This window comes from Diplotaxodon limnothrissa, linkage group LG14, assembly GCF_057381915.1.
Source record: "Diplotaxodon limnothrissa isolate DT_005_m linkage group LG14, D_limnothrissa_male_GT1.1, whole genome shotgun sequence".
Classification (NCBI taxonomy): Eukaryota; Metazoa; Chordata; class Actinopteri; order Cichliformes; family Cichlidae; genus Diplotaxodon; species Diplotaxodon limnothrissa.
Genome location: NC_140609.1, coordinates 28,485,307 through 28,546,254, shown reverse-complemented (window position 1 = coordinate 28,546,254; position 60,948 = coordinate 28,485,307). Strand labels below are relative to the sequence as shown.

Below are 60,948 nucleotides of genomic sequence, written 5' to 3'. Positions count from 1 at the left end.
TATCAGGTAAACCGCTTCAACTATTAACTAGCAAAACATAAACAAGAGTTTGTGGAAGCTGCTCTTTATTTGAAAAAGAAAAGAAAAGACTTCAGTCATTGTCTGCTACACGTTCTAATTACATAAAGAAAACATCTGCGGAGACAAACGCAGAGAATATCCTGAATCAAACTTAGGTAGAGTCAAATTTGATTGAATTGCTTTCATATTTCATACATCTTTCAACGTTTGCGTTCAAAGAACAGTCAGGTTTTATATACACAGAGCACCGATCAACAGTGCGTCTCCTCTGCCACCCTGCCCTCGGGATCTTTTATACAATTAATTTACAACTAATCTGCGACTCTTTTCCCCTCCACTGGACACGCCATCCGCCCTCCCACCCCCGCCCCCTCTCACTGAGGAACTGCAGTGTGGAAAGATGTGTGCAACATGAAGACAACTCGTTCACATTCAGAGTAAAGGCAGCCTTGATTACAGTCAGTGAGTCAATGGCATGCCAAGCTTAAAGCAAATGGAGCCCACCACCCAGTGCGACGCCTCAGATTCGTGGATGAAGTGTGTTATTTTTTTGTTTTTTTGTTTGTTTTTTTCCAACTAGTCAGAAAAACTGATCCATTGCAAAGTAAAACCCTAGGCACAGAATCAACTATATACTGTTAACTGACTTGTACTCTAACCCCTGCTCTTTAATTACAACGGGGACTGTGAAGTCCTTCACCTAGTAGAAAATTTTCTTAACACAAAAAGAATATTTAGTGCTCTATCATTCCGCTTAATAGGTGTCATTTATATAATAGCTATTTTTTTTTTAACTCTATCTCTTAATGATAGTCTGAGATCCTTGTTTAATGCTGAAGCACTCCCACGTGTTCTGTAGTTTTTACATTATTATTATTTTTTCCCCCCAATCTTAAACCAATAATCATAAATAAATACAAACAACACACAAGGAATGTCTACTGTAAACACGGTAAAAAAGACAAAAACTAAACAGGTGTAAACGTCATTAGCATCACTACTTAGTGACAGTTAAATAACCGTAGGGAATAGATGACTGATGACTGGATCAAGAAAGGGAAGGACTGCTCTACTTTCCCTTCCACTCCCTCCCCTCTGAACATCAACCCTTTATATCCAACCACAGCATGTCCAAATACATCAACATTTAAGTTTCTCAGCACCCAAAACTATCTTTACAGATTACACTGTAAAACGGATAAGGAGTCCTCTTAAGGGGTGGGTGGGTTAGACAGCAGCATCACTCGACGTCTCGGACAAGTTATAGAATAATGGGTGTGAGCTATCGCCAAACGTCATCTGGACATTGTTAGCATGGTTTCTGACAGTCGCTGCACCATTGTGTGAATGTTTCTCTGAAGACTGCAACGAGGACAAAGTTTTGCTGCTTGGGTGCTTTCATCTTCCAAGAGTCACTTCCTTCAAATTACATGAACTGCATCTGCAAGAAAAGGTCATGCACAATGTTAGAAACTCACTAAAATGCCTGCAGACATAATCCAGTCCAGCAACTGTTAACAGTCAAAACCTTACACTGATATATCCTGGCAGTGATAACAAGTAAGAGAGGAGCATTCTCTCTTAGGTCCAGTCGCATAGGCCCTTAAGACCAGTTGATGACTGGCTGCTTGGGAAAACCCAAGTGGTTGCTGAAGTTTGCTAGGTGAAATCTGTTGAAAAGAGGGTGCTGCTCCAAAAAACCCCTCCTTGCGTCGATCACTGACAGATTGCCATGGTCATCTGTAGTTTGGATGGTAGATCCTGAGCTGTCAACTGCTCACCCAGTGGAAGTCAAACTGGGAAATGTGACAAACTGGAAACAGACCATTCACAACTTTTGCCTTACTGTTGAATCCAAGAGCAGCATCTTTCATCCAAACTGCAAGTAACCAAAGCAATCGAAAGGAGATTGGCAACCAGTTTCATCTTGCAACTAACAACAACCACTTGCCAAATGGTCGGGGGATGAATATTTCTTTATCCAAGTTGTTACTGATTAGTCTCTAGGCCTATGTGACTGGGACCTTAAATTAACCCAAAATCTTCATATCTAGGAGTCTTAACACTGTTAACCATGAACCAGCCTGTTCATGAGCACATTCGCCAACGACAGCACCATGAATACAAAGAGCATTCAAATTTATGCCGAAGTGTTTCTTAAGGGCAGGACTTGTTGTTTTTAGACTTCCAGAGTACAAAAACAAACAAAAAAAGGTACAGAAATTGTTAGCAGCGTTGAACTTCTCCTAATTTAAGCTACAGTAGTTAACAGAATTAGGTCCACCATTAATTAGTGTGGTTACACTACAATAATAGAAACTTGATGGAAATTAGTCTGACAACTGTGAAATTCAGATTAGTGGCTAAATCCCACATAGTTGTTAATTTCTATTACGCTATCTGCTAACGCCATCATTTCAAACACAATGTTTGTTTCTCACATAAAATAAAACACTATTTGGATCATGATGATTAATTTAATTTCTCTAATACATGGATATAACATTAGCTTCATTAGCAGCTACTGCTTACGTAGGTTTCTGATAGCAAAATTAGACATTTATCATTAGTATATATATATATGTTAGGTCAGAGCTTAGCAAACATGCTGTTAGTTCACCAATGTCTACACAGTTCAGAGAAAACAGGTTTGAGCAACATGTGGTGATAGTGGATGAACTAGGGGTTAGAATGAGTATGGCTAAATCTGTCAATAAGGCAAGCAATCTGAGCAACACCACGTTAACATTAGTAAAAAGCAATACATCTAATCAGATGGATTTATACTGAATACAAATTAAACAAATGGATAACTGGACATGCAAAGCATGCAGGTGCATCCACAAGCAAAGAGCATGATGTACCTAAAGAGATGCTCTACAAGAAATCCTTGAGAGAGAGGTGTGCAAACGGGTCCTGTCCAGGGGCTCGGAGAGGACTCTGGCTGGAAGGACTAGAGGCTGCAGAGGGCTATTTCAGGGAGAAATACAGGAGGTAGGAGGACCAGAGGAGAAGTCAGAGTCAGTACAGAGACTGAAGGAGGGATGAGATTAGTCTGGAGAAGCTGTGATGTATGAGAGAAGGGTTAATTAAAAAAAAAGAAAAAAGGCTTTTTTTTTGGAACAGGGAGTCAAAACAAGGGAGATGATTCACAGTTTTTGTCCCATTCAGCTCTACAGAGTGAAGGGTTCATTTGTTAAAACTGTCATCATCCTCAGCAATATCACACTGACAACAAAACTTACAGTGACTAATCATGGTGCACATCACAGCACAATGGATACACCAGTTTACTCAACCTGATAACTGTGCAAACTTTACTGTGCATCAACCCGGAGCAAACTAACGTGCACCCACCTGAGCACTAGACACAGAGCTAAAGGGGTTGGGTGGCCTCATGACCGGCTGGGAGTACATCATGGTGGGCGGATTCATCATCCCCATAGAGCCCATTTGTGGAGGCTGCAGCAAGTTAAACATCAATTTCAGAGGGGTCAGTAGTGAGCACAAACAACACAATCACATCATCCTGAATCTCTCAGATCTATCTGCTGATGAAAACTGAATATTAATATTTATAGACTGAATTAAATAAAAACTACTGAGAACTCACCTCTCACTTTACTTATCAGCCTTGAGAATATTTACATCAGCAAACAATGAGTCGCTTGACCCACTTTAAGTGCATTTAATTAATTCTCCAAGTGATAAAGAGCACGGGAAATATTTATCTAACAAGCTGATTTGACAACTTCCTGAATGGATATCCAGCTTATTTTTCTTTCACACTTCAAACGAAATGAGTTTTACAGAAGCTTTACACGTACTTACCATGCCATATCCCATCATGCCTGTGGGTGTGGTGGCAGGGAAGGCCATGATCGACGGAGGCTGAGGAGACACAAACAGGTCAGGTAAGACAAGGCAAGGCAACAACATTAAATGTGACAGCCACGGTGACAGGGGTACAAAGGTCGCGACTCAACAGCTGGTCTAGCTCCTTTTTAATTACCTCCTCCTTGTCAGTGCACGCTGATTCTTTACTTTTCATATTGCAAAATATGGAGCGCAACAAATGGAAACCTTTGAGGCTTTGACAAAATTAAACGATGGTTACTTTATGAGCAGATAAAAACCTCTACTCCCACGACAATAACGTGCAGCAACTCTTTGTTTTCCAGCACTAATGTCTGCCATCTAAAGCCCTCCAGGGCTTGTTAAGCTCCACTGATTGTGCGAAACGTTCATTAAAAGAATCCTGAACAACATAGCTTTACACTGCTGTAATTTTGATTCACCTCAACAATGGGTTTGAAATAAAGCAATCAACATTTGATTGAAGTGCAGACTTTCAGCTTTAATTCAAGGAGCTTAACACAAGTATTGTATTAATGTGGCTGTGGTAAAGACCTGACGATGCATCTCAAGGGAGGAAACTCAGCATTTTGCTTGATTTAGCATCAAAGTATTTCAAATAATGCCCATATCTTTATGTTAATTTGTCTGTTTAAAGCACCAGTACCTGTTCCAAGGTTCTGTTTATAGCTATGGATGTAATTAGTAACAGATTTTGAGTTTATGTAAGAGAACCCAGATGTTCTGGTTTCATGTCAGCTCTCTATTTGACAGCAGAATAAGAGCAAAAAATCTGCAGTGAAAAGTTTGTTTGTGTCACCATGGAGACAGGGTTCCAGGTCGTAGTTGGCGCCGCCTTGGGCTGCCAGTTGGTGCCGCCGGTCATCCTCTTCTCCCCTGGCTGGCTCCAGTGGATGTCACTGCGGATTAACACAGCCAATGTTAGCGCCAGCCCTTAAGTGGCCCGAGAGCACAGAGCCGCTGAAGCGCACGTGCGCATACACACACACGCGCACACACACAGAGCGACGAAGCATCACTTACTTCTTCATCGTGCCATTTCCAATGCCGAGGTCTGAAAAAGGAAATACAACGAGCAGCTGTTAGCCTGCAAATGTTTCCCCCCCCTTTAATGAACACGTGCTTTAATTAGAGCAGCTAAAAGCAAAGCATCACACTCACTGCCCACAAGGTTGGCCAGGGAGGAGTCAAGGTCATCTGACACCAACTTCTCTGGCTGCTGATTGGACGGCTGGTTAGAGCCGGCAAGAGTCGGTTTCAGGATACCCCCAGTAATATCTGACAAGACAGAACAGAGGACTGGCTCAGAAAAGAAAAGATATTCGTCACAATGTAATAATGACAAAGACCGTCCGTAACAAACACTTAGAACTGGGGCTTATTTTCTTATTATAAATTCTATTTTTCATGAATTTTAATCCTTCTGTGCCAGCTGACACAGTATTACCTTTTTCGTTAATCTAGTAAACATAAAATTACTACAAATGCGACTAACGTACCTCCAGTGTTATTAAAAAAAAAAAAAAAGACACTTTTATTCATTTGGATTTTTGTTTTCAGCCCTTTAGCTCAGTTTTTGGCTTCTACCTATTCCTGAAAAAAAAGATATGGCCACAGCTGACAACATCTGAAATCATTAAAGTTCCTGCAACACTTGTGTTATACCAGAACTAACAAGTATCCAGCAGCCGTGATCAGGGTCCCTTTATCCTCTTTTCCATGCACACCTTGGCGTCAGCTGCCAGCGGTATGGCACCAGCTAGTAGCTAATTAATATGATGTTTCTCTGCAGTTTGGTGTTGCCAGATAGCTTCAAGTGACATTTAGAGATTTTAAAAAAGAAAGAAAAGAAAACAGTTGCTTGTTTGGGCCAAAAACAGCGCTATGAGGGCAGTAAAGGGCGAACCAAAACAGTTTACAATGCCGATTACGAGTTCTGCAGTTTTCTCCCCCAAGCAAAACATATTATGTTAGCAGCATCTGCTTTAAAGAAATTAAAGTAACCACTAACAACGTGTGAAATAGTGGGTTTTTTCTTCTTGAGCGATTCAAAAAGAAAAAAACACCAATAAGTGCTAGAGGTGTGTGCCTGTTTCGGACTGAATATATAAATGAAAAGGATATAATGGTCTGTATGTTATGTGGTTTATTCCTTCTTATAAAACAAAGGTGCCATTTTTGTTTAGAGTGCATTGATAATCACTCTCTAATCCTTTCAGGGTTTTCTGGAAACTGTTTTCATTCTCTGTTCAAACAGATGATTTGAAGAGATTGAATTTGTTATTTCATCATTGAAATTCTGCACATTCAGTAAGTTATCAGTGTTTAAAACACTTCTTAAAATCAATTATACCCACCAAAATACTACGAGTGAAAATTTTTCTTAGCCTAACTCTGATTTGAGGTCTATCATCTGTCAGTTTCTTCACTATATGCAGTTTTTTGGCTGCTTGCAGACACACAGACAGTGTGGGGTAAAAATAACCCAGAAGAAAAACAACAGTATGTTCCTGCATTGGCGACTTGCAAGATGGGGCTGAGAGCTGCAGGTGTTTCAGCTGCATCTGACGTCAGGACCAGACACAGCTATCTAAAGCAAATAACATGACTTAGTGCAGTTCTAAATAGCAAGATTTCGCTGTTTTTCTTCAAGCAACTACAGCTAAAATAAATGGTAGAAAAAACAAAACATTAATGTGGTCCACTATCTTTCAGATATTTCCTCCCCCTTTTCGTGAGGAAAAAAAAAAAAAAAAAAACTTTCTTCAGCTAAGTGAAGGACTGTTTTTGATCCATCATCTGCAAACTATAATTAAGCACTGTCTGCCTTACTAAGAGACAAAAAGCTATGGTACTGGTATTGCCAGTTCACTTGAATGTGAAATCCTTACCATCAGAATTGAGGCTACTGCTGCCTGTGGCTTTGGCTCCAAAAACTGACTCAAAGTCCACTTGCAGTCCCCCCGCTGATGGCTGTGGAGGGGCCTGTGGTGTTGAGTATCCTTCAGAGAGATGAAAGAGAAGAGTGCTGTAGTTACACAGTTACAAGATGAGAAATACTCTAAAAACTGACCACGGCCTGGACCCAAGGTTTCTGCACCAGCACTTCTAACTACAGAAATTCTAGACATTTGAACACAGAGCAGAATAACACAGCTTCCTCTACAGGATGGGGAAAAAAAGCATTGATCTACTGATGAATGAGGCAGAGAGATGCCTTCAGTACTCTACCTCTGAATAGACCTGCTACAGAAGAGGGCTCAGTGGGGAAGGGAGCCTGATGTGGGAGGTGCTGGGCAATGGACACTGGACCACAGAAGGAGTCTGACACGCCACAGGAAGCAAGAAGAACACAAAGAAAAGAAAGACAGGAAGAAAGAAAGTATTTCAAGGCCAGGCCGAGAGACATGGAGGAAGTGACAGCAATATTACATAAAGAAAGACGAGAGCTAACATGTACAAAAGTTATTAAACTCTTAAGCAAAATTTGAGGTGGATATGTACCGCAGCAACCCAAAGGCAAGCATTAAAGGAATAGTTTGACATTTTGGAGATTAATACTAATTGATCAGACTAGCATATGTTACACTTAGCTTAACATGAAAACTGAAAATAGGTGGACACCTAAAGAAAATGGCTGGTGGTAGATCGGATCAGCTGGAGGAACATTATATTTTGATTGGCAGTTGTTCCTGTCAAGCAAGTAATGCAGCTGTGAGCATTCACAAAAGGTCACATGGCAGCTAGCTTGGTCAGACTTTGCTAAATAGCTTGCTTAATGTCAAACTGTTTTGCTGCTGATGAGAAGCATGAACCAGTGAATTATTTTTTTTTTTTTTACACTGATTGAAAAGACCAATAGTTTCTGCATGTTTTGAAAACCCACATAAAAGAAATGGCTTTTAAATATTTAAGGAAAAAGTCTCAAAGCTCAAAATAACATTACACAAGGCTTTTGACTAAATCCTAGTCCTTTAACCAGGCAGAGAGTATCAACAAAACTGTGATACTGTAAAGAAGTACCAGAGTTTTGGTTGGCTCACGCTGCAGTCTGAGGGGATTTACAGTAGTATTATTTCTGAGTGACACACTGACTAAAAGAGTTCAAACTGTCTACATTTTGACATAAACTCAAGTGACTTTGAACGTGACATGGTTGTTAGTGCCGACAGGCTAGTCTGAGCATTTCACAAACTGCTGATCTGTTGCAATTTTCCCACACTATCTCTAGGGTTTACAGAGCACATCAGGTGCCACTCCTGCCAGCTAAGAACACAAATCTACAGTTTGCACAGCTTCACAAAAACTGAACAAGACTGGAAAAATGTTGCCTGGATTTGGAGTCTCGATTTTTGCTGCAATATTCAGTTGGTATGGTCAGAATTGAGCATAAACATGAAAGGATGGATCCATTCTGCCTTGTATCAACAGTTCAGGCTGGTAGTAGTGATGCAATTGTGTAGAGGATTTTTCCTGGCACACTTCAGGCCCCTTAACACCAACTGAGCATCATTTCATCACCTGCTGCTGACTACATCCACCCCTTTACAATCACAGTGTACCTGACTTCTGATTGCCGCTTCCACTAGCATAATGGGTTATAGCTCAAATGATCTCAAACTTGTTTCTTGAATAGTTAAGTTGGTTAATGAGTTAAGTGTATTCAAATGACCTCCATAGTCACCAGACCAACCCAACACAATATACTTAAGATGTGGTGGAACAAGAGAGCTGCATCATGGATGTGCTTCAATAAATTTGCAGCAACAGTGTGATGCTACCAGGTCAAAATGGCCCCAAATCACTAAGGAACAGCTCCAGAGCAACGCTGTCACAGTCACTGATCCAACCCAGCAACCTAACCAAACCTAACCCTAATTTAACAAATATTACCATTTGTTAAAATATTTTCCCAAAATGTCAGACCTTTCCTTTAACACAAGTTTCTGCCTATATTTCTACCATGGATGACAAAATAATGGCTCTTTGGGGGAGGGAGGGGGATTTGCATAGGATCCTATGTTTGCCAGGAAACATAGGCTGTGATGGGGAGCCATCATAGTACCTGAGATGGAGTGCTCTATCCGCACTGTGCGTTTGTAATTGGTTGAAACGGATGAGTTTGTGTCAATAAAGGGATTGTAACGATCTGGAGAATCAAAAATAGTGTTGGTAAAAGAAGAACATATTTCCACTTAAAGCTCTAAGGCATCTTTGCACTACAATGCAACACCAAACTTCATTAAAAGAGCCCAAACTACCTCCATAGCAGGACATGGAGGACCCTGTTTGGTACATGAGAGGCACAAAGAGGCTAAGAAGCTAACGTAATTTGAGCTTGAGCTTAGAACAGGAAGACAGGAAGAGAGAACTGAGATGTGTATAAGCAGACAGGTAATCAACATTCAAACTAAACCAGCAGAGGGAAAACATGCAGGCTAATCATGCTTATAAGAAGCTACACAGAAATGAACAAGCACGACAAGACTTCTGAGAAACAAAATGATTTGTTACCACCAAACACTTCATGACCAGATGTCCTAGAGGAAAAGCTAACACCGTCTGAAGACACGACAGGTAAGTGAGTGGCATCGACAACGAGTTTTGAGAGGAAAGGGTTAAGGTTTGGCATGGAATCATCTCCAGCTTCAGTAGACGTGAAAGGATCTATGCGGGCAGAAGAAAGAGAGAGAGAGACAGAAAAGCAAAAGACAGAAGAAAGTGAAGAGCAGAGGAAGATGTGGGATTCAGAGTCAGACAACAACAAGAGGAAAGCATGCAGAACAAATAAAGTCCAGAAGCAGATGTTGGTTGGAACGTGATGGGAGAGGCGACAGTTCACCTGCCCATGCTGTCGCTGATGGAAGCCCTGTGGTGCCTGATTGCATGGAGGGCTGGAAAGTAGGCTGCAGGTCAAAAAGGTCGCTCTCCATCTTCACTGCACTGTGGACAGAAGAAAAAAGCCTGGTAAACAAATCCATAATACAGCCCCGGAAACTGCTTGATTATAGTGTTTATCCTGGTCTCTTCTGACAGATAACCATTTGGAGTTAATGGCCGAAAAGGCTGCTCTAGTGGGGAAGGGTTAATCTTTTTTGTTTCTAAATCAAATATTATGCTTTCATAGCTCTTGTCATATTTAAATGTACACATTGAGCAAAATCACTTTAATAAAACTTTTACTTTGTCATGTGGCTCCCTGATCCAGAAATACATCATCTTATACCACCAACCACCATTAGTATATTATTTTAATATAGAAGCATGTGTTTTCCAACCAGAAGTCTCTCCCTTAAGCTTTTCAGTGTAAATACACTCACTTGCTACTTTATTGGGTACACCTGCTCAGTTGCTCATTAACACAAGTATATAATCAGTCAATTTCATGGCAGCAATTCAATTCATTGAGGCACGTAGACAAGGTCAAAACAACCTGCTGAAGTTCAAATCGAGCATTACAATATTTCAATGAGCGGCAGTTCCTGGGGCAAAAATGCCTCGTTGATGTTAGAGGTCAGAGGAAGAAGGCAGCAGTAACCTGAATAACCACTCACTACAACTACAGTATGCAGAAGAGCATCTCTGTGCACAGATGGGCTACAGGTAGTAGAAGACCACACCAAGTGCAATTGACGCTGTTCTTAAGCTAAGAACAGGAAACTGAGGCTAAAATTTGCATGTTTCAGAAGACTGAAAAACATTTGTTGTTCAGGAAGTCTTGATTTCTGTTGTAACATTCAGATGGTGAGGTCAGAATTAAGTGTAAACATGAAAGCATGCATTCATCCTGCCTTGGTTAAGTCAGGTGGTGGAGATGTAATGGTGTGGGGACATTTTCTTGGCACACTTTGTGCCTATTTGCACTAACGGAGTGTCACTTAAATGCCACCGCCTACCTGAATATTATTGTTGACCATGTCTGTCCCTTTATGACAACAGTGTACTCATTTTCTAATGGCTGCTTCTAGCGCCAATGTGATAATAAACTGACTATACCTCTGGGTTACAGACTGCAGCTGTAGAAGAGGAAGCATTATGAAGGGTGAAACGTACCCGTTATCCTTTCCCTGGGCACACGGTGAGATCATGTAATTTTTTGAATGATCACCAGTCTCAAACCCAAAATCAAGAAAACCAACAAAATACTTTTCAGCTGATTAATAAACTGCTTCAGCTATCTCACATGTACATCCTCTCATGTCATTACTAGCATGAGCATCTCATCGTGACTGTTTGATACCTTCTTCTGCAACGACAATGCCGGCAAAGGTTCCCTACATGTCCTAATTACTCACAATTTTATATGTTATAAATTAGTTACTGAAGCGCTTTCTTTTCAAGTACAAAATATAGATCTAAGCAGTACCCATTGGAGCAGCTGGGTGTAGAGAAGAGATCAATGGCTGGTGCTGTGCTGATAGTGCCCCCAGTGGTGGAGATTGGTGATGTATCAGTCGTGGCAAATGAAGGCCTCTTGGAGAGCTCTTTAAGCCTTTGTTCCTGATGAGTAATGAAGTCCAGTCAAAAAAAAAAAAAAAAAAAAAAGCCAACGCTGGGGAGATTTAATGCATGCCACGTGAAATAATGTTTCATTTTTCGTTTCAAAAATGCATTAACCTTGAGAGCTTTGAGTCGAGCCTGTTCCTCCTCGAGAGCCGCCTGCTTCTCTCGCTCATCGACTTTAGTGAAAGACATCCCTGTGCTGGCCAGTGATGACACAGCATTGGACAGAGTGCTGGCCCTGCAGGGAAACAAATTCACACCAGATGCAGTGCAGCACAGATAAGTCAGTATGACTGATCTAATATAAATGTTGAGGTAGTTGCTGTGATCCAAGGCAAATATAAGAGGATTTATATACCTGCTGGCTGCAGTGGAATCTTTGACCTTTTTGCCCTCTAAAGAGGCCAAGTGTTGCTCTAGAGCTTCGAGAAGGCTACTAGGAGCCTGTCGTGACAGAGAACATAGAGTCAGTGACTTCCTGAGACAGAAAATGTAGTCTACATAGACATGAAGACCATAAAAGACAGTGGTGAGCAACCAAGATGGAGTACAAAACACCACACCATGAAAACTCAGGTGTAGACAGCCAATTTATGTCTTTGATCTGCACGTTTTTGGTAGCTTTGGGCTATTAGTTACCCACCACTGATCGATAACTACATTCCAGCCAAAGAGCTACTTTGGATGAGAGTAACATCTGTGTGGGATGACGTACAGCACCACAACACTTTCAGCAACCCGGCCGTTGTTGAAGTGGCGGTGTCTAAGCACAACGGGGCAGCCATTTTACAGGAGATGAGCTATGCTTGCTTACACCTCAATAACATGACCAAAAGTGAACAGAATTTTACCACGGCGATTGTTTTTTCCTTCAACTGTTTTTCACCACGATGTAGGAGACAGAGTCAGAGCAGAGGCATGCAAAAAGACAACACTGAGGCAAGTCACGGACATAGAAGAAGAAGAGTGGAATGATAGTACTTACACAAACTGTGAACTAAAGTGGAAAGATAAGGGGAAAATACAGAATATAAAGGTGGTGACAGTGAGAGGAAAGGCTTCTTAGCTGCAGTTTTTCGGGGGTAAATTATTTATGTAAAACTGGTCCCCCAGAGACGAGCACAACAGTGTGCACAGTTTACTGTAAATTATGAAACATCTGCCACTATGCAGGCTTCAACTATAGTGTGAGGACTCCACACCTTTATTTACTGTCAGAAGAATTAGAAGAAGGTACTGGGGGCAAGAAGAAAAGAAGGAGATTCAGAAGAGGAAGAAAGAGGATAGGGAACTGGAAAAGAGGACCGCCTCCTCTGGCAGACATGCGCCCAAGAAGGAAATCATGCAAAGTGCCTAATTGTAAATAAAATGTGAGCCGAGTATACTATATTCTAGTCTAACAAGGACAATGCTGAATCAAAAAAAGAAAAAAAAAGCAGTTAAAGCTGGCAGTAACAGAAAGAAAAGAAAAGTCTTCCTAATAAGAGTGGAAACCTCAGGTTTTCTGACACTTACCTGTGAAAGGTCTGGAATGTCTCCTCGATCGATTCCCACCTGCTGTTAGAAAGAAAGAGCGAGTTGTGTTTGCTTCCCTGCACTCACGACAGCAGGAGCATTTGTGGAGATAAATGTAGTCTAATTTACCTCTGCTACTTTCAGGAATTCTGATATCCGGGTCATTCGAGTGAGGAACTTCTTGTAGATGTCCAGACCTTCTTTGCACTGAGTCTTCTTCATGTCAAAGTATTTCTCTGTTTGGTTATATATAAAAAAAAGAAAAAAAACATTGTATTTACTTGTAATGGCCAACAACAGCACAGGATTTACAAAGACAAGGTGAGTCCGCAAAGGTCTTACCAAGCAGGTTGATAATGCCTTCATTATAAGCAGCAAAGAGCCGGATGGAGTCTTTGAAGAGCAGCATGAAGGCTGCATTGATGACTCCATTAGTCAGCTCGTTGGCATTGACCTGAGGGAAAGCAATCAGCCGAGACATTTATCTTTAAAGCTTCTGCACAGCGATTTGTTGCCACACAAAAAACAAAAAGTCTGCTTCTGAATTAGGGAAATACAGCAGTCTCGGTGCACTCTGCACACTCCAGATGAGCAGCTTCTTACTACACGAGCTGCAGAACCACGGGGGGGGGGGGGCTTCACCTTAAACTCACATTGAAATCGAGAAGGGCGTCCATCTGGTTCTGAATAATGGGGATAGTCTTCAGCAGCTTCTCTGTATTCATGGTCCTCATTACGCCGTCCACTCTGTGTGGACACACGCAGAGTCGGAGCAGGCGAGGGCAACGAGGAGAGGAGAGATGGGGAAGCAAACGGTGCAGATATTAAAACAGACTGACTTATGGGTTTACACTGATGATAGTGCTGCAAATAGTTACTGATAAATCTGTCAGCAGGCTCTAAAATGTCAAAAACAAAACAGAACAGGAAAATGTTGCTGTAATTTGTCACAGCTGAAGGGGAGATCAATCTGAAGCCTAGAGATTTTCAGTTAACCTCCTAAGACCCAAACTCTTCCATGGCATGCATTTTTAATTTCTCTTTGATATTTGGGCATATTGGGGCATATGAATGTAAAAACAAAGAATTACCAATTTTTTTTTTTTTTACCTTATTTTTGTTTTTAAGAAAAATAAGCGCCACATATGAGGATATTCGTTTAAAATTTTGATAGAACAGTAGCAGTAAAATGTCCTCGTAAGAGGATATCAGGCCCTTGTAGTGCAAAATTGAGTATTTTGGTCTATCCATCCATCCATTTGCTTCCGCTTATCCTTTTCAGGGGCGCTGGAGCCTATCCCAGCTGTCATAGGGCGAGAGGCGGGGTACACCTTGGACAGGTCGCCAGTCTGTCGCAGGGCTAACACACAGGGATAGACAACCATTCGCACTCACATTCACTCGCACATTCACACCTAGTGGTAATTTGGATTATCCGATTAACCTATCCCCACAAGCTGCATGTCTTTGGACGGTGGGAGGAAGCCGGAGTACCCGGAGGAAACCCACGCGAACACGGGGAGAACATGCAAACTCCTCACAGAAAGACTTGATGTTGGAATTGAACTCAGGACCTTCTTGCTGTGCGGCAACAGTGCTAACCACCTTGCCACCGTGCTTTTGGTCTAAATAACCCAAAATGTGATGTCCACATATGTGGACGCCAGGTCCTAGGAGGTTAAACATACACAGCTTCAAAAAGTTGTTTTAAAAAATTAAAAATTGAAATCTTTATACTGGAGAAGCCAGAACAAGCAGTACCATTTAGCACAAAGCTCTATTGTCCAGCAAACTGAGTGTCATGTTCCTCCATTACAACAACAAAAAGTATATACTAAACTTTATTTGGAAAACAAATTACAGACGAATTACAACAATTCTGTTAACTCTGCTGTGGAAGTATAAAAATGCTCAACAATTAATCTTTTGTGGATCAACTGATTAATTTATCATTTGCTATTTGACTCTATGTAATTTTTAAAAAATGGGTTATTACTATTAATTTGATACAAGTTCTGCTGAGACGGCTTAACAGTCAAAAATGCAAAAAAAGAGCCAATTTAGACAACGTATTTAAAGACCTCTCTGAGCCGTGAGTAACTGATCACTATATTTCACTATTTGATGAATTAAAACAACCCAGCTTTAGTCACAATGAGCATTATTATTTGCTTCAGATGTAAACATTCTTTCTTTAAACATATTTAAAGGGAAAGCAAGTTTACAGCTTTTATTGTAGAATAGGAAATCTGTTTCAGTGCTCACCCGCGTTTAACTTTTGTGAAGTCAAAGGCAACCTGTCTGTATGAAACTGCTTTCTCATTCAGGTATCGACTATACCTCCTGATGAATGTAGACATGTCATAGCCTGGAACGCAAGACAGGAGGTGACAAATAAGCATTTATCACAATTTACGTATTTTGTTGAAACTTCCACGATAAGAACAAAAAACGTTACCTTGTAATCCACTTTTGTCCAAGAAGTTACTGAGGTTGAAAAGTGTATTCCTTGAAGCCAAATACTGGACAAAACGCTGCAGGAGGCGTGACAACAGTTAAGGCAACATCACTAATTGGTGAAACAGACACTCAAATATTCTGCCATTAAAGTGGAACCAGTTCATTGGCTTGGATCGTAATGGGAATGGGATCAAGTGTCTCACCTCGTTACCGTAGACCATGAGGTGGTGTGTAGTGATGAGGGATTTAAACACAACCACCCAGCTGGTGTTGGTGGTCCTCTCAAACAGCGAGTCAGCCAGTTGGGGAATGTTCACGTTCATCTCGTTGGTGCAATGAATCAAATCTTAAAACAAAAGAGATTTCATACAGTTAAATTACAGTTTTTAATAACTGGAGGCTATCCAGTGTTGTCTACTGCAGTCTGAATGAGGCATTTTACTGCTTTTTATGGCTTATCTGAAGCTCCACTGTTCTGACCTGTGGCCTGAGATCCCAACAGCTCCCATTTGTCCGCTGATTTAGATGCATATTATGCCAACAAACATTGAATAATGTTCATCAGGAATCCATTCCCAGTGTATCATTTTTTTTTTGTCAGACAGGCCTTATGTTGAACCAGCAAACAGACCAACACCTGCCGCTGTCTACTGTGACAAATTAGAAACTAACAACAGATGCGCAAACTTAAAACTGGTCTCCGGTGTTCATCTAATTTCCATGTTTTCCAAAGCAGGTCACTGTGCTCACAGTAGTTCAACTTGTTCACCTGTTAACCCCAACGCTGGCAAATAATCCCAAAAATTGCGACACAGGCTAATTCACATTACTACGTTTTGTGCTGGCGATCAGTCGAGACAAAACTGAAAATGGTGAAGGAAGACTGTTCAAAATTATCTAAAAATGCTGTAAAGACCAACTATGTTACTGATGTTTTCTAATCTAACACAACACCATCAGCTTAACAGAAAACACCATTGATAATACTATAAAATACAATCAGCTAGGACACTGTAAATGATAAACTGTTAAGAAACTGTCCAACATATGTGGATAACAGAATTATCATTTGCCAAACAAATGTGACCAACAGCTCTAAAATCTGAGTATTTCCCATCTCGTTTAGTCATTTTACAGTTTAATTTCATATTGTTGGACATAAAATAGGTGAATATTTGATCACAAATCTCCAAGTCCAATACGTGCACCTAAAAAATTATACTGCGTTGTTGATCTCTGTATTATTAATGGCAGCTCTGGTGCTGTTTCCTCTAACATCTGCCAAGCTTTTTTCTGCTTCACATAAAGTCTATGCAGTTAATTAAACAATCACACCAGTAACTTACAGATCAGGTAGTAACAAAAGGTTCTTGTAGTCCTGAAGTCCTGCTATTATTCTATCCAAAATCCTCTGGAGCAGTGAGGTAAATTGGCCAAATAAGGGTATTTAAGAAAAGCGGTTTTCCACATAAAATCTGCATGATAATGACTAAATCATCATACTGTTGTTTGAGTACAATCAGGGATCACTGCAGCAGAAACCTGAAACTAATCTAGCTTATTACTGGCAGCAAACCACCCTTCTATCAGACCAGTATAAAGTGCAGGGCATAAGATGTTAACCATACATGTTCTGTCCCACTTCCTCTGATCATATGCTCTCCCCGCACCCATATGCTGGTTGAATGATACTACTCGAAGCAGCCGAGTACATCAGTGCTAATGACCCTGCCATTCACAGAAGCGATCAGACTGAAGAGGTAATTGGGCCTCCATTTCTGTCCTATATTTGACTTTTCAAAAGGCGGGGGACTCTAAGTAGGACAGGATAACCTTCCACAGAAGCAGCAGCAGAGAAGTTAGCATGGGTGGCTGAACTGCCCAGAGAAGAAAACGACGACAGAGAGGAGACGAGGCAGGAGGAGGAGGAAGAAGATGGGGGAGGAGGATGCACTGACAGCACTGTCATGTTATAATCAGCCTGCTAAATGTCCACAGTGGCTGACATGAACGATTTCTAAGTGAATCAATTCACAAGACACAAATGTATTCATGTAACTGTCATGACAATGAGTGATGCCACTGAACTGTGCATTAAAAATAAATCCGCATTTAGTCCTCATTATGCAGTTTAAATCCATGTAACGACAATCAATGCAGGATCAGCTAGAACGTGTTAAAAACAGGGCTTTATTTATAAGAATATTTATAATAGAGAATAATTATTTGCTGCTAGTTTATTTTATCTTGGAAAAAAAATTGAGAGAGAGAGACTATGCGAGCACAATGATATAAAAGAGTATTTTTATAACACTGATTTGTGCCTGTGACCCAGAAATCAGTCTTAGTGTGTCATCTTAAACATGCCTTTAGTCCTAAAATGCATCAGAGTGAGGACAGAGCAACTAAGAGAAAGGAGGCTTTCCACAGGAGCTATAAGACAGGATATAAATGATGAATTAGTTACTTATTGTGATAACTTAAAAAAACAACAATGACAAAAATGTAAATGTGTGTAAATTCTTCCACCATGTTTTGACTGATCATTGTGAACTTTTTAATACTGATCTGACATGTTTCATAAAATAAAGTTACATTTTGGCCCATTGACTCAGCGTCACTCGTTCCTCACCTCCACTACTCAAACTAAGCAGTCACTCAGGTACTAATAGCAATAACTAACAGAATTTATTGATTAACTGAATAACAAAATTAATTATCAACTACTCTGCAGATCCTCTGCACACTCTGCTATTGAATTCCCCATCTTTACTTAAATGTGACTTTAAAGTAAAGGTTGAGGTTTAAACTATGAGACACCTTTTTTCTTTTCTTTTTTTTTAAAATTTCTGGCATTTTGTGGATCAAACTGTTAATGAGTCCATGTTAATGATGTCTACTTAAAGCTGATTATGATTACCAGTCAGACAGTGTCACATAAGAGGTGGCTATCAGACTTTGGACTTTTATTTATGAAGCACCTGTATAGTTTTAATAGATTCAAAGTTCAGCTACACTACAAGCTACATTCATACACTTGATTTTTACTACTGTGCACTTTGAGCTCTTCTTCCATTCCACATACGCACATACTGCCGAGTGCATCAGAGTATTGAAAACTGACAAAACTGAACATTTGGTTGTCCTGTTTACTTTTTCCTTTGATAAAAGAAGTGCCGATTTCATTAACAATGATGCGGACTGTAGAAAAACTTCTATTACATCTGCATTAAACTGAATGATATTTGACATTTGAGAACTTCGACTTTCTTCTTACACTTGAAAACCTCCATTAAAAAAAGGTGTCTGCTATATCCAGATTTAAGGACAACCTAAAAAAATAAAACATTTACAGACTACAGCTTCTCAAATGTGTTTTCAGTCTCTACAATAGGCCGCATAAATGATCAGATTCCTATAATGTTCCCTCTGCATGCATCTGGAGCCTGAAACACTCGACTACACACACACACACACACACACACACACACACACACACACACACACACCTTTACTGTCATTAGTCATGTGTTTTAAAACTTTGTGAAATATGTGAATCTGAAAGAATTCTGAGGATTATACAGATTAAAATTTACAGATATTAAGCTAACTGTAGCTTCTTTTACTCGTAACGCACTTTTTAAAAAGCACCACATGTATCGTTCTGGTGTGTCTCCAGTCATTCACAGTACTTTCAACTCTCTAGTGAAAGTAATCCTCCTAAACTTACTCAAAATGCAGAAAATTGGTGTCAAAATGGAGATTAAAAATTGAGAAAACATAAGCCTGCCAACCCAGACAACCGACCTTTCTTAAGTGTCAACATACAATAAGAGGGCCTTGTGGCATTATGTACGCACACACATACAGGTTGTCCTGTGTGTGCTGAGACGCATCTCAGTCACGCTGGATTTATGGCTTCTGTTGGGATCAGTCCAACAGTGTATGACTCTGCCAACTTTCACTCATGTCACCTCAGGGGAGTCGTCTGAGCAGAACAACAGGTGTGGAACCTGCAGCTTTACCATCAACCCAAAATACTCACCACAGTTTTAGCTTCTTGAGTCCAAAAACCACTGTGCTGGGTTAGCAGCCTTGAACATGGTAGATAAATATACAATCCCCCCTCCCTCCACACACACACACTGAACTCTTATGAAGACACAGGGCCTTCATAAAACCATGTTCATTGCTTTAATTTCTGTGGATCAAAATGCAGAAAAATATTACCGCTGCATCTTTAAGTACACACAAGCAGTGACCCCTCTGATGTACTCATAAGTCAGAGGAGGGTTTAAGCCCCTGTGCCTGCGTCAGGGTGCATATGTATTCTTGTCATAGATGTGTCATGTACTGTCCGTGTCCTTTAAGGTACTCCAGGCACAAACTGTGATTTTTCTTTTTTGCTCCTTCAGTGTCACCTCAGTGTATCAGCAGGTATCAAATTACTCACTCACTCCACTAAAGATGAGAGCATTCCTGGAAATGTTGTGCAAGGGCCCACAGCTTCCTGATATATTTTGTAAGGATTTTCTGTATGAAGCAGCAGTCACATAAGCGAATTACGGCTATAATTTCAAGCTATGAGTAAATATAGGAAGTAGTGGGAGCTAAAAGAAAAAAAAGCTAGGTTTACAGCAACTTATATGTAAAACGAAAAGGCTAAATTAACTGTAAGCATAAATAAAGGCTGTCAATCTTAAGATTCCGTAATTACGTTCAAAACTATTTCAAGAAGGCCTGTGGTCAGTGTTTAAACAATATAACTAATCTCCCTGTCATGAGCAAGCGCTAGCATCTTAGCCTACGTAGCCTGTGCTAAAGGCTTTGAGGCCTAATAGCTCAGCTATCGATATAGCTTAGCTTAGTTTCCACTGGGAAGAAAATTCAGTGGTGTTTTTACCCCAAAACCCGTGTGGTGTTTAAAGATACTCACAATCCAGATGTTTCTTTTTCGGGCCCATTATTTCGTGCGTGGTGGCCTTGCATACTGTTTTCGACACGGCGGATCCCGTTACACTGTGCTGGGCTGCAGTTATCCTGTCCGTAATGCTCTGCCCCGACATCTTCGCTTCCAGTCAGTGCAACAAAAGGCTGTCAAAATATGAGGCTCGTCTGGGTTTGCCTTCAGATATGAGCTCGTACGAAAACAATAACAACAGCAAAAAATTAATAAACCCTCCACCTCCTCCTACACCGCTACCTCACCGGACCCCCCCCGCTTCACCCAGCTTGGTGGAAATGAAAATCAGAACTAAGGCTATGGCAGGCGCAGACCGAGGGAGGGCGGAATAATAAAGACAAGCGAAAAATGACAACAACAATAAAAAAAAATGTTCGGTAGTTTATGTATTGTTGTGCCGCTCGGCTCCGTCCAGAATCAGTCAGTTTTTAAGGATGCCGTGATTGCAAGGTCCACTCGCTGACTCACTCGACCCGGATCTCAGCCTCGCTCTCATCCCGATGTGGCACACCAGATCCCTGCGTCTCTCCGCTCGCCTGCCCGCCTGCCTGCCTCCGCCGCTCCTCCTTCTCCTCCGCCTCCTCCCGCCGATGTCGCCGCCGCCACCGTCGGTCGGCTTTACAAGCTAGGACTGAAAAAGAGACCACTGAGGAGGGGAAATGGCGGGCCTGCTTTCCTCTTTTCTGTTATGAAGTGGGGAAAAATACTTACACACGACACACTGTGCTGCAGATCCTGAGTCAGATTTGCCTCCTCAGACACGCCACTAGGTCCGCTGCCGTGCAGGTGTGTACAAACTGATCGCAGACCAGCTGAAATAAAGCAGATAGGTTCAGTCAGTGAGGCCTGGATGTCGAGATGAAGCCTGTATTTTGATTGAGGACAGGAGTGTGCAGTGAGAGTTGGACTTTTGTGTTTTCAATATGTACACACTTCAAAGGAATTACTAATACTGAGTTTGAAAAAATACATGTGATTTTAATTTATTTAAAAAAATTTAATGGCCAGTAGGATAAGCAGACCTCCCATTTACATACTTTTCCTGATTTAAACTTAAATGTAGTTTCCTGTTTCGTTTTGGTGTGAAAAGAAGAAGTGGATAGAATTTTATTTTCTCAGAAACTGTTATTATTCCCTGTAAATAATAACGATCAAGTTCCAGTGTGTAAAAATGTGTGATTGCATTAGCAAAAGTGTGGCTTTGGTTTGCTAGAGCAAGCATTTTCCCCAGGAATGGCTGTGAGGCACAATGAGCCCAAGGCTTCATGGTAGGTTGAACGGGTGGTTTATCTTACTCCAGAACACAGAGACTGAACAGTTTTAAACTTGTTATGATAACTTCCTCCAGTCCTTGAGAAATTCCCATTATCACTGCTGAGTGACAATCGCCTCATTTATCTGTCTGGTCAACGTGGACTTGTCGCTAAGGCTAGCCATCCTGTCTCCTTAACAGGGGTTTGTTATTTACACACATCCTCAACCTTTACAGTGAAACATACTGAACTAAATAACATCAGTAAATCATAACAGTAAGTAAGGTTGCAACATTATTAAGAAATGAAGAAAAATTCTACACAAATATCCAATCCAACTTTATTTATAGAGCACTTTAAAACAACATGGTTGACCAAAGTGCTTTCCATTAAAAAACAGTGATAAAAATTAAAAACCATACAAGATATTTAGTAGTTCACATGTAGTATTATTCAGTTCATTTTTATTTTATTTTCTGTGCCAATTCATAACAACAACCGCCCCAGGTGCTTTCATATTGAAAGGAAGAGTCCTCCAGAAGAACCAGGCTCAAGGAGGGACCACGCCATCTGCTGTGACTGGTTGATGGAGAGAAAGGAGAGTGGGAGGAGATGAGGACAGAACACAAACTGTGGGGGAGAGTAGATGAAAGTGAATGGCATGCAGATGTGCTATAACCAACAGGAATGAAAAGAGAGTTGTGGAGAAGTGCTCAGTGCATGATGGGAGGTCCCTCAGCAGCCTGAGCTTAAAGGAGCATAACTAGGGGATTGTTCTAGGCCACCTTATCCAGCCCTAACTATAAACTTTATCAGAAAGGAAAGTCTTAAGCTTAATCTTAAAAATAGAGAGGGTGTCTGTCTCCTGAACCCAAACTAAGAGCTGGTTCCATTTGGACAGGGGCCTGATAGCTGAAGGCTACCATGCTATTTTTGGAAACTTCAGTAAGCCTGCACACTGAGAGTGAAGTGTTTTCTTATGGGATAATACAGTCCTACAAGGTCTTTAAGATATGACACGGCCTGATCATTCAGGACTTTTGTATGTATCTCTCTTTCTACACCCTGTTAGTTCTCTCACTGTAGCATTTTGTAGTTATTGAGTAGTCACAAATGTGTGAACTAGTTTTTCAACATCCCTCTGAGACAGAGCTCTAATTTTGGTAGCAATATACAGATGAAAAAAGGCATTTGTGGATGTTTATTTGGTTTATGTTGAAGGACAAAAAAGGTCCCTAAAAGTAGCACTGTAGGCCCAGGTAATGTCATCAGTACAACACCTTCACTTTTATCACAAACCCTGACTCACTCTCCCTGCTTTCCTGTCTACTCTTCACTGTGCCATCTAATAAAGGCAAAAAGGCACTAGTAATAATATTTGTAGTAATAGTAGATGGATAATATAGATGATACAAAATTAACTAATAGTTTTGCCTTCATAAATAAAACTGACATAAATGACTGAGTACCATTTGCATAGCAGTGGAAATGTATACAGGGTTTAATAATAATATAATATGTATAATGTAAAAATTACTGGGTCTAGAATATAACCCTGTAGAACTGCAGGAATTGTGTGTGTGAAAGAGATTATCAGTTACATGAACAAACTAGACTCTAACTACTGTTGTAACTTGTTGTGCCAATTTTGTACATCACTCTCAATCAATTAAATGTCAGAAATCACTTCACTATCTTAGGCCATAATGAGGATGGACTCTAGATCCTGGCCGAAATTCTTCAGCTAGAGCATTACTTTGCAAATAATCATATAGCTTACCACAACTCTTATAAGTGATCATTTTCAAAATAAAAGCAAGGAAATCAGTCTGTAATTAGCTAAGACACTTGGATCAAGTAAAGGGTTTGTAAATAATGTTTTAATTGGATTATAACCGTGTCATATGTAGCCTACTGATAAAGGTGAACTGATCATATTTAAAATTGTGGCAGTGGTTAATTGTAAGACTTCTGTGAGCAGTTGTTATGCCATCTCAGATAAAATAAGGAGAGCAGACAGGGGCTCCCCACCATTTTTCCTAATCTGGATACCAGCATATATGTCTTTCTCAATAAGTCCTTTTTTGAAATTTTGAATAGATAAAAAGGTTTGCTGTCATGACAAGCAGGCAGTTAATAGTGCATGCTGAAAGTACAGTGAAATTGCACAAAAGTGTCATTCAATAAAAGACTTCAACATTTATTAGATAATTAATTATTAATATTTTCATTTAAAGTTAAAAAGCTAAAAAAAAAAAAGGGTTACCCTGCATTCACTTTACTGACTTGAAAAATGTTCATAAACCAAAAACATTCACTGTTTTTACAACTAGGTTGATGTGTACAGAAGCTGTTCATTTTAGGTGTTTACACTGTTGAGTTTGGAAAGGAAACATTCATTCTGGTCCAGTAAAAATGTCAAAATCGTGACTTCAGACTTAATACTGTGTCTGTCTTTGAAATGAATTGGTCGGGTATTTTTTGTACACAGACGTAAAAATGGCAAACGTATATTTTTTGAATTACCTGAAATGTTTGATAACAGTGTACTGAGATGCCTCACGTAGTCTGAAAGACGCTAGTATTTTCATAACCTTTAATAAAGTGTCCTTACAAAAGAGTCAGTATTTTCTTTTAGGCAGTGTGACCTTTTTCCAGTGTGACTCTCATCATTCATTTATGATAAACAGATTGCTCACTCTGAGATAAACATGTAAATATGTTCCAGTGGTCAGAGGTTAACAGTAATTTCCTGCTGACCATAATCCTCACTGTCTTACATGTAAGTTCAGGTGTTTTCTTCTCTGGATGCTAGTTATAAGAGTTCAGACACCATGATACATGGCCCTTTTCATAGTACTTTTCTGTGAGATGGGTGGTGGGTTGAAGCATTGTCCTTTTATATAGTAAGATGTCAATGAGGAAACATTTCAGCCCTCAAGCATCAAAGCTATTTAAATTACTAAAATGAATAAGTGTGATCATTTAAGGCCCCATTATACTATAATGTTTCTATTTTTCACAGCACAGAAACTGCCCCCATAGAGATGGTAATTGACCTCAGACCTCACATACTAACGTAAGTCACTAATAAGGTTGCTGTCCTCATTTTAAGCACAACCTTTGACACAGCTGATAATGCACTCTTCACTGGGCAGGTTTTTCTGATAATGTTCTCAAATAATTCCAATGCTTCATCACTTGTAGAGATCAAGTATCAAACATACATGTCATTTTATGCGGTGTACCACTGGATAGAATTCTGGGCCCACTGCATTTTTCATTATACATGGCGGCTTTATGGCAGATAGTGCTGGGAATAGGGAAACATGGCTATCTTTAACCTAAATTAACAGTCAGATGACTGCAAATGTTTTAGTAAAAACTTAATGAGCATAAAATGGAAATGATTTTAATTGGCCTGAAAGCCAAATGCAATCAGCTCATACATTAGAGAGATTAACTGACAAGGTATAACCACAAGTTAGGGATCTTTGAGTTATTTTAAGATTCTAACTTAAATATTGCCAATATGTGACTCCTTCCACAACTCTGAAAAACATGTTCATACATTCATCTCTAGCTTACTGGACTACTGCATCGAAGTTTTACTGGATTTCTTTAAAAGACTATCAATAGGGTGCAGTTTATGCAGTAGTCTACTGCAAGATTATTAAGTTAAATGAGTAACAAAGAGCACATGAGTTCAGTTTTAGCAGAGCTACACTGGCATCCAATATCCTGCACTTGATTTTAAAGCACTCTTACTTGGATATATAATCTTAAATCATCTTGGATCATCTTGGATCATCTTACATTTCTCACAGTCTGACACTTTACATTACAAAAACACATTTTAATTGACTTTTAATTAGTGTTTTGACTTTAATAAATTGATTTGTTGTGCTTTTCATCATTCCTCTGTACAGCTGTACCTGCTGGTGATTTAATCCATGTTCAGAGATGCAGAGGATAAGCATATTTTTTCAGTAATATCATATCAGCTTCCTGCTTCAATTACTTCCATGTTTGTTTGTTTCCATATACCTGTGACAGATATTGAAAAAAATGTTCTGATATGTTTAATTATGGTTTCCAATGATTTTTATTTAAAAAGGAGTTAACCCAACTTTTCTTTGATCTAAGTATGAAATATCTGCCTCAAGGTGTCTGCAGCAGTATATTTTGTTACTCTTGGCCTCTTAGCCATTGTTCAATATAATCCATTTTAATAGATTTAAAGTGATGTAGCTATTAAGTAATGTACAATAATCAAAACATAAACGTAAGTAAAATTTAAGATTTGTAATTGCTTATAGCATTTGGGTTTGGATGTGCTGAGGTCTATCCTAAAGGCAGTCCTAGTCACATCAGAGGGCAACATGCTAACATGGACCACTCTCTGGGGCCTTGCAGGCCATTAAAGCTGGGTCATGTGGTCACTCTTGTCTCTTCCATCCATCCACTCTGATTCAACCTCATTTCCTGCAACAACTCCAAACACGACACACATGCACACTGTTTGTGTTTCTGTGATTTCCACAGTACCTCTTTGCTTTGTGTTGGAGTTTTAATAAACTAAGCAAATCTGTCACATCCTTTGAGCCACATTTTGACAGCAGGGATTTTTTCCCATTAGACAGCCTGATTCAACATTAAACTGATGAGATTTTTTTTTTTTTGTTACAGACTTGATATTTCATGTGTTTATTGACATTATTTATTGAAATTCACTTGCAACGTTCTGCAAGAATGAATCTACTCAATCTACATTTGTAGACGGGAGATGAGAAATCGATCAAATGAGAAAAGAAAACCACAAATAGATGAATATAATAAAGGTAATAAAGGGGTTGCATCATTAGAGTTTGTTTGCTTCATGGAAATAGGACATTTTCATGTACCTCCTTCATACTGCACTTTATCTTGGTCCAGTCCAGTTCCATTTCTTTTGGATAACCAGAAGAATATTTAATAATCCTGAATGTCAATAATCACTGTTATTTACTCCCATTACTGCAGTCTAGAGCTCATTTTCAGCAATCTCCCTAAAATGTTGTTTATAGGAAGAGAGACTTCTGTCCAGATGCTCTGTGCCTCGAGAATCAACAATTCCCTCTGGCTTCTTTCACTGACATTTGGGATAAAAATATAAATCTTACTTTGATTAATGGAAATCTGGTCTTATCTTGCAGAAATATTGTGTTTGTTTTCATTTACTATTTAATGAATATGCTTAAAATGTTGAGAAGCCCATATATCAAACTCCATATCTAGCAATGATGCTGTAAAGTTGTCTATCAATGTTGCACCTATGAAAGCTGTAAGTTACCCTGAATGCTAAATACAAGAAATTAAATGTTTTTGGTAACTTATTTTACCTTTAAAAAAGTCAGAACCAAGACTGAGAGCTCTGTAGCACATATGTCATTCGAAGATAAATATATTTTCTAATCCAAATTCAGGTTCAAATTCAATTCTTAGGAGGCACAGGGCTGACAAAGAAGGAAGAAAGAAATCAGCATGAGAAATCGGATTATTTTATTAGAAATAAATATAGTGAAAAATGTGGAAAATTATTTAATGTGAGTAAGTGGTCAAGGTGACCGGGGCTGGTGCCACCCCATTCCCTATCTGGTCACACCTCTGTATAGATTATCCGTGTTGCTGTGAAAGACTAGACTCATGATGATTTAGGAGGCACCAATGTTTTCTTGTTGATTGTAAGTATAGTATCACAGCTTGAGCAGTTAAGAATGTGGTTGCACAGATTATTACTATTATATTAAAACAGCAAAAAATCCCTGAATTTTCTTCAAAAGTGACTTAGTGGAGCTCTAAATGTGCTTAACTTTGTGTTTAGAAAAACAAATAAGTACATGTGTAGTTTCCAATTACCTGGGTTCTGAGTCTGTACATATACTATAAAAAAAAGTAATGTGCTTTTCTTTATGATCATTTTGTGTTGTATGCAAAGGAACTCTTTATAATATTCGACTTGTATTGTTTTGCTCATCTTTGCTTTTTTAACAAGTTTTTACCTGTAGTTGCTGTGCAAAATTATTATTATTATCATTACTATGTTCAGTACTACAGGACTGTGTTCCCACAACAACATAAAGCTAATGATATTTCTGGTTTGCACTAGCAAAATCTTTAAATATGAGTACCTTTAATATATACACACTGTGCTGTGTTTAAAACATCTCCTGCTCTCCCCTACTTCTCATGTGTCTCAGTTACTCACTACTCTGGGCCTAATCATGCATGCCACTGATTACACAGAAACCTTTAAAATACTAAACGCAATCTTTTGACCAACTCACACAATAAAACTCATAACAACATAAAAATCTGATAATATCTGGAAACTGGGCATAACTAAAAAGGAGACTGGATAGTCCCTTTCACGCATTTTTATTCAAATGAGCATTTATCTATATGCAGTGCGCCACAGAGACCACTAGGGAGCAGCACAGAGCCATGATTCTGACCAAACATGAAGTCTGTAGTGTTGGTGTTTAAGGATTTTGTATGCCTGGTAAATGATGAATTGTTTTAACCACATAAAATTCAAATTTATGACTAATTAATGTGGCTGAACTTCATTAATACGTATAATAACAGGACGGATTACTTAGGTCTTCCCTTCAGTTTCACTGTGATGTATATCAATGTGCTTTATATTAATGACTGATTATGAAATAAGCTTGATGTTTAATCTGGAATATCTCCTGAATTAAATTATATTTTGGGGTATTTACAAGTGGAAACATAAATAAAAGACTAAAAAAGACCTGCGCTTTCCTCTGAGTGATATCCTTGACAAGGTCATGATGGTGGAAAGCAGTGCTCCTCACGTATTGTTCTCTAAATATGGGGTTGAGATTCATATGTAAACAATAATTCATCCTGGAGTTATCCCACCCCACTGGGGACTTTTCCCATTTTCAGCCAAACAAAGGAAACGGACAAAAGCCTCTGTAAACATATCCTCACATAAAAACTTGCCGTCAGTGAGATGACTTCCACAGACAAGCTCTTAATCATCTGTATTAGCAGAGAGTTATAAATAATCATTGGCTAGTTTCTTTCTTTCTTTTTTTCATCTGTACTATAAGTCACGTTTTTAATGCATTATGAATTCATTATGAACCTGTCCATCTGCTGTTGTCAAAAAATAAAGATTTTTCCTGGCTTTGGCAAACATTACTCACCGAGGATCAAATCGCAGCAGGGCCTTTGATGAAGGCTTCACTTTCCTGCCTGCGTTAAAACTGGAGCATCAGATTACAGCCGCACTCTCACAGGTTTTGTGCTTCAGCCCAGATTGTGTGATTTAGATGTCTGTTTGTTGAGTCTGGGTGTTTCAGGCTGATCAGATAGACGCGGCTCTATCAGGCAGATCTAAGTTTGGCAGGCGGTCCCGAGCCATTAAAAGTTTCTGGACATGGTGACCTGAAGAAATCATTCGCAAAGCTCATGAGGGCTGCACAGAAAATCGTGGTTTTATGGCAAGGATCAGAAAGTTCATTGATGTTTAACAAAGAATGATTTTGATGCCAGATTTGAAGAAAACCAGCAACCATGTATTTCCACACACTAGTGAGAGATATTTTGTTTAATCTTGCATCTTTAAGAAAGAATTGTACTGAACGCACAGTGTACTGGCTAAATAGGTCATCTGCTGGGTGGGATTTGTAACAAAGCACAAAAAAAAGCAGGATACGTGGGCATCTGATCTTGTTTTGCTCAGAATTCATATTGTATTTCAGCACTACCTTATCAGAAAGGCAGGGGGGATAGCAAACATGTGCAGCAAGCTGTGTAGGGCTGTGAGTCTGGATCTGACACATAAAACCACAGAGCAGGATGTGCCTGAACCAGGTGACATACATTACATGTCTTAGACGACAGTAACAATATTAGGGGCAGGAAGGGAATAACAATCAAAGCATATAATGTTTCAATGAGCTCATGCAAAAAAAGATTGAATGAATAAATCTAATGCTTTGATATACAGTCAGTAAAAAAAACAAGTATACTCTTTATTTGTGTCAGGACAGTACAGCAAATCACTCTGGTCCTAAGCAGGTGTAAAAATAGGTAACTACAACACCCGATGAACTACAAAATATGACATATTACAACGTGTCATCATTTGTTTAATAAAAACTGAAACAAAATGCCAAAGCAGGGGATAAAAAGCTGAGGACACGCTTACTGTTTCCATATGAATTAAAAGGGTGCCAGGTGCTGGTAATTAAATGCAACTGATTAATTGCTCACCAGTGAATCTGAGCACCTCTATAAAAGCAGAAGTTTTGGTTTGTTGGTCTGGAGCATTCAGGTGTGGGCTAGCAAAATGCCAAGGAGGAAAGATATCAGCAGTGATCTTACAGCAGCGATCAATCAGGGAGTGGTTATAAGGTCATTACCAAACTATTTAAAGTCCATCATTCTACAAGTGAGAAAGATTATTCACAATCGGAAAACACTGAAGACTGTTGCCAATCTTGACAGCAGTGAACATCCCAGCAAACTGACCCCAAGGTCAGACCGTACAATGCTCAAAGAAAGTTCATGACAGTGCAATTCAAAAAAGACTGAACAAGTGTGGTTCGTTTGGAAGGGTTTCTAAAATAAAAAGCATGGCAGTAGAGCTTGGATTTGCAAAGCTATAGCTGAAGAAACCACAAGACTTCTGGAACAATGGACAGACAAGAAACACAAGTGGAGATGTTTGGATATAGTGTATCGAACCACGTTTAGTGAGAGCCAAATAGCAGATCGGGCACGATGGTGTAGGGGTGATTTAAGCGTGTTTTGAAGCTACAGAACCTGGGAATCGTGCAGCGATTGAGTCGACAATGAACACCTCTGTATACCAAAGTATTCTAGTGTCAAATGTGAGGCCATCTGTGTGACAGCTAAACCTTGGCTGAAAATGGGTCATGCAAAAGGCCAATGATCCCAAGCACAGCAGCAAATCTACACAAAGAATTGCTGAAAAACAAAAGAATCAAGGTTTTGCAAACCTCGGTGAACTGAAGTCATGTTGTAAAGAAGAGTGGGCCAAAATTCCTCTACATCGATGTGAGAGACTGATAAAGTCAAACAGAAGCAAAAAAATATCATTGAAAGTTATTGCTGCTTCTACAAGCTATTGGATCATAGGGATGTATTTAGTTATTCACACAATGCATCTTAATTTTGTTTTTGTTTTTATTATGAGATATGAAACATATGAATTTCCCTCTGGGATCAATAAAGTTATTCTCATTCTTATTGTTATTAAAGAACTAGTTGCACAGTGTAATATGTCATGTTGCTCTCAGTTTGTATTTACTTTGATGATTTACTTTACCATGACTGTGTATGCATATTTCTTATTAAATGTAGTCTATTATAATTTTACCCAGACCATTAGATTGATACAAATCAAAAATAATACCTGGACAAAATATTTATTTTTCCACATAATCTTTTTTTTTTTTTTTTTTTTTTTGTGAAACTCAGTTTGTAGTAGTCAAGGATTTATTTAAAGGCTCTTAAAACTAAAAATGTAAAAACTACAATTAAAAATACTGCCAGAGCCAGTGAACAGTCAGAGAGTTTCAGAGTTGTGGACAGTGGGCAGAGAGGGGAGATCTGAGAAGCGAGAGCGGGGCTGACGTGCAGTGATTGCATGCATTGGTTTGCTTGGCCGGGAATTGAACACTTGATGCTCACGGCATTTGGGCTCAGGTGATATGACCACAGGTCAATCACACAGTTCTCTTTATTTAAACAAAACAATAAAATCATCCCTGGAGTAACATTGAAATGATCTATGTTACCACACGGTATGCCATCAACACAACTTCCCTTTCCACTTGTGATGCCAGGACATCCCAGATATCCCCACTCAGGACTCAGGCCACTAATGATAAATAATTTCGAATTTCTATAGCATTTTTCTACTCAGAGCACTCAAAGTACTTTTTTTCTTTTTTACCACAGGCCACATTCATGCTGCACTTTATCCTATGCCTTCAAGCACTTTCCAACTATCATGCACACTCCGTGGGCAACTTGGAGGCTAGAACACTTTGACATGCAGACCGGGTAGACTGGTGGATGTTGTTAGCATGAAAAGAGGGTATTGAAATGATTGATTTACCCATCGAAAAGCTTGTGACTAATATGCTTCCAAGAATTTGTATCCAAAATAATTTTTCAAAGTGTTTCTGAGACTCCAGGACAAGTAATGTCCTGTTTAGAACATTTCTGTTTCAGGGAACTGCACGAGCATGAATTTTATAAGCAACTTTCAGCAATCTTAAGCATGTGACTGTTTCAAGGCCCTTCAGACACCACTGAAGGTGCTTTAATTCCACATCTGTTTGTTTGTCATTACTCAGAGAAAGGAATGAGGACAGCAGGGTACAGAAAAGTTTATTTCTGCTCATCTAAAAAGCAATGAAACTATTTGCTTTGAGATATTTGGCCCTTTTTTTCCTCTACAGGAAAGACACAGATGGAAAAGAAATAATATGAATGAAAAATAGAAAATTGTTGTCACTTTGTTCATAAACTACAGCAAACCAGACTTACATTGATTGTCTGACAAACGAGTCACAAATTGGATTAAGTTTTAAGCAATTTCTTCTCTGTGCCTTGTTCATAGGTATTTTACAGTCTGCCAATAATCCAATATACCAACTTTCCTATTAACCAATTCCATGAATGCATCAAAACCGAGCATTCTGAAAAATAAAACATATTGTAAAGCTTATTGAGTTCCTTTATTTATATCCACATAAACATTAGGACAAAGTGAGCTGCATATTTGCACAGAGTGAAATGTTCCTCGATAACGGTGAAAATGGGCAGATCTGCTGCCAATACCCACTAAACACCAAATCCAATAATCAAAATATTTCTCAAAAAATGCTGTAGTTACAGCTGTCGTGAAAAATTATACATATTTTAAGTTGTTTTTCCATATTTGTGACCCATTTGTATAAATTCATGCTTTCCACAGGCTTGGACTGAGCTCAGCAGCATCACAGAAGACTCAAGCAACACTCTCTTACACCTCTTTAAATTTGAGCAGATCATTTTAAAAGGTCAAGGAACTTCAGAAGAAGAAGTTTTTTTGTGTTATGCTACAAGTGCGACATAATAATGTTTTGTTAGATGGACTGCAGTAAAATCCAAGGTGAGCGGGTTATCTCGAGGCAGAGAAACACGGCATAAAAGCACATGCTAGAGTCCACTTTTTCCTTCTGCAATGCTGAAAGCACTGTGCCGTAGCTGTACCACTGAATGCCTTTACTCTAAGTGATGTCTTGTGCATCACAATTACCCACACACAGCCCTGCATCAGACCGTGAGTTGACTTTTATGTTGATGTGAATGTGGGCCGCAGCAGGAGCCGATGACAGCTTAATTCCTGAGCTGGGCCCCCCCTGCTGAGGCTCGCCGTTTGTGTGATCTGACAGACAGAGATCAGACTGTGGAGAGATGAGTGGAAACCCTCTGAGTACGCTCAGGTTTCTTGGCATGGTGAAAAGATTTGTCCAGTCCATTCAGATCTGATGGAGTTTCCCATATTCTGCACCGCAGCTGGTTTTTGTCGAGGTATCTTTGTCATCTGTGCACACACAAGAGATACATGTGAGGCTGACGCTGTGTTTAGTTTAGGTACTCTGTGCCACTAGAGCTGCATGCCACAGAGTTGAACTTTTCTCTCATCGCTAACCAGGTGAAGAGGGGTTCCAGCCAATTACTTTGGAAAAGGCAGGAGACAGGTAAACAGGTGTGGAAAAATAATAGATGTGGGGGTGGACGGAGGGGGGGTTGTGGGGTTGGGGGGGTGGGATGAAATGAGCCGCAAAGAGGGGTGACCTCAGTTTAAAAGGGGTTGGGTAATGGAGGCATTAGACCAACATGAGCAACTGAGGTAAAAGGGTGCAGGGGGAGCAGAACAAGAAGGATTAGGGGACGTGGGGAAAGAAGGCTGAACTACTTTGATAGAGGTCAAACCGTGGAGCAGTCAGGAAACAACAGGCATTGTTTTTGAACATCTAATTTTGAGATAAGTGCTGTTTCTTAACACGTACCTGAGGAATGTGGCTAATGCAGTGGTGATCTTCTGAAGATGACAGCGGACAAACCTCTCTTAGGCGCGGAAATGACACGAATGGGTTTTATCTTCCTGCTCCTGAGTAACGCCGCGTCAGTCTCCACACAGTTTAATGGATACAACTGCGATGCCAACTACCACAGCAGGTTTCCAGGTGAGAATCCTCCCCAGCAGGTTCTCTCTTTGCCGTCCACACACGTCTGCCAACAGGTGTGGAACACGATAGATCTATGAGCAGCAAAAGTAGCAGCCACATTAAAATGAGCACAAATAGTTCTGGTAGGGTGAAGCTTTTTTTACTGATGGCGTTTCTAATAACGTTTATTTCCTTATTGAGAGTTAATATTGAGGACGATAAAGTTATATCTTTATATTTAGATAGATCATCAAAATACCTTTCTGCCTATCTAAGCTGGAAGCTTCATTTATAGTTAAAAAAACATGTGAACCACATAAATAATTTAATGCATCGAATATTTTAATTACAATGTTTATGGCCCTATTATGACAAACATTTCCTGGATACAGACATTTTGAGGCAATCTCCTGCTATGATCTACAAAATTACACTAGATTGATTTACCTGACTGATTTTGCCTCCACAGAGCTCGGTTAGTAATTTCATACTTTAAAATTCCTGTACAAAAGTGAATAAAAGTCTTAATTAGAAAAATGTGTAACTTCTGCCTTGCATGAACCGGCATGTCTTGATTTTTATCTTGATTTCAAATATTACATTGCCAACTTTTCTCTCTGAACCTTCGTCTCCCGCCTTCCTCCAGGTGAAAGGGACATCAGCGTGTACTGCGGGGTTCAGACCATCACTTTGAAGATCAACTTCTGTCCTGTTCTCTTCTCCGGCTACACCGACGCAGATTTGGCCCTCAACGGCCATCACAGCGAAGCCCAGTGTCGCGGCTTCATCAACAACAACACTTTCCCCACAGCACTTCTGTTCAGCATCAGCCTCAGCACTTTGGAGGCCTGCGGCAACAGTCTGGTGGTAAAGAATACTCGAGCACTGCGCATGGCTTTATTCTAATCAATAATCAGCTTCATCATGTTGTGTATTGACGTTGGAGCAAAGTGACTGGCTGATGTTTCTCTCTGCAGGTCAGCACAGCCTACGGGCCCACTGCCTATGGGAACATGTCTCTTGTACAAATTGGGAATATATCAGGCTACATCGACACCCCTGACCCACCAACTATAATCAGCTATCTGCCTGGTTTGTTGTATAAATTCAGTTGCAGCTACCCGCTGGAGTACCTGGTCAATAACTCACAGCTGGCATCGTGAGTTTCTGCCAAAGCATCCATCAGTGTCCAAAAGAGAGCTGCACCTTGCAGGAGTTGCTTTGCAGAGTTAATCCTGAAAGGCTGGCTTTAAGATATATTCATTTAATTAGATTCACTTATAGCTTTCAAAAACGGTGCTAACAATTAAATTCCCAGTTTAAAAGCTTCAGTGACTTTGTGCCTCACAGTATTTTTTCAAACCATTAATTTTATTATTCACATCTATTATTCACATATATTATTCTCTGACATTCGTAAATCAGACAAGTATATAAATAAAAGCGCAGCTGATTTATAACTGTACTAAATCGAAACCTCTGCTCCCGAAATGTTATTTATTAAGCCAAGGCTCACAAATGCTCCGTCTCTCCACAGATCCTCTGCAGCTGTGTCTGTCAAAGACAGCAACGGTACTTTTGTGAGCACGCTCAGTATGATCCTGTACAATGTGAGTACAAAGCAGCGCTGGAATAAAAATATATTTCCATTTCTAGCTTAAGAGGTGCAGAGGAATTCATATGAAACAAAATAGACATTAGAACTGGCACATGACTGGATGAGCATGTTTGGTTTGTTTTAGTGCCTCAGTTCGATGTTCATATAACATCTTTTAATGTCTTTTAATAATCAGTGCTGAGTATTTTCACTGTTTCCAACTAACTCCATGAAAACAACAAAAGTTGGTTTTCTGTAATAGCCCATGTATTTTTCCACCAACAACAATATTCCACAAAAGGTTTGCGATGTAATCCTGTTTAAAATCACACTGCTTAGAATACTCTGTACTTACTTTAAACAACATAATCACCGTGTTGCATATAATTGTGCTCCTTCTTTAACAATTAATGTCACATATGCTTGTTTGGCTACAGACCTGTGCAAAAATTGCTCTGGACAGCAGAAAAATAGCAAAACTATAGAATAACACCAGCTATGTAAAGACTGATTCAATGTCTTCATTTGCTTTATGCCACATTTTGAGAGAACAATCAACTTTTCTTTTTCTTTTTCTTTTTTCTCCAGGATTCAGCATACAATCAGCCTCTCTCTATCCCCATGGCTGGACTGGCTCTGAAAACCAGAGTATTTGCTGCTGTGAAAGCCACAAACTTAGACAAACGGTACCGCACAAAACCCAGCTATTCACTATTGAATTTCCATAATTTTCACGTCATAGATGTGCAAGACTCTTTACCATAACAAACCTATTACTGCAGCAGAAAGGATATTTTAAATATAGTTCTCCACAGCATCTTTCCCGCTATCATTTTTACAGATTTACTCCTCTTTTCTTTGCTTTGCCTACATTCATTATGCTATTATGTTATTATTCTTCATGAAGGCGCCAGGCTGCAGTTTTCTCATGTGCAGTTGGATCTCTATCCTCCATCCCATCTCACAGTTTTGTCTCTTTGCAGGTGGAACATTTTGATGGACTACTGTTACACAACCCCCTCAGGGAATCCTAATGATGAACTCCGTTATGACCTTTTCTTTGGGTAAATCTCATGTTTTTTTTCTGCTTCAAGATAATGACTCGATACCACAAAAGGGAGTCATTACCTATTCAGGTTCTCCACATGGCTTATCCTCATTGAATGCCACGTTTTCTCTTCCTAAAGAGTTCTTAAGGGTACTCATAGACATTAAATCTAGCATTTCTGCTGGGTCTGCTTCCATACAGTTGCTATAAAGATCCCCAGACGACAGTTTTGGAGAACGGGAAGAGCCAGATGGGCCGTTTTTCCTTTGAGGTTTTCCGTTTTGTTAAACATAGGCACCAGAAGATGTCGACTGTGTTTTTGCACTGCGTCACCAAGCTTTGCCGGGCCGATGACTGCATCATGTTAATGCCTGTAAGAGTGAAAATCTCCGTTTGTGACTCACCACCTGTTTCCTCACCTCACTGAGGACTGAAATCTGACGATGTGATTGGCAGATCTGTGGGCGGCGGCGCAAAAGGGAAGAGGAGACCCCTGATTCCATGGCAGCAGCATCAGGGAACGCCATCCTCTCTGCCGGTCCAATCATCACCAGGAGTGGTATGAACTATAAACCCACTTTTACTGGAATAGTTTTGAGAGACATGCTGCTTTGCTTTCATGCTGAGAGTGCAGCAATCCAGTCAAAATAAGAAGCAACAGCCTGAAATGTCAAACTGCTAATTTAAAGCTGATTTCAATTAGGACTGCTGAAGTAAAAATGAATCGAATAAGCGCTTTAAAAATTGCTTTACAGATGAAACTCCCGTCAACAACTCCCAGCTCGGTAAGTGCCATTACGCAATGTTGTGAAACATAAAAGTGTTGTAAACTATCATGACAGCAGATTCCCTTTGAAATGACTGTTTACAGCAAACCCTCTTCTGTTCCTGCAAGGGAAAGACTCGGGCTCAGCTCGTGGTAAAAACCTCATCCGAGAGCTTGTTTTCAGTTTCTTTCCCTTTCCATCTTCCAGCCTCTGGAGATCTCTCCCATTCAATGAACCCAGTGACCAGTGCTCTGATCTCAGGTGTGGTCATCCTGAGTGTGGTCAGTGTGTGCTTCTTCCTGCTGTTGCTCCGCTTCCTGCTGAAGCCCCGCCCCCCCGCGACAACAGCAGCCTCAGGTGTTTGGAATCCAAGCTTTAAATAAACATCTGCATGTTGTGCAACATGTGTATCATTTAAGGTGTTGTATATTTATTGCGTTCAATACCTCAGAATGTTTCATCTTTTGTGGGTTTGCATAATAATCGTGTTTAGAAAATGTTGCATTTAATGACTCCATATTTTTTCTCTTTCTTTCCATTTTTGTAACCAGTATATGTATCAAATCACAGATTAGAGACGCCATTGTTTTTTTGGTCTTTGTTTTCCTGTGAAATGTTATAGTATTCAAACCCTGTACAATATCAAAAGGAAATAGTGAGTGAATTCAAGCAGGTGGATTTCTTGATCTGTTTTTGAATTCAGCTTCCAGTTTCTGTTTGCATTCAAGTTCTAAATATACGTTTGTGGTGGATATAAATTCTGATTTTAAAATAAAAACAGTAAAACTAAAAAAAAAAAGACAAGTAAAATAATCATTTTAAGATTAAAAAAAAAGTGTCTACTTTATTTGGCCTGAGTGTTTGAGGTTTCGGTGCGCTCTAACCTGTTCCTAGGATTATGCTCTTCTGGACAGAGACCGGTGATGTTGCCCCTGGGATCTGCTGGAGACACTGTTCAAGTTTCTGGGTTACAGCTCCTAATACTCCTACTGGGACCACTCAGTCCCTGACACTTCTTTATTTTCTCATGCTCCCTCTAACTGCTGTTGCTATCTGCTGGAAATTCCACATGTATCAAAACTGTGGTTTATATATGTGTATGCATGTGTGTGTGTGTTCTGTGTGCGTTTGTGTCTGTGTTATGCATCTCCAATGATTAGCTGTTGATGTCTGATGTTGCCTGCAACTGAATATATGTAGCTTTGCTTTGTTTGAAAGTAAATAGATCACTTAAAGAGCACTTCTGAAGCTAAGAATTCACTCTGAAGTTTAAGAGACTTGTTTTTTCAAACGCACACTAACAGAAATTTTAAACCACAACCAGATAGATACAGATTACCTTTCGACAGGCTAGCTGCATTTTTTTTTTCAGTCTTAGCTCTTCTTGACTGTCATTTCACAAAATTGTCACCAAAGATATACAAAAGTGGTATTTACCTCCTCATCTCTCTACTTCTGTTGAACTACTTCTGTGATAAGCAACCCATCTATGATCAGCTGATAATAATGCAGGTTCACTCACTCACCTCTCTCAAAGCTCTGAGGATTTAAATTTATTTTAGTTTAAAACATTTCCTAAAACATTGATGAAGCCCGTGAAAATGAAACAACCTATTACATCTGAGGGATTAAGCATGTACGTCTGTGTATATGGACATTCTGACACTTTTCATGAGCAGTAAATTTATTACTAATTAGATAACTAGTTGACTATAGCCAATGCTGACCTTGGTCTGAACATCTGTGTATCTATGGGTTTGAACAATACAAACATAGAAAAAAAAAAGTATAAAAAATGTGTGTGTGTCTGTGTCGGGATTGTGTGTGTGTGTGGCAAAAAATGTGGCCTTGGATACAGTCAGAACAGCCACAAATGTGGTAATGAGTATTCACCTGTGTTTATAATAGAATTCAGTGGACATACTGATGGGCTTATTATGGTCTATCACTGATTTATCAGCACCAGTGTGCAGACATTGTATTATTTTTAAATAACGCAGGAAAATGCACTATGGGTATTTCAGAGAAAGTAAAATAATATGAATTTAAGACAGAATATAGCTGATCTATTTATATTAGATTTCTTTGAATTGGCCCCCCAAAAAACAGAATAATCAGGGTCTACCTTATTTGTCCATCACAAACGTGTCAGATACAGCGATCAAGGTCAAGCTCATAAATGGGTGTGGTCCTACCCTTGAGTACTTCCCAATAAATGAGCTAAAACTGGTGTAATCCAATCACACAATGATCTCTAGTTCACTGTTTCCTCCTTAATATCTTATGTTTTATAAATGTTGCTTATATGTGTGAAGTAAAGATAATATTTTTGATATACTGCAGGTCTCAACAGAATCTTTTCCACTATCACTTTTACATATTTACTTCTTTTTTCTTTGTTTTGCCTACATTCATTATGCCATTATGTTATTATTCTACATGAAGGCGCCAGTCTGCAGCGTTCTCATGTGCAGTTGGATCTCTATCCTTCATCCCATCTCACAGTTTTGTCTCTTTGCAGGTGCAGCATCTTGATGGATTACTGTTACACAGACCCCTCAGGGAATCCTAATGATGAACTCCGTTATGACCTTTTCTTTGGATAAATCCTGCCTTTTTCCCCCTTCAAGATAATGACTCGATAAACCACAAAAGGGAGTCATTATCTATTCAACTTCTCCACATGGCTTACCCTCATGAATGCTTCTTCTTTCTTCTTCATAAGGCATAAACCCATCAGCTTCTTTGCGACCACCTGCCTAATATTGTGTGGGTCCACCTCGCGCCTCCAGAACAGCTGTGATCCATCAGGGTATGGACACAGGACCGTTGGGGGTGTCCTGTGGTCATGGAACTTGGGTCCTCCATAGAGACTTGTATCCCACAAGTCTCTATGGATTAGGTCTGGGGAGTTTGAAGACTAGGCTGGTGCTCTGAGTTCCTGTTTTTACGGTATAGCATCCTGATAAGGTAGGCTGCTGCTCTGGAGTGGTATCATTGCCTCACTCATAAGTGAGTGTTTTGGTGGGTAGTACATGGCAAAGTAATATTAATGTTTCAGAGCATAGTGTTGTAATGAGAGGGTCAGATTTGTGTGTTGTAGTAGTAGTAATCATCACTGTGGACACAAGTGCTTGTCCAATAGAAATATAAAGCTACAGTCAGTAGCCATTTAACTGAAGCTACAGACTGTGCTTTCGTTCAGCTGTTCATCCACCAGCACTTCCAGTTCTCTGATAGATCTAAACTTGTGTAAAAACTAAAACCAGGGGTTGACATATTTTAATTACCTGAAGTACATTTTAAAAACTTTTAAAAAACAGATAATCTCAGTTCTCCAGGCTTCTCGAAGGACATCCTGAGGTCTTCTTTGAACTCACTGTTGATCCTCTCTCCTGAGCTCATCTGTACATATTGATGATGATTTGAACTAAAATTTTCTAAATTGCACTCATCACTCCATAAGACCTGCTGTCACTGATTTTCAGTCCAGTTCTTCTGTAATTTTCTGTACTTTTCTCCCTTCTTGCCAGCCACTCTTCACACTGAGACCATTTCTTCAACAAACAGTAGATGGATCAATTTAGAAGCCAGATGCATCTTTCAGGTCCTGTGTCAGGTGTTTGCTGGATTTTTTCCTATTTTTTTAAGAACATGACTTTCAGATGTTGCTCATCTGCTGTAGTTAGTTTGTCAGGCCTGCCACTTCTTATTTTGTCCTCCAGTTTTCTCAGTTTTTTAAAGATACGCTGCACACCATGCAGAGATGTGCCAACGGGTCTTTGGGAATCAAGTTGTTAGAGCAAAAACACTATTTTATGTCTGTCAAACTGTGTTATCTTTGGTATTTTTTGGAGCTTCGGCTAAAGGAATGGGAACAAATTATGTGTTTTTGTAACCACCTGCTAGTAACAAAGTGCCTTAAGACACAGTTTAAAATGAGTTGTTTACTAAGTTGTCTGTTATGTGTAGACACAACAGGTTCATCCCTTAGTTTGGTGCCTTTTTTATACTTGAATTAATAATAGGTTCATGAGGATATTCCATAATACTGGATGAAGAGAACAACAATTATTAATCAGAAATACTCAAATTCGCTAATCTAGTGAATTTTGACGTTTATTGATTTATACATAATTAGTTCAACCTACTTCCTGAAAATATTATGTTTTTTTCCTTCACATTTTTGCTCAAAGTTACATTTAAAACATCCCTGTATCTGTACAAAACTCAAAAGATGTTGCATGTGTGTATGTGGAGTGAAGTAGTGGAACAGAATGAGCACAGAACATGTCCCAGCATGACTCCGTTTAAAATGCAGTGCAAAGTTTTTGCAGGAGGAAGCAGGGCTTTCAGTGTATGTGTGTGTATATCTGTAAATATGTGCATCTCTTGATGTGTACTGAGGGTATAAAACCAAATACATGTAACAAATTTTAAGGTATGATTTAATAAAGCATACAGCACAAACAGGAAGAACAGGATTATATATTAATAGTGGGTTTAACCAATCATCCACTTTCTCTCCTTTTTGCACAGGTTGTTTATTAAGATTATTATGATAACATTTTTTGTATCTTTTGTTTAATTTTTTCTTGTTCTTGTATTATTTTAACATATTTAAAATAATTCCACAGCAATTAATACTCAGCAGGTTAGTTTTAAATGGCTTAACAACCACATGAAAATAATCAGGTACAGGGATTGAATTTAAAATGAGTGAAAAAGAAGCAAAAATCCAGAGAAAAACCTTGAAGGACCTTCAGAAAGCCTGGAAAACTATTGTTCAAGAACACTTTAAAAAACTAGTCTGGCTCCTTCGAACAAAATACTAAGAAATGAGGGGCGGCTCAGTATCTTTGCACAGTATACATGGTGCCATGTTCCTATGAAACTAGCAAAATAAAATAAATCTGTGGGGAATTTAAACAAGCATGTTAAGTTACTGGCAATGTTCCCTCTAATTTTTCATGTGTCTGAGTGAACACACAAACTCCCTGAGCAGTCCCTTGGACCACTGTGAGCAACATTAGATGTGAGCACTGTGGTCAGGCCAGCATCGAATCCATCCAAGTTACATGGTTTATTAAAATAATCAAATTACAGCATTTATGTTAGACTACTTTTAATTAACTGCTTTATCCCACTTATAATGAAAATTTTAAAAATTCTTGTTCATGACTTATGTAGTATGTTAACACTGGAAGTAAAAATAACTTGAACTCCAATTTTGAAAACAAAGCTTTCTTTTTCTTTTTCTTTTCTTTTTTTAAATTTTATTTTATAAAGCTCTGACTTGTATTATGAGTCTGTAGTCTGGGAGAGAGTCCTGTAACTCTCTGTCTGCAAAATACAGCATATAATGACCAATGTTGGGCCATTAATTATATAGTTACTTCTTCAAAAAAGTAACAGAGTTTTGCAAGCAGGTTTTTTGCAGCTGTTGACCTAAAAAATGCAGCCAAGGGTTTTTTTTAAATAAACATTTTAAACTATTTACAGAACAATCAGCTGTTCTGCATCAAATTTGATGCCACACAAATTAATTCTGCCACTCCAAAAAATAATGTCTGTCCACTATGAGATAAAGGAGAACAACAGCCTGATACCTGCAGGCCTGACAACAGGAGACGTATCACTGCTGTAACACCTGTAACATTCATTTTTGGTGTTGTTTTTGCTCACAGGCGTTGAGTGCTTTTGAGCGTTTTCCTCATAAAACGCAGTTTTTACCGTTTCTTCCCGCAGTAAATATAAACAATGATAATATTCAGGAAGATAACCAAACATTGCATCTAATTTTATCATAACTTTGGTTTTACGTGGCCTATCAACACAATTTAAAAACTGGTATAAAGTCCACACTTTTTCCGGCAGTTGTTCCATCTGTCCTACCCTTCATGACTTCATGACTAAAAACAGGAATGTTCTTATTGTCTTCTTCGCTATTAGCATCTATCTGGGAATTTTCCTCATGTTGTGACCTTGCAGGTTTCCAGTCTCATGGAAATGAGCAAAATACAAGGTACTGCCAGGGCTCATTTGACGACCGCCAGAATTAATCTCTCAGATTTTTTGCAGTATTGATTTTCCTTTTCGGTGACCTACGTGAATGTCTGCTGGCAGCAGCGGAATCTCACGTGTCGTGCTCTGAGGCTGTGTTTGTGATCTGCACGGCTCAGCTGCATTCACCGCTCTTTATCACCCTAATCCCTCATTTCAACAGCCATTTTGTGATGTATTCAGCAACTACAATGTCTGCAGATAACTGTATGAGATGAGTAAATGCTATCATCCCCCTCTCAGTTTACCATCAGTGATAATTGATTAAGCCCACCTCCTAAAATGGAAATGAGGCTGAGATTTTTGAATTTTGAAGCCAAGTTCAGGTGAGTCATGAGCGAATAAAATGTATTTAGAAAAGATCTGGGGAATATAAATAAGGGAGTGCACTGGCGAGAGGACGGCGAAGAAAGCAAAGAAAGACTCTTTTTGCATGTTTAAGCAATAATATGTCCTTCCTGTCTGTGCAACGTGGTTTCCACACTAAATATACAGCATTGAACCAGAGACTGACAAAAGACACCCATCGATCATCTCGACTATGATCACAGGGTTCTCTTCCCAGGTGGCTCGCCTTACAAGATCTGATTTCTAAATGTCCTTTATTTATTTATTATTTATATTTTCCATTTAAGTTTTAAAAATGATTTTAAAGATGAAACACCCACAAAGCTGATAAATGTCTCTTACTTCTGTCTTATGACTGTCAACCTAACTGATGTGGGTGCTAATAATGACAACTCACGAGAATTTAAAGCGACTACAAAAGATCCTCTGTGACATTCTCCTCTAATTAAAGCTAATTCAGATAACACAGAAGAATACAGGTTCTCTTTTTTCTATTGTGTTTGAGATCCCAGCAGATCAGAAACCAAACATCTTTATTTTAGTTCCATACGAGGGAGCACAGGGCCTGTGCAAAGGAATACAGCCTTATGGACATTATTTAAACATGTAACTTTAAAGGCCAGTGCGCTGGGTTTCATCATTAGCCTCTAGGAAACGACCACAGAACCGGAGAAAGTGAACTGTTTGCACAAAATAATGCAATCCCTGGCTTTGACCTCGTTTCCGTTGAATCCCGAAGCAATGTTGGGACCACAAAACAGTCGACTACCAGCTATACACAGCTTTATACATTGTTATCATAAATAAGCAAGGAGATAGCAGGTGTAAGATCCAGGCAACGATGTCTATTTGATTGACAGCTGTGGATTAAGCATCTATTTTTAAGTGTGAATCACCTTTGTGCACTTACAGAGGTTTTCCAGATTGTGCTGGATATTCAGTGCATGAATTTGCTCTTTTCATATCATCTCTGTTTGCTGAAGCTTTTTCACAAAACTTCATAGAAGGCAGAGTGGTGAGATGGCTTTATTAATCCCCCTCGTCCCGATATCCCCGTGCACTTGTGGCAAAGGTGGCCTTAGCCAATCTGCAAGTAGATAAAATATAGTAGTAGATAAATAGTAGATAAAATATACATATACCTCCAGTAATGTCTTCTTGTCACAATTGGTAGAGTTCATTTAAATAGCAATTTTTCAATAGGACTGGGGTTGTAACTTTGGGAAGGCCATCCCTGAAGCTTTATGTTAGCGTGCTTTAGCCATTCCAAAACCAGTTTTGATGTGTGTTTGGGATCATCGTCCTGCTGGACAGCCAAGTTTCTACCATCTAGCTGTTAATTTGAGGAGAAGTTGAAGAGCTTTGAGGTAGTTCTCCTTCTTCAATATTCCATCCACAAACAGTCCCAGAGCATGATGCTGCTACCACCATGTTTGAAACAACTGATGCGGTGTTTCAAACAAGCCAGTTGTTATTGTGATCAAATAGCGCCACCTTTGTTGCATCTGACCATAAAATCTTTCTCCAGAAGGCATTTGGCTTGTCCATGTTGGCAGTTGCAAATTTCAGTAGTATCTATTTTGGAGCTATTTTTAGTGCTTGCAGAGGCTGCTGAACTTCACCTGGTTGTTTTGCCTCCTGAAGTGAATACGGCTTCTCATGAAAACCCATGTTACAAGTTCCCAACATTCCTTAAAACAGGCTCACCTCCTCCACTGATTTACCTATTTCACCAAGGAGCTTGATGCCATCACCAGCCTTCATCACCTGCCTGCCCACTCTCTGCCACCATGTTGTTTTACAGGACTTCCACCCACAGACCAGAGACTCAGCTCGGCTCGAGCCCGGACCTCTCTAAATAAGGCATCTTCTTTCTTTCATTCTCTGACAATGTTCGCATTTTGACCTGGGCCTGAAATAACCTTGCTCCTCCTCTCTCACAGATACAGGCTTCATGCTGCCCACTGGTTCAAATTCAAATTTATTTGTCACGTACACAGTCATACACAGTACGATATGTAGTGAAATGCTTGATTCTGCTTGGAAATGCTTGGTTCACCAAGTTAATTCACTCAATGTACAATAAACAGTTAAAAGAAATTATCAAAAGCCTGGAATTACTTTGATATTCATGCCTGCGAGTGGATGTAAACCTCTGACCACAACTGTATTTACACCACAGTGAAAGTTTACTAATCGTGAACCACATCCAGGACCATATGCTGGACACCTCGGTGACACCTCCTGTTCTAACATTCAGAATCAGAATACTTTATTGATCCCTAGAGGAAATTATGTTGGTTACAGTGCTCCAGTACAAACAGTAACAAAAACAGACAATACAAGGAGTAAGAAATAGCACAATATATACAATACATACATATCACTTACTAATAAATATCTGAATAAGAAAGAAGAGCGTGTGCAAAAAGGGTGTAGCTATTGCAGTATACAGTGTGTTAGGTGGATGAGTTGTACAGGGAGATGGCCACAGGCAAGAATGATTTCCTGTGTCGTTCAGTGGTGCTTTTTGGTAATCTCAGTCTCTCACTGAACGTGCTCCTGTGGCCAGCCAGCACGTCACGGAGTGGGTGGGAGGGAGGAATTATCCAACATCGTCTTTATCTTGGACAACATTTGCCTCTCCATCACCACCCTAAGAGAGGCCAGCTCTATCCCCACAACATTGCTGGCCTTGTGGATCAGTTCATTGAGTCTGTTAGCATCAGCAACCCTCAACCTGCTGCCCCGGCTTCCCCATCACAGAAGGAAATGCATTTGGAAGTAACTTCTTGGTGAGTATTGCATCAATGATGTGTCCTAGATTCAAGTCTTAAGGGATGGTGATCATGGAGCTTTCAAACCTGAAAAGAGGAGAGTCGGAGCAGATTTAAGGATCTAAAAGGGTATGTGAGTGTTTTGGACTGTGCAAGAGCACTCCAGGAAGAAAAATTCAACCTGACACACACACACACACACACACACACACACACACACACACACACACACGCAACTCAAGTCCTGACTTAATATAACAGATGCATGCACCCACCCAGCCAGTCACCCTCCTCTCTGATGAAAATGAGAAAGTTAAGAGAGCTGTTCTACTTCCTTGATGTGATTTCATCACTGCAGCTTGCTGTGTGAGAGATGTTGGCTAACATTTATTTTTAACCATTTTTTGAAAAAATCATGTTTCTATTAAATAATCAGAATACTTTATTGATCCCTGGGGGAAATTATTTAATATAACGGGGGTGGATCCCTCAACCCAAGCATCAGACCACCTTTACACTGAAGACCGCAAGTATTACTACTCCTCTGCTTACCTGCTGGAATATATAATCAATAACAACCAGGTAGATGTGTAAGTGTACAGTTATAAGAACTGGGCTAAAAAAATGGTCTTCCTTCCTTGTAGGTCCTCTGTTTCTGTGAAAGACGACAATGGGAGCTTCATCGGCAGCCGCAGCATGTCCTTGTGCCGGGTGCCAACCTACACCTCTCACACACTATACTGTTCTACCTGCGATAAACTGTAACTTTGGGAGATTAATGGCTTGCAGCAGTTCTTTTAATCTTCTCTTCCTTTTCGAGGGTATAAATTACACCACGCCACTTGTCATACCACCTCTGGGCATGGAACTAAAAACAATTGTGCACGTGCAGGTGGCTGCATCCACCATGACATTGCTGTAAGAACCTTAGAGCAACTCTGCAGCCTCTCTTTGTCTGATTTAGACCTGTGTTTATAAAACCTAGAAGTTAATTTACTGAAGTACTGCACTTCAGCACAGCTGTGAAATGCTTTACTTGAGTTATTCAGTTTTATTCTACTTTATACAACTTCTACATTTCACAGGGGAACACTGCATTGTTTACTCTCGCCATTGCACTTAGCTAACTTTTGTATTTTCAGAGTAATATTTTACTACTAGGGCAGCTGTAATTCAATATAAAGTGCATAGAATAAAGCCCAGTATGAATGTGTGCATGAATATGGCTTGTGAGCGAAGAAAAGCTTTGAGTGGTAATAAGACCATAAAAGCATAACATTATTATTACACTATTATTATGTTAGACTGAAGTGGATGGTGCGATTCCTTATAAAAGCCATTGTGTGGCTGTAGGAGCCCATTATAAGTGAAACGTTTTCTCTCTAAGCTGCTTCACTTGGATTCATTTAAGTAACCGTTTGAGGGCCAGACATATTTTAGAGGTAAAATAAGAAGAATAAGAGGTAAAACAAATATATGCAGTGACCCGTTGGCGGGAGAGTACCCCTCATGATGGTAGCAAATAGTCAAAACTACTAAATTGTGCAAATTTCATTTTGATAGATCAATAAATGTACTGAAATTGTCAGTGCTGGGGTTGCCACTCAAAAAAAGGAAAAAAAAAAAAAGCATTTTATATTACTCGTTACTTTTTTCAAAGTTTATGCTGTACATTAATTACATACCTTAGAAAGTAAATTATTACTCTAACTGTTACATTACTCTTACAGTACTGTGTTGGGGTCACCATTCACTCAGCTTGAACATCATTCAGGGTTCTTGGCTAGCTTTTTGTTAGCATGCTGTCTGTGGAGATGCTCAGTGAGAGCTGAAGGTGTGTTAGCCATGTTATGCAGGTGCGTCTGTGTGTTGCCATTGCACTTTTATCTTTTCGTGCAGTAAAAATAAAACTAATATCCACATCTCCACTCCCCAAAAGCTGGAGATCACTCAACATTTTCCTCCATTAGAGAAACAAAGTGAAATCAGTTTATTGTGGCGGAAGCACAGAGAAAGGAAATATATTTGTTTGATTTTTTCTCTTTCTGTTTTCTCTGCACCTTTAGTGGGATTTGGAATGCCAACATTTTTGTTACTTTGTCGGTAATAGAGTGTTTTTACATTTTTTGCATTTTATGCGTCTTAATACTTTATTCAGCTCCGGAAATGTTGCTGCCAAGATTTCATAACTAAAGTAAACTAATAATAACTAATAATGAACAACAGCTCACAAGGGATCGCAAAATTACAATTAGCGGAAATGATTCATGCCTTAAATGAAAAAAAAAAAGACTAAGTTTACATGACTTGAGAGGTACTTTCAGCTGCTCCCTTATTTCCCAGAGGTTCACTACTGCAGATGGATCCACATATTTGATTTGGCACACATTTTATACCGGATGCCCTTCCCGATACAAGCATCCCATTTATCTGGGCTGGGAACAAGCACTGGGAGTACACTATCTTCTAAGGATAGAAGGCTTGTGTTTCCTTCCAGTCTTAAACTGGGGATCCTTCATGTATAATAATAATAATAATAATAATAATGGATTGCATTTATATTTCGTTTTTCGGGGCTCTCAAAGTGCTTTAGAGTTCCACTATTCATTCACTCTCACATTCACACACTGGTGGAGGCAAGCTACAGTTGTAGCCACAGCTGCCCTGGGATAGACTGACAGAAGCAAGGCTGCCATATCGCACCATCGGCCCCGCTGGCCATCACCAGTAGGCGGCAGGTGAAGTGGCTTGCCCAAGGACACAAGTAACGACCAAGACTGTCCGAGCCGGGGCTCGAACCGGCAACCTTCCGGTTACAAGCCGAACTGCCAACTCTTTGAGCCACGATCGCCCTGCTGTGGTTGTGTTGTGTTGCTCACTACACTCAAAACGTACTCTACTTATTATTCTCTTCCAGCAAACACATCAAGAGACCTGATTATAAATATGTCTTTGACAATAAACATGCAGAAAAATATATTAGCTATAATGGCAACAGGGCAAAATACAGCAGTAATTTGAATACAACTGCAAAACATCATTATTCTGAGTGGTTCAAATCCAGTTACGTGCTAGGATTGCCCAATGCAAGTTAGCCAATCATTTTTTCAGTTTTCATTTTAATGTATGTTAATTCACTCAAAACATACCTCAGCAGGAACCTCTGCTTCTATCCTGCAGCCATTCAAGATTTACTAAGACTTTAACTTAATCTCTTTTAATTGTGCAGTTATCTTTAAGCCTTATTTAGCTGTAATTTTTTTTTCAAGCAGAAACAAAAGGCAAGACTGAAGGATTATTTATATCTTTCATTTACAGTAAGCGTTCAATTTCAGTTTTAGTATAGCCTGTATATAAAACAGGGACGTAGCCACTGTGGAACTCATTGGTGTGTGAAACTGAGTGGATAATTTTTTTCCATCTTGGTGTTTTGATAGTGGACAAGAAATCATTGTTTGGTATGGACTTGTCAATCTGTCATGTAACCAGCGTGAGGCAGGCAGAGAGTGGACAGAATGTAAAACTAAAAACCAGCTTTAAAAAAAATACAACAAAAGGCAAAATATAAAACCTAAGCGGGACAGGAACGGACAGACAGACTGCACCATGAGAGAGAACAGAGGGGGACGCAGACAATATTTAGACAGGGGGGTGATTAAGGGAAGAGGAGACACATGGGAACACAGCTGAACTGAATCATAACTAACGAGACAGGGGAAGCAAAAATAAAACAGGAAATAACACACACACACACACACTGAGACTCATACATGTGAACCTGACACTGGGACTGGGGATAAAAAGACATGGAGACACGAGAGACTTTCCTGGAATTCAGTCATGGCTCTAACATAAGAAAATATGCGTAAAAATGCTTTTTTATTCCCCATACTATCATGGTTAGTAATTGTCAGCAAGATCAGACATGAGAGTAACAGCTTCTGTTTCAGTAACAGCCGCTAACAGCAACAAAAACAGCATCGCTAACCAGCCGCTCAGGAATCAAAAGCTCAGTATATCACCTCAGTATCACTGTCACTAGACAGAAATGAGCTTTGTCGACTCATCAACCTCACACTGGACTCCTTTGACAAAGTTTTGCAGCTTTCCCAATAGTAAATTTACTCTGCTCAGGGAAGCAGTGAGCTAACAGCCTACTACAGATAACTGTGAAGTGTTTGAGTTTTTTTCAAGTGTTGACATTATTCAGACACTTTAACATATAATGAGTAAAAATAATGTATACTTTACAGTCAGTTTTGGCAGTGGCATAAAGTTTGTTTTACATGCACTTTTGATTCTTCAGTTTTTATTTGTTGTTTTTGCACATTTTTACGACGCGGTGAATAATAATCATGAGGGTTTCATAGGTTTTGACCTCTTTTATTGGCAAATTAAAAAAACAAACAAACTTTGTTTCAGCCGTGGTGCCATTCCCAAAACTTTTAGCCACACTATAGAAGAAACTTGCTGGCTGTCCACGACCATTATATGGTGGCCCTGAAAGGTTAAACGCACTTCAACACCAGCAAGTACAAAAATGCACAAACACCAGAAAAACTCATAAAACGACTCACAAAACACAAATGAAGAGAGAAAAGCTGCAGAGGTGGCAAGCTAACAGTTAATGGCTAATAGCAATCTGCTTCTTAAAGGTGTCTCAGTCCTTTGCGTGTCTTTGTTTCGTTGTGTTTTTTGTGTTTTTGTAGCATTTTTCTCTTTGCTGGTGTTTTCTTGGTGCTGGTGCATTTGACCTCTCAGGGCCACCGTACCATCATGGGCTACAAAGGGTTATGGCTTAGCCTACAAGGGGTCTTCATTCCTTCTGTTGCCTCTAACACTAACTATAATTTATTTATTTTATAGAATAAGACCTGAAACTACAGATTGAGACCGTGAACTCTTTAGCGGAGTCTTTATGAGTCTTGAAGTGAGTGTTTTTCTACACAGTCGCCTTATTTTTGCATCCAGAGGAGTCTCCCCCTGCTGGTTAGCAGATTTATTGGCCTCACTTGTTAGACTCAGAATATACATTTACATTTTTAATGCAATCTGTGGATGTTGGCAATGCATTCTGAAGAAGGTGAATAAGTTGTTTGAAAAAGAAAAGAGTCTCCAATCATTAGACTGTCTGAGGATCTCACCTGTAACCTGGAATCTCTGACCCAATTCTTTCTCTACAGGTATCTTTTTCTTCTTGTTTGGTACAACGCCTCCATCTCCATCCTGTGGAACTGGCTCCCTTTTCGTAACTTGAATTTCTTTCATTCCTCTAAGATTTGATAATGAGCTGTGTTTCTGAGTCCAGCAGCTACTTAAAAATTTACACATGCCTTCAGGTTTTTTCTTCCTTCTGTGTAATAAGCAAAGCACAGCTACCTAAATCCTAAGGGAGCTGTAGTCTTAATTTTATCTCCCTCCCATTCATTAATACAGTGCCTGTAGCTACCTGTGTTAGGTGTAATTGGGACACTTGCAAGCTTCACCTTTTATTGAAAGGTGCTCCATTGATGAGCTGACTACCACGCTGGAGAATGAAGATAGCCAGAAGGCTCGCTTCTGCTTCCCAGTGTTCCACTTCATTGAGCAACAGAATGAGACCATCTCCACCTGCTATCTGCACTGCATCACCCGACTCTGCGAGTGCACTTCCTGCAGCACCTTCAAGGTAGGAGGGTAGCGTATGAATTTCAAGCAGAAATCTCCAATTCAGGCCAGATCCCCAGCTCATATCTCCACATATGGCCTGATCCACAGCAATGCCAGAGGAAGAGGCGGAGCATGAGGAGCACAGGGAGCACAGTGGTCCAGGAGGGCATCGCCGAGCCGTCTGTGCTCACAGTGGCTATAAGAACCGTATGTTTGTCTTTCTTTTTCTGCAGATTTCAGACGGTGCATCTAAAAGCGATCCTCAAATACGCCACAGAGACATGAATAACATTCGGGTGGTAGAGCTCTGTATCATTAAAGGCTCAGTTTGACGTTTTGAGAAATGCTGTTCACCTCCTTGCTCAAAGTTTAATGAGAAGACATACTACGCTCACCCATTTTTTATGTTGAACTGAGCTAACGATCTGCACATACACTGTGACTGTACAAGTTTAACACTGGTATCGATACTCTGATCCGCCTCCAGCACTGAGGTGGATGCCTGTTGAGGGGCCTAAATGGAGAAAAAATAACAATGACTATAAAACAAAACACAGAAAATCATTCACAGAATTCATTATGAGCAAAGGAGAACAGATAAAAGGTTATAAAACCTATGATAAGGACGAATAGTCTGACTCCTACCTTCAATCAGTGTTTCGCTTTTGGCAAATGTGTAGTTTGAAACATGGCAAAAAAAGAATAGAAGCTCATTACACCTTTATGATATTTCTTCTGGTTTCCCTTTTCTCCTGTAATTTAATTTTTCTCTCCAATATTTTGATAATTATAATATTGTGTCTCTCATAATGAAATATTGATGTTTCCCATCTTTCTTGCAGCCATTCTCTCCAAAGAAGAGGCTAAGTGTGTTATGTATTAACTCGACACCAATGAGAGCAGCTATTCACAAAGTTTTTTACTAATTAGATTCCTCCAGAAATGAAAGGACTTTCTTATCTGCAGCGAGTCATGTCATCGTCTCTTGTCTGCTGAAATAAAAGCACCCCACAATGGCGTCCCTCTCATTTGTGCACAGCGCTGTCTGGTGGACGGTCTGATGGAAAGGGCGCATCTTTTGCCCTGGGAATGGTCGCTGCTCTACTCACTGTGGCACGGCTGGTAGCCATTTTGATGGTGGCATCTTTTTTTTTTATTGAAAATTGAAGCGGCTGAGCTAGCAGCAGCACATAATATTGATGAACAGAGGTCAGTGCAGGGTAAACGACATGATGAGTTTGACAGGGTGACATTCACATACGAGTGGAGGTGTGTAATGTATATATGTAAGACTTAATCAAAGTGATTGATTGGAGCACTCGCTCAATCCTTCAGAGTATTTCGAGCTATGAAAGGTGAAGTCTGAGTAATTGTCAAAAGACAGAAAGAAGCTCAGCTGTCATCATTTTTGTGAAACATACTTGTTTGAGGAAGAGGGTGGAGTAATGAATGTAATATTTTTTGGTTCATCACTGAGTTTTAGCAGCATTGTTATCTGAATTCAACAAACCCTTCTTTTTTCCAGAGGCTTTAAGTTAAACTACTCAACTGGTCATTAACACAAATGTCGAATCAGCCAATCACATGGCAGCAACTTATGTAGACATCATCAAGATGACCTGCTGAAGTTCAAGGCTAGCAACAGAAGGAGGAAGAAAGGTGAGCGATTTTGAATGTGGCATGGTTGTTGGCACCAGATGGGTTGATCCAATATTTGAGGAGAATGACCCGACTGCTTCAAACTGATAGGAAGGTACAGTAACTCAAACAGCTCATTATAACCAGGATGTGCAAAAGAGCATCTCTGAATGTAGAAAAGATGGGCTGCAGCAGCAGAAGACCACACCTCGTGGCACTCCTGTCAGCTGAGAACAGGAACCTGAGGCTACAATTCACATGGGGACAGAAGACTGAAAACATGTTTCCAAGTCTAATTAGTTTTATTTCTGCTGTAACATTCAGATGGCAGGATCAGAATTTGGCCTAAAGATCATAAAAACTTGGATTCGTCCTGCCTTGCTTCAACGCCTGTGGCTGGTGGTGGTGTAATGATGTGGGGGATATTTTCTTGACACACTCTGGAATTCTTAGTACCAACTCAGCATCGCCATCCCTTCATGACCGCAGTGTGTGCATCTTCTGCTGGCTGCTTTCTGCTCCCTGCACGATAATGTGTCATCTCACAGAGCTCAAATCATGTCAAACTGGTTTCTTGAACATGACACTGAGTTCACTGTACTCGAATGGCTAGTCCCAATCCGGTAGAGCAACTTTGGGACATGGTGAAACTGGAGATTTGCATCATGAATATGTTGCTGACACATCTGCACCAACTGTGTGATGCTATCATGTTAATATGGACCAAAATATCTGAGGAATGTTTCCAGTACTTCATTGAATCTATGAGATAAGGAATTAAGGCAGCTCTAAAAGCAAAAGTGGGTCCAACCCAGTACTAGCAAGGTATACAGCGAGTATATCTTCAGCACACAGACATTTCCTGGCAACAAAGTGAATAAACATATTTTTCCATAATGTGAGGGGGGTCCTCTACTATTTATCTGGCATAGCAAAAAAACAGAAAAGGCGGCTATAAGTTAGCATTGCTACATTCCTGTCTCGCATTTAATTTGCCTTACTGTCAACATGCAAATAATCTTTGATTTAAACACTCGGCTTCTTGTTTATTTGGCGAGCAGTTCATAGATAAAAGTCTACACAACTGGAACACGGACGACACGCAGTGAACTGCACATGATGTATTTCTAATAATCTTCTAATTCCAAACCTGCGTGTGATGGTTTTACACTCAGCATAGATTCGCTCACGCAAGCCAGCTCTGATGCACTGCTAAATAAGTACAACGTTACATTCCAGACTACAAGGGATAATTAAATGATAAAAGTATCGCACAAAAGAGAAGAAGTGGGCATATATGGTTATTTATCAGCTGTTTCTATGGTGTATTCCTGAAAAAAATTAATTTAGTTATACTTGCAATACAGTATCTTCAGAAGGTGATTTGTTACTGATGTGTATATTTGAGTCAATTTTCCATGCATGGATTATTACTATTAAAGCTTACAGTGTTATCGGAGGCATACGATAGAAGTGCTGTGTTAGACTGCATCTTACGGTCTGCATGAAACAATTCCTGACATACAAGAAGGCTTTGGATGTCTTGAGTTCAAGGAAATGAAAAGGATTAATGCATTAAACTGAGTAAAACTGGCACACATACTTGTTGCTGTTTTATAACTGGAGGCATGTGGATCGTACACAAGAAACGAATCCCAGTATTTGAAATTTATGCTGTCAGGAATTTCCTTCGGTCTAACGTTTGATGTGCACAGAAGATAAAAGAAAGTTTGTTTTGAGGTTTGCAGGGTGATGCTTTTGTAATGGTCCACCACTAGAGGGTGTCTAATCACCATTTTTTTCCCTAATCTCTTTTTTTAAGGCTCTACTGTTTACTTGTCAACAGTGCCTTTAATTAATACATTTTGAGCACAGGAATATCCAGGATAGAGGATTTAGATCGGATTAGCCTTCGTAGATCCCCACAATCTTAACTTTTCGCCACATCTCTTAAAAATAAATTATTTTGGCTTTCAGAAAACCAGAGAAATCTACAGGCTCTCTGTTTTTCTGGCCATGATCGGCGAGAGATCGATTTCTGAAAAGTGAAACGTCTTCCCATGTACACCATAAAAAGAACAAGCAAAGCAATCAGCTGACTTGACAAACGATCTAATTAGGAGTTGCAGTATTGTTAAGTAGGCCATGACAAACCTCACGACAAGACGACCCACTTTGAAGCATGAGGGGGATAAATCAGCTGAGCTGGAAGGCAGTGCTCCATTACCACTGCAGTAACTGTATGTTCAGGTTAAATCTCCCATTTATGAGTTCCCTGTAATTTAATTAAACCAACAGGGATAAACGTGTGCTCTGTTGCTCTCTAATGGTGTGGACATTAACCTTTGAATCCAGCTGCTTTGCCCTCTAAAATGTTAATAGCCGCGGGGGATGAGCAGCAGCTAGAAATCTGTATTGCACTTCCATATGTTGCTCATGACAATGCACATTTTAATCACCTTTTCTTTAAAGTCATGTTGCAGTGCATCTCTAAAGGGAGTGTTTTTTTGTTGTCTCTCATTCTTTTTGCTAGTTTTGTTTTTTTTTAAATCTGTCTGCTGTGTCTGAGGATTTGGGCTCTTTATTATAGACCTTTGCGTTTTGGCCAGTTTTGTCCTCAGCTGAAAGAATAATTGTCCTGTCATTTCCATTCTAATTAATATGCATATGAGTCTGTCTGTAGGCTATACATTAGGCTTAGCAGACAGCGCAATCATAAAAAATTGATGGACCAGCTGCAATTTAGGACGAGAAGACTCGTGCAACATGAAGACTGCTGGAATATGATGACTTTGAATAAACAGTGTCAGAGTCTTGCTAATAGGATGACGTGATGCGTTAATGTGCTAACAGAAAATAAAACTGGATTTCTTTTCTTGTCAAGGCAGAAGAAATATAAAATACTTCAGCAAGATAACACCGGACTGCTGAGGAGGCGAAATCAAACTGGAAGGTCCAGCTGTTCCATTAACCTTTTGTAATGAAGCAGAAGAGATGTGAAACTTGGTGAAATGTAATGTCGAACGTTGAGAGGAAGAAGAACCGTGAGCGAACAGGACAGCAATCCTTCAGCAGTAAATCCTCTGTGTCTTTATATGAATTTTTCGACATCTGAAGAAATACAGTAATTGGGTTTCTTGCTGAGAACTTGATGAACTATTACTCGCATACCTGAACTAACAGCCGTGCTGGGGTTCCTCAGCGTAACAAAATCCACCTATCAGCTTCTCTAATTATACCTTTATGTCTTAATTTGGTTGTGTCATTAAAAATAGTCTTGCACACAATCTCTTGTAAAAACTTAATGGATTTTGTTACCTTTTGTTATCTTTGGAGCCATGCTAATCCCCATTTTCACCAGTCTTTGTGCTCGGCTTAAAGCTAAGCTAACTCTCTGGGCTTCAGCTTAGCAGTAGTTAACAGACAAATGTAACAGTGGTGTCAGTTTAACTGTTTGCACATTTTAGTGGGGTGGTCAACTGGCCTTAACGGAAGACTTTTTATGCAATCCCATTTTCCAAGATCCCACTGATAATTTGAAAACGGCACTAATATGAAGGTAGCATGGTAACAGCCATAGCTGGAGGAAGGTGTTTCAGGTAGATGGTGCTATGGGGATCACACTATGTGTTATGGTGCAGGCAGGGTTGGGGTGGTTTGTCTCTTTCTAAAGTTTATCTCTGAAAGTCTCAGGTGGAGGGCTACCTTCCTAGACTGCCTGCTCCAGGCGATCTCATCAAGCTCTTGACATTTAGAGGTCAGAAGGCACTGCCGTTCTCCACCTGTTCCGTAAACCAGTTCACCTGGATTCCTACCATCCTGAGAAATTTTGCAATCACCACAGGCCAGTCTTGCCTCAACTGGTCAACTGTTCTGAGTACGTGCAAAGTAAAGCGCTCACCTGCACTCCACCTGCCTGTTTGCTCTCCACCTTCCTGCCTGCTAGCCGTTTACATCTCCAGGGACTCTGTTCAAGAAACAGACAAATACACAAAGTTCACAAATATTGCAAGATGTTCAGCCAGTCTTAACTTCATTCTCTGGCAGGGCTCCTGGTTGCATTCCCGCTAAAAAAGTAGTCTTCTTGAGCCGGTGACCTGCTTTCCATAAACACTCCTGTTTCTCAGTAAACTTAGTAAAACTGCCATCAGCGTGTTGAGTCTGATTCCTGAGTCCAATTTGAGCTCTCTCTCAGCACTCTCAGCACCCATATAAATAGGAGCTTTATAAGTTATTTATGCTGTGAAATGTACATCAGCTATACATGCTTTCCTTTATGACTGTGGTCAAACACTTTGATGGTAAAAAAAATAAAATATTGGTCTTTGAAAACAATCATCTAACAAAACATTCAAATAGACACTTTGCACTCACAGGAAAGCCGATAACCATCCACACCTTTACCGTCGTAACTGACAGCGAAGACAGCTCAGCACCTCAGTCTTTAGCATAACACACCCAAACATTGTTATTTCAAGGCAAAACTGGTTGTTATCTGCCGATAACAAGCTCGCCACAAAAAACATTCATCACCAACTCTGCTCTAGCAGTTGTGAAATACAGATTTTTTCTAGAAGACGAGACAACGAGAGAAGGATTTCTGTACTCACAATCAAAGTGAGGATATTCTATCAGTGATAATAAGTAATTATGATGTAATGGTTATTTAAGGTGACTGTATGATGTTAGAGGCCGAAAAACTGGCATTACTCTAGTGCTGATACTCCAAAATTGCTCTTTTACTTTTTCACTCTTATGGAACTTTTCATTATGTTGGGCTAACAGTGAACTTTAGCTCGGTGCTCACTTGCCAGCAAAGAAATGCATCACACGTGTGTATTGTAGGTGCTGCTGTTATGATGATACTGATGTTCTGCTGGGTTTGGGTGTTTTTCATGTACTTACTGAGAAGTTTTTACTGCCATTTACTTACTGTTTACAATGACTCCAGTGACTACATTGTAGTCAAAGGCATGACTAACCTAAGCAAACATTCAAACCAAACATTGTTCTAACAAACATGAACAACTATCAAGTTCTTGTTTCAGGACCCAAATTAATTTCTCCAGTTGCTTTCTTAAGATTATTGCACAATCACATTTTTATTTTTTACAGCCAGTCTTATCACTATGCATCAGTAATTAGCTTCAACTAAAGACAGACCTAGCTAGCATATGTCCCTGTTTCACAGGCCTAGAGACCAGTCAGCAATCCCCTGTCAACCTCTGGTCGATAAAACTGGTTGGCAAGTGGTTGCTGGAGGTTGGTGGAAATTTCTAGGCAACGTTGTTTGCAAAGAGGTATATGGTGCTGCTCTGACAACTTCTTTGCAACAGCTTTGACGTGCTAGCAATGTGCTGCTGGAAAATGTTGACCAAATACTCACTGAGTGGCAGTAAAACTTTGTGATGCAAACCAGAAATAGAGAACATTCACCTTCAAAGTAAAAGTTGCACCTTTTGGTGTGTGTGTAAGCCACAACTTTTACTTTGAAACTAAATATTTTCACAATATACAATTACCAGTTCATGCTGCACTTTTTTAGGTTTCACTAATACCCGACTAGTAGTTTAGCAAGTGTTTGCAGACAAGTTGGCATCTTTCATAGGCTTCAGTCACACTACAGCAATCTGCTAGTACCAGACCAATAACAAGAAGGTTTTTGATGCAGCACCTTCTTTGTATCTAGTTGTATTAAGTGAATGCCAGAAATCTTCGCCAGCCGCTGAATGTTCTCTGTTTGGAGTTTGTGTGACACTATACGGTTTTACTACCAGTTGGGGAGTAGTTGGCAACTATTTGCAGACAGGTCAGTGTGTTCCATGCAAAGTATGGACAATTACAGCCACAGACCAAAGAAATCACAAGAAGAGTGTTAGTGAAGCACCCCTACATCTATCCGATTTTATCAAGCAACCACAAGTATCCTCCAGCATCCAACTGTTTGTGGAATACATATTTTTTCCCAGCTAACAGTGGTTTCTAGCAAGTTGCTAACTTATTACTAGGCCTTGGTGAATTGAATAAGTCATTTAAAAGCTTTCAGAGTCAGATTTCTCCATTTCTTCTACTGTTATGTCTCATTTTGACAGCAGCTTCACATTTGATGAACAATATATGCTGCTGTCATAGCTAGTTTCTCCCAAGTGAGGTCCCTTGCAAAGGCTCTTTCTCTCTTTTTCTTTTCAATCCTTTATTTCATCCAAGCTTGACTATTGCATTAGGGTTTTTTTTTAGAAACAGCAACTCTGTGCTTTCTTGTCTGCAACTTGTCTCCTGACAGGCACACATAGGCCAGCCCATACAACCCTTGTTTTAGCTTCTTTGCACCGGCTCTTGATAAGTTTTAGAATCAATTTAAAGATTTTATTCTTTGTTTTTAACTCGTGAAATAGACAGACACCTTCATACCTTTCTGACCTTCCAAGTACACTCCTAAAAGCTAATTGAGGTTAACTGACCAGATGCTCTGATTGTACCAAGAGGTAGATCAAAGCATTGAGGAGATCAGGCCTTTGCTGTAGCTGCTTCTAAAGTTCGGGACAGCCAGCCGCTTGAACGTAGGATCTCAACAACACTTTACATCTTCAAAACCCGTTTGAAAACTCATTTCTATTCTTTGGCATTTAAGCCAAACTGAGTCTTGACAGTTGTTTTTTTATCTGTCAGTTTTTTTGTGCTACTTTTATTGTTTTATTCTTTTAGTTCTACAGCACTTTGGTCAGCGCTTGTTTTTTTTTAAAAAAAAAAAAGATGTGCATATAAATAAATTGACTTGACTTGACTCACATAATGACAACTTTCTCCTGGTTTACATTACTAAGCTTCAGGTAGTGAACAGACATGAAAATGACAGTCTTATCTAACAATGTATTGATACAATATGTAATAATATAATAATAAACAGTCTAACTCTCTGCAGTAAAGCAAATAGCTTGGTGAAGTGTATTCTTAAGGTATGTCTTTTATTTATTGGCTTATCTTTTTCATGGTTATTAATGAGTAGTTTTGCTGTTCGTGAGATTTAGTTTGAATTATTGTTGCAGGTTTTGTTTGTTTTGTTATTTTTTATGTTTATTCTTGCATTTCTGACTTTGGTTAGAATAGTTGTTCTGTTTTCATCTCACTCGTTCCAGTATTACTATACTATTACTACTTTCTTTTTTTTCATTTCAAATCCATCTCCGGAGTCTGTGTTTATGTC

General features: G+C 39.6%; 2 protein-coding genes across 8 annotated transcripts; one reads left to right on the top strand and one right to left on the bottom strand.

The window, feature by feature from the left end:
• Window positions 1-414: 414 nt before the first annotated feature.
• Window positions 415-20,843, bottom strand: picalmb (phosphatidylinositol binding clathrin assembly protein b). 7 transcript variants are annotated; one of them, XM_085370305.1, is made up of 23 exons: window positions 20,312-20,843; window positions 15,579-15,721; window positions 15,374-15,449; window positions 15,181-15,283; window positions 13,569-13,662; window positions 13,258-13,369; window positions 13,045-13,151; window positions 12,916-12,957; window positions 11,759-11,844; window positions 11,515-11,638; window positions 11,264-11,397; window positions 9,740-9,840; window positions 9,412-9,564; window positions 8,963-9,046; window positions 7,129-7,221; window positions 6,789-6,899; window positions 5,059-5,175; window positions 4,921-4,951; window positions 4,697-4,796; window positions 3,853-3,912; window positions 3,379-3,483; window positions 2,886-2,991; window positions 415-1,462 (listed from the first exon to the last, which is right to left on the bottom strand). In XM_085370305.1, the coding sequence occupies exons 1-22, from the start codon at window positions 20,439-20,441 to the stop codon at window positions 2,899-2,901; spliced, it is 2,199 nt and encodes a 732-aa protein (XP_085226431.1). In that variant the 5' UTR covers window positions 20,442-20,843; the 3' UTR covers window positions 415-1,462; window positions 2,886-2,898. The 7 variants fall into 7 exon arrangements, with proteins under 7 accessions (XP_085226431.1, XP_085226425.1, XP_085226429.1 ...); XM_085370299.1 differs by lacking the exon at window positions 8,963-9,046; XM_085370303.1 differs by lacking the exons at window positions 8,963-9,046; window positions 20,312-20,843 and adding an exon at window positions 15,856-15,961.
• Window positions 20,844-33,736: 12,893 nt separating this feature from the next.
• zpld1b (zona pellucida-like domain containing 1b) lies at window positions 33,737-37,652 on the top strand. The gene is made up of 10 exons (XM_085370860.1): window positions 33,737-33,875; window positions 34,504-34,724; window positions 34,835-35,016; window positions 35,395-35,467; window positions 36,043-36,140; window positions 36,438-36,518; window positions 36,704-36,875; window positions 36,959-37,061; window positions 37,258-37,287; window positions 37,477-37,652. Exons 1-10 carry the CDS (start codon window positions 33,737-33,739, stop codon window positions 37,650-37,652), a joined length of 1,275 nt encoding a protein of 424 aa, XP_085226986.1.
• The last annotated feature ends 23,296 nt before the right edge of the window (window positions 37,653-60,948 follow it).

Bases quoted from the DNA above. Each gene is read 5' to 3' on its own strand.
- picalmb (XM_085370305.1), bottom strand. From the start codon at position 20,441: ATGTCGGGGCAGAGCATTACGGACAGGATAACTGCAGCCCAGCACAGT. The intron at 15,722-20,311 runs GTGAGTATCTTT...TTTTGTTTTAAG, and splicing joins GAAAAAGAAACATCTGGATT to ATTTGATTCATTGCACCAAC. The intron at 6,900-7,128 runs GTAGAGTACTGA...ATCTCTCTGAAG, and splicing joins TGTAGCAGGTCTATTCAGAG to GATACTCAACACCACAGGCC.
- zpld1b (XM_085370860.1), top strand. From the start codon at position 33,737: ATGACAGCGGACAAACCTCTCTTAGGCGCGGAAATGACACGAATGGGT. The intron at 35,468-36,042 runs GTGAGTACAAAG...TTTTTTCTCCAG, and splicing joins TCAGTATGATCCTGTACAAT to GATTCAGCATACAATCAGCC. The intron at 36,141-36,437 runs GTACCGCACAAA...GTCTCTTTGCAG, and splicing joins GCCACAAACTTAGACAAACG to GTGGAACATTTTGATGGACT.